Here is a 72,089-nt window from a genome sequence, read left to right as displayed (position 1 = left end):
CCAATTTGCAAAGCAAGCAGCAGTAAATCTAAGTTAACAGATAAAAATGCAAAATTACAACTAATATGAACCAACGTGCAGCAACAAGAAAAATAAATCAGTAGTAAAACTTGCTTAACAGAGTAATGTAAAGTGAAATTTAGTAGCACTACGCCTGGCAAACAGCAGCAGCAAATGCAATAACTTATATCTAAACATGACATAGCTCATGCAGAAAAAAATATTACACTAAAGACAACAATGCAGACTAGGGAAATGTATATTCACATCTTAATGTCTATGTAATTAAAGTGGTGCACCACAAGAAGTTATTCTACCAAACAAATTACCAAGTAGTTGAAAAGAAAATTCCGTATGCGATTCCTGTGAAGGGAAATGTCTTTTTGTGCTCCTTCGTTTTTTTTGAAGTACATCAAAATTATTATTTACTGGATCTGTAGGCATAAAATATTTATATTAGTACATCTATAAAATTTTATTTTAACCAATGCTGCAGTGCAGCTAGAAACTAGATATTAAACAAAATGAGCAATCTCTCAACTAGAAAGACAATAGATGTAAAATGTCTCTCATCATTTCATTAGGCATTTTAGTAAATATCATAAATTAAGAGCTCCACAGTGTAATCATATATTTTCAAGTTTGAGCGTGTCGTATTTGTGATGCTTTCTACAAAGAAATGTCAATAGTGAGGATAATGGCCTTTTTTCTCCACCTATGCCTCTGAAAGGCACACACTAATGGCTTTTTTCCAGGCGACTGTCGCGCAGCTGCCTAGTGTTACAAAAATAATGACATAAGTACATACATAAAGATCAGAATAACTTTTGAAACATCACCTTCACATATGAGCAACAAAACAGAAGGTGAAGGTCACTTAACTTCCTTACTGAAATATTTACAACACCAGTTTGCACTACAGTGGCAGTCTCATATACAAAATTTCACGGGTCGAGAATTTGCGTTGCAAATGTGTAGAAACAAAATCTTATGAATATAACAGTGTCCAAAAAATGTTCGCCGGCATTGTGATACATTCACGCATTTACACCCTTTTCATAACTCTTAAAGTACAATTCTTGGTTTCCAACATTCTTTTTTACAAGTCAGAGTCCCTAACCACTACTCATTATTCCTTACCTTATTACACATATGCATATTCGTCGACACTTCTTCAATATTTCATCAAAATAAATACGTAGCATAATTAAATTCCTCATTTATGGTAGCATCATCTTATTGATCATAAACATACCTCAACAGCATAAAACACATCGTTGTCGTAAAAATAACATCATAACACCTCAGTCAAATCTCAAAAACGTTGTAGCTTTCTGCAATAATGTCAAAACCTAAAAAAATTCTCTGCTCATTTCAATAGTGTCATCTACCTCAAACGTACTTTAAAATCATGCTCCCTTACCAAATACATCATTCAAAGCTCTCATAGCATCACAATGGTTCCAAAAAAAATATGAACAGTTTACAAAGTACAGACAAAATACAATTTCATAAGTGTGAAGTTACCCAACTGTGTAATTGCGTAAACATGTGTCACTGATGTAGTAAAAAAAATGTTTATCTCTCAGTTAAATGATCAGATAGCTGTGTAATTTGTGTGTTAGAGGAATATGGTACCGATGTGTAAAGTTGTATAAGCAAATACCATATTAGCTAGGGCTCTTTATGCTTGCCACACACATGGTGCACACAGTAAGTGTGTACCCCCCTGAGGATTAATGTAATTATACCCTCAGGTGTTACAGATTACAGCAATGGAATGAAATGTATCATGGAAAACTTTCTTTGTAATTCAAAAATCTTGAAAAATAAATGGCTTAAGTACAAAATTAATCTCTCAAATGCGTGTCCTGTAGCGCTAAATGTGCGTCTTGCTGTAAGATAATTCTGTGGAAGTGTCGTAGTTATCGTCCTCTGTAAGCAAAGTTCTGCTGAAGTCAATGTACTTACCTCATCATAAACAAAAGTGAAATGCTTTGCGTATAGATATCTTAGTTATTATGCTTATTGTTGTGATGAAGAAATTACTGTGCTGTAACGTATTGTTGTGCTACGGAAAAGGCTGTCTCATTGTAGCTATACCACAAAAGTTACTACTAAAACATGTATCACTTTCCAGAATAATACAGAAAAACTGTGCAGATATAAAACAGAAACACTGCAAAAGCAACATTGTATATTGTCACTCATTAGTAGCGTCGTGATAAAATCGTGTAGCTGTCACATAAACTAATCACTGTGTCATCTGGTATCTCACTGAAAGTACTTTGAATCCAGAATGTATTTTCAAGTAAACCAAAATGTTGCATTAAAATCTCATTAGCAGTGCCAGTATATGTTCTAAGTATGTAAGCCTGATAGTCGTTATGTAATCGTGCAACTAACAAGCAAGAATGTACCAATTTAATCACTCAAATACGTGTACTGTCGGTAAGGAATGCTAAAATTTTTCTCAAGGTTAGCGTCTATGTTATTTTTCTCTGAGCCAGCCGGCGCACGTGGCTGCCTGCGGTGCGGGTCATTGTCTACTATCTCTTTGTTGGCGTGCGTCGTTATTGGGATTAGGAGACCTAACTTCTACAAATTCACCTTGACGAGAAGGCCCTGCCCTGTTTGAAGCTCGCCAGTTCTGATGCAATTCAGGTCTGTCGTTACGATTATATCGTCTGTCGTCATGTCGGTAGATTCCATAGTTTCTTTCTTGCCGGGCACGTGGTGGGGAATTTCTTCCTGAATCGTAACTGCGCGCTGAACTGTTGCGTCTGAAGTTATTCTGTCTCCCTTGATAATCATTGTTTTTGTTCCCATATTATCTGTTTCTATGGTTGTCTCTGGCATATTCATTACTACGGAAATGCGATCTTTCTCTGTAACTATTATTACTCTGCCAGTGGTTGTCATATGGGTGGTGTCTGTTTTGGTCACGATTTGCGTTGTAAGAATAGACTTGTCGTGTCCAGTTATTGTTTCTGTCGTCACGGAATTGTGACCTGTAGTGATTGTTTTCCTGTTTTTGCATCCCGCGACTGTCTGTGTCAATTTATTATTCTTGTAAGAGTCCCTGAAAAGCTTCAATGTCGTCTTTGCAATGTCCTGCCAAAATAATATGTCACAAATTTTCAGGTAATTTGATTAAGCAAATGCGGATGAGTTCTGAGGGGTTGTATGGGTTTTACAGGTACTGATTCTTGTGCAACATGTCTTCAAAATATTTCATAAGACTGGAAAATTCAGACTGCTCGAAATGTTTCATCATTATGATGCTATGCTTTACTCGGTCTTGTGTAGCTTGAGACCAATATGCTGAGAGGAAGGCATGATAAAATTCTCCTTCACTGTGTCAATCGTGAATGACCGATCGCATTCTTACAGCTGGTTCATTCTCTAAGTAGCCACACATAAATTCTAATCTGTGCTCTAATGACCAGTTGGGAGGAAAACAATGAGAGAATTGATGAAGCCACATTTGTGGATGAATGTCGTTGCCGGAATTCTTAAGTGTTTTGAATTTACGTGTAGTGATGAACAGCTTATAGTCAAAATCATCATGTCGGCGAGTCGCATGTCGGTCATTGTTACGTCGTTTCGGCGGTTCCATTTCAAAATTCGGTGTACCTTGCCAATTTCTTTCATAATTTCCGAAGTGCCCTGTGTTATTATTTAGTGGATGTGCCGTATTTCTATGTCCCTCTTCCCATATTGGAGCGCGAGTGTCCTCTAAAATATGTAATTCTTGTATTACCTGTGTCAGCTGATCTTGTACTTCCCGGATTTCTCTTTGGTGTTGCGTATTAATTTGATTCTGATTTTGTTTGAATTTCCTAATTTGTTCGCACTCTTCTGTGTCATTAAAGACTACCGGTTTTGTGTCATTTAGATTATCATCTACCTTCGTAGATAAATTATTTAGCTGATCCGAAAGTTCAACTACTTTCTCTGATAATGAACTAATTTCCTCCTGAGTTTTTGCAAGTTGCGCAACCAAATCGGTAGATGCAACTGAGTCAATTTTAGCTTGCAAGGTCTCATGATTTTCATGAACAATAGTTTGCAGTTCTTTTATGGCTGCTTCGTGATTCTGTAATGCATTTTGATGCCGCGAAAAAATAGGTTGAAAATGCTCACAAATTTGTGTTTTTCGTCATTACAGACTTTTTGACATTTCGATTCGATGTTATGTAACTCAGTAGTTAAATCTTCACTTGTTTGTTCAAGCGTGGTGTCTAACTTCCGAAGATTTTGTTCCATTGTGTCTAACTTTTGAAGCTTTTGCTCTGTTTGTCTCTGATTTTGTTCCATTGTGTCTAACTTTTGAAGATTTTGTTCCATTGTGTCTAACTGTTGTGTGTTTGTCTCTGGTGTTGTTCCATTGCGTCTAACTTTTGAAGTTTTTTGTTCCATTGTGTCTAACTTTTGAAGCTTTTGTCCCATTTGTTGCATAAACTGTAATAACAATGCACTGGTTTCTGAAACATGATCCTCAGTGCTATTCGACATGCATTTGAACCGGAAATATTCGCATTTTGAAAAGCAAGAAATGTGTCTTGACTTATTCGAGAAAACGGCGAGGACGCAAAACCTGAATCTACAGTATTTGCAAGATTGTGTCCTAACATTTCGGATTCCTGAGGCAAGCTGTTGCCGACCGATCGATCGATAATGCTTCCCTGTTCACTAATTGTTTCACTGCCTACACCATTATTTGCAGCCCGCTCCATTTCCCTACGCACAATTACCAAATTACTAGTTTGAACATTAGTTAATTCATTACACGGTGGCGCTAACACACTGCTTTCGTCTTCACTGTCATTTCTCAGTTTACTTTGGAGCCTAGTATTACGTTTTTCACACGCCATTATTGTCACAATATTTCGCATGACAACACAGAGAAGCACAATTTGAAGAGCAAAAATAAGAAAACACATTAACATAGCACTGAAAATAATATCTAGTTAATCACAAGCGCAGCTGCGAAATACTTGGTGCAAATCTTCATGCATGCCACAACTGTTTTACTGTACAAGAATGAAAAACTACAACTACAAAGGAAATTCTCTCTACAATTACGCGCTAGCAATAAACGAAGGCTGCACTAATTGCACAAACTACAAGAAAAAATTCAGAAGATTCCAGTGAGGCATCCTAGACTAAGGGTCGACATATGAAACGTCCCCTTTGAACAATTATACATGACTGTGCTTAAACTGACACACAATATTTTTAGCGCAACGCAATCTGACTTTCAAAAATCCCTACAAAAGAATGGCCCTGACTAACATTAACCTATACGTTTCACAAATCGCTTACCTCACAAAAATCTTGGTTACTCGAACTACTGCAATACAACGAGCACCACTACTGCCAGCTAAATAAAGGATTCAAACTACGGAAGGCACTAACTACTGATAGGCATAGTTAGCAAATGAAAGATTTTTATAGAGAACAAACAATGTATTTACCTTAATAGTCATCAAAAGTCATAATATATATAGCAGTTCATGACATCCAGTCTTACAAATTTCAAAATTCCGCCATTTCTCTCCCCACATCCACCACTGCTGGCGGTTCACCTCCAACTTCGCGACGCTACGCGCTGTTAACATCCAGCTGCCCAACACTACAATGGCGAGTGTTACAACAATGCCACCCAGCCACAGGCTGCACACAGCACAGTCAGTGATTTTCATACAGAGCGCTAGAAAACCTAAACAGCCTACTTACAGAGTATTCCAAAGCTTTCTATCTATGTGTGTGTGTGTGTGTGTGTGTGTGTGTGTGTATGTGTGTGTGCATTCTTCTTGACGTATCAGCCATCTACGGACTATACTATTCCAACTGGGCTTCTCCTTTTCCTAGCGCCTAGATTTTAACTTCGCGTCGTCTATTTAACACAGTTGCTAATTGTCAACGGTGTCTGTTCCTTCAGACATGCTAGCATCCATAGTACCACATAGACACTAAAAATACAGACATTCCAAACTCGTATGTTTAACTTTGCACCCTTATTGCCTCTTGGCAGTTTTTAGTTTTGGATTTTCTTGGAAACATAGGCGCTCTTCAAGTCTGCTGCTTTTCGATGTATCCTCCTGTGTTATCCCATTTATTGCACGTCTTTTTCTATCTCACAAGGGGAGGCCGCCAATTGTGAAATTCAGATTCGATTCATACTGCGCATAATGAAAGCTCACGGCCAGAGGTGTAACGTGGCAAAGCACCAAGATGCACTTCTCAGACGTTGTCGAGAAAATCGACAGTTAAAAGAAAACGTTACGGTGAAATACTCTCTAGCATTAACAATTTTCTACAACGTCGTGACGCAGCGGTAAGCGCTCGGGTTCGTAATCCGAAGGTCGCCGGATCGAATCTCGCGCCATATATATATATATATATATATATATATATATATATATATATATATATATCCGGCAATCAGTTGCAACAATTATGCATATAATAAGTTGTTGAAAGTCGTTTGTCGTGGAAAAACTGGTGACTTCGAACATCGTTATGTTTTCCGCAAACAAAGTTGTATTTCACAAATGTTATTAATTGTCTTCACAATGTTAACCACGTATAGTTAACGGATGACGTAGAAGCGATATTCCGAAACGAATACGTATAGCGTAAGTGAAACGTTCGAATTAGAATAGAGACCCCACGAACACAAATTTGCTGTGGCAGGTATGAAATATAAAGTCCGTTACTCGTTCGTTACACTTGAAGGACAGATGTTGAATGAGCCGAAACGAGCCACCGCATAACAGCGTAGTTGCCTGCTAACTTCGAAAGAAGGTAGATGCGGTCCCTAGCGCAACTTAAAACATCGTCGAAAATCAGTGCGGACGGGAGAGCTTTGGTACACCCTGTTAAAAAAACGGCAAAATGGAGGCGGTACAATTGGAGAGCGATCCGCCTTCACCAACATGCATAAGCAATTCATTAATAATTTATATATATATATATATATATATATATATATATATATATATTTGAATTACAGAAAACTTATAATAAAAAAAGTTGCATGGTACGAGATTCGATCCGGCAACCTTCGGATTACGAACCCGAGCGCTTACCGCTGCGCCACGACGCTGTAGGAAATTATCAATCGTAGAGAGTATTTCACCGCAACGGTTTCTTTTAACTGTCGTTTTTCTCGACAACGGCTGAGAAGTGCATCTTGGTGCTTTGCCACATTACACCTCTGGCCATGAGCTTTTATTATGCGCAGTATGAATCGAATCTGAATTTCACAATTGGCGGCCTCCCCTTGTCAGTGAACTACGCCTACGTGATTTTGTTATTGAGAAAGAAGCATAGTGCTTAACCTTTTAGGCATCATATGAGAAATGACGCTTTTCAAGTATAGTACATTTCGCGGAAAGACAGCAAGGGGGAAAACGAGAGTAATTCGCGGTCATAAGGAAGTTAACCTACAGTCGTTATTCGCATTCTTTGTTCGCAAATGCAGTAAAAGAGAGGAGTTAAACAGTAATTCAGTCGAAGAAATCTCCACCACATACCGTACGGTGAATCGTGTAGGACAGATGTAGGTGCAGGTGTCATTAGAAACGTAGCACAAACTCAGATTGGCGTAGGGTTGGGAACGAAATTTGACAATGCCCATTCAAAGAAACCAGCTCAGCATTTCGGGAAATCACGTAAAACATATATATCGACTAATACAGATTCGAACCGCCTCCGTCTCAATGCAGTTCCTATGTCTTAGCGCTGCCTCACCTCCATCGGTGTTGAGTGCTATTGAAAAGGGATTTCAGAGTGTTTCCGTATTTCTGGATTTCCGGAAGGCTTTTGACACTGTACCATACAAGCGGCTTGTAGTGAAATTGCGTGCTTATGGAATATCGTCTCAGTTATGTGACTGGATTTGTAATTTCCTGTCAGAGAGGTCACAGTTCGTAGTAACTGACAGAAAGTCATCGAGTAAAGCAGAAGTGATTTCTTGCGTTCCCCAAGGTAGTGTTATAGACCCTTTGCTGTTCCTTAAGTATATAAACGATTTGGGCGACAATCTGAGCAGCCGTCTTAGGTTGTTTGCAGATGACGCTCTCGTTTATCGACTAACAAAGTCATCAGAAGTTCAAAACAAATTGTAAAAAGATTGAGAAAATACATCTGTATGATGCGAAAATTGGCAGTTAAACCTAAATATTATTAAAGGTTATCCACATGCGTGCTAAGAGGAAATCGTTAAACTTCGGTTACACGATAAATCAGTCAAATCTAGAGGCCGTAAATTCAACTAAATACCTGGTAATCACAATTAAAAACAACTTAAATTGGATGGAACACACAGAAAATGTTGTCGGGAAGGTTAACCAAGGACTGAGTTTTATTGGCAGGACACTTAGAAAATGAAACGGGTCTAATATGGAGACCGCCTACACTTCACTTGTCCGTCTTCTTTCAGAATACTGCTGCGCGGTGTGGGATCTTTACCAGATACTTCTGATGGAGTACAACGAAAAAATTCATAAAAGGGCAGCACGTTTTGTATTATCGCGAAATAGAGGAGAGAGTCTCACTGAAATGATACAGGATTTGGGCTGGACATCATTAAAACAAAGGCGTTTATCGTCGCAGCGGAATCTTCTCACGAAATTCCAAACACCAACTTTCTCCTCCGAATTCGAAAATATTTTGTTGACACCAACCTATATAGGGAGATACGATCACCATGATAAAAAAGGGAAATCAGAGCTCGTACGGAAATTCGTTCTTTTCGCGCTCTATGCGAGATTGGAATAATAGAGAACTGTGACAGTGTTTCGATGAACCCTCTGCCAGGTACTTAAATGTGATTTCCAGAGTATCCATGGAGATGTAATGTAGATGTAGATGAACGAATCCTTGTCGAAACGACCGACTGTTCTTTGGATCTGCTCTTTCTCCTCTATTAATAAAACTCTATATTCGAGATTGCCGACCAATACTCAAGAGGACATTCCATCTAGATTGCTTTAATTCTTCGTAATTACCGATTTCTGCTCTTCACAAACCATTGTCATGTCTAATTGTATCGGTCACAAGAGTAACTCGTCCAACGTATAAGCAAAATTTACATACTACGTCACAGCTTCCTGTGAAATGGCATGTAAATTTTGCTTATACGTTGGACAAGGTATTCTTGTAACCGATAAGGCTGTACCTGGAGATGGTTTATGAAGAGCCGAAGTCGGTCATTACTAAAAAATTAAGCAGTCTAGATGGACAACAATACCTGTTTGACAATAAGTGATTGCGGATTTTCTCCGAAGGCAGTATGTTCGTTTTTTCAGTACTCGAGAATCCCGTAAATGAGAGTTTTGCAATCTGTATCTACAGAGATACTGCGCATTTCCTTAGAATGTTTCCCCTGGGTCACATTATGGCACCTGATGTATCCAGAAGTAGTTTTGCGTTGTTATTCTATCTACTGTAGGGTGATCCGCGTGCCCATCATAGACAAATCATAGTTATGGTTGTGGTTGATCGAAAATCGTTTAATCGAACAATATTCGGTTCATTCGCCTACTTGTTTCCAATACCCAATATCATTTGGATATCTTGAGCGTCAAATACCGGTCCTTGCACCAAGTGTTTCTCCCCTGTAAGCCTAAGTGTGACTGAATTTTGTTATAATTTAACTGCAGTTCGATTTCAGAATACGTTACAGCGAAAAACCTATGGAAACTTTCAAGATATATTTTATAAATTGTATTAAATGTCCATAAGAAAGCAGTTTAATAGTAACAATACGCTAACGGTAACGCGTCCCTCGCATTAGAATATTAAATTCTGTTGTCCCTCTGTGCGACTCACAACCGTTGTGCTCCATATTGGGGCCCAACTGCAGTCTCTTCCGTTATTAATTCTTGTAATGATCCGTAACATCATGAAGACAATACTACACTACACTACGTAACCCTCGTCACCGTCACTCATACGATGAAGTTTGATATACACTCCTGGAAATTGAAATAAGAACACCGTGAATTCATTGTCCCAGGAAGGGGAAACTTTATTGACACATTCCTGGGGTCAGATACATCACATGATCACGCTGACAGAACCACAGGCACATAGACACAGGCAACAGAGTATGCACAATGTCGGCACTAGTACAGAGTATATCCACCTTTCGCAGCCATGCAGGCTGCTATTCTCCCATGGAGACGATCGTAGAGATGCTGGATGTAGTCCTGTGGAACGGCTTGCCATGCCATTTCCACCTGGCGCCTCAGTTGGACCAGCGTTCGTGCTGGACGTGCAGACCGCGTGAGACGACGCTTCATCCAGTCCCAAACATGCTCAATGAGGGACAGATCCGGAGATCTTGCTGGCCAGGGTAGTTGACTTACACCTTCTAGAGCACGTTGGGTGGCACGGGATACATGCGGACGTGCATTGTCCTGTTGGAACAGCAAGTTCCCTTGCCGGTCTACGAATGGTAGAACGATGGGTTCGATGACGGTTTGGATGTACCGTGCACTATTCAGTGTCCCCTCGACGATCACCAGTGGTGTACGGCCAGTGTAGGAGATCGCTCCCCACACCATGATGCCGGGTGTTGGCCCTGTGTGCCTCGGTCGTATGCAGTCCTGATTGTGGCGCTCACCTGCACGGCGCCAAACACGCATACGACCATCATTGGCACCAAGGCAGAAGCGACTCTCATCGCTGAAGACGACACGTCTCCATTCGTCCCTCCATTCACACCACTGGAGGCGGGCTGCACGATGTTGGGGCGTGAGCGGAAGACGGCCTAACGGTGTGCGGGACCGTAGCCCAGCTTCATGGAGACGGTTGCGAATGGTCCTCGCCGATACCCCAGGAGCAACAGTGTCCCTAATTTGCTGGGAAGAGGCGGTGCGGTCCCCTACGGCACTGCGTAGGATCCTACGGTCTTGGCGTGCATCCGTGCGTCGCTGCGGTCCGATCCCAGGCCGACGGGCACGTGCACCTTCCGCCGACCACTGGCGACAACATCGATGTACTGTGGAGACCTCACGCCCCACGTGTTGAGCAATTCGGCGGTACGTCCACCCGGCCTCCCGCATGCCCACTATATGCCCTCGCTCAAAGTCCGTCAACTGCACATACGGTTCACCTCCACGCTGTCGCGGCATGCTACCAGTGTTAAAGACTGCGATGGAGCTCCGTATGCCAGGGCAAACTGGCTGACACTGACGGCGGCGGTGCACAAATGCTGCGCAGCTAGCGCCATTCGACGGCCAACACCGCGGTTCCTGGTGTGTCCGCTGTGCCGTGCATGTGATCATTGCTTGTACAGCCCTCTCGCAGTGTCCGGAGCAAGTATGGTGGGTCTGACACACCGGTGTCAATGTGTTCTTTTTTCCATTTCCAGGAGTGTATAAAGCATCACCCAGAATGTGGTCGATGGTATGTTTGCCTGATACCAACCTTCTCAAACACTTTCGGAATGTCACCAACTGCCAGTTTAAAACTAGAGTACCAATTTAAAACGTACTGTCTCCACGTGAATCGGAAGGTCTCATTTGCTAGAGTGCATCAGGTGCCATGTGCGAGAAGCATCTGAGAAACTGGAAGTGTAGAACTGTTAAAAGCGAGCACATGCGCATGTGTGTGAGAGACATGCCTAGACGCATCAGTTATCTAAACTGCAGCAGATGCGTCAGTAGCGGCCAGTCTAACGTATTGAATGTATTATTTACACCGAAGTGGCAGAGAAACTGGTATAGGCATGCGTATTCAAATACAGAGATATGTATACAGGTAGAATAAGGCTCTGCGCTCGGCAACGCCACTACATATATGACAACAAGTGTCTGGCACAGTTGTTGGATCGGTTACTGGTGCTACAATAGCGTACCTTGAATATGAGGAATCCGGTAAAACATCAAACTTCCGACATCGATGCGGCTGGAAAAGATCCTGCAAGAAAGGGACCAACGAGAACTGAAGAGAGTCGTTCAGCATGACAATACAACCCTTCCGCAAATTGCTGCAGTTTTCAATTCTGGGTCATCACGAAGTGTCAGCGGGCGAACCATTCAACGAAACATCATCGCTAACAGGATTGCTCCAGATTGGCTCCAGGAACACTCTTCTGACTTTAAACAGTTTCGTTGCCCACCAAACTCCCCTGGCATGAACATTATTGAGCACGTCTAGGATGCCTCCAGCGCTCTGTTCAGAAGAGACCTCGTAACCCTAGTACTCTTACGATTTGTAGACAGCCCTGCAGGATTCACGGTGTCATTTCCCTCCAGCACTACTTCAGACATTAGCCGAGCCCATGCCATGTCGTGTTACGGCACTTCTGCGTGCTTGCGAGGGCCCTACACGATATGAAGCAGGTGTACTACGAGGGCAGTTCAATAAGTAATGCAACACATTTTTTTCTGGGCCAATTTTGATTGAAAAAACCGGAAATTTCTTGTGGAATATTTTCAAACATTCCCGCTTCGTCTCGTATAGTTTCATTGACTTCCAACAGGTGGCAGCGCTGTACGGAGCTGTTAAAATGGCGTCTTTAACGGATGTGCGTTGCAAACAATGGGCAGTGATCGAGTTTCTTTTGGCGGAAAACCAGGGCATCTCAGATATTCATAGGCGCTTGCAGAATGTCTACGGTGATCTGGCAGTGGAAAAAAGCACGGTGAGTCGTTGGGCAAAGCGTGTGTCATCATCGCCGCAAGGTCAAGCAAGACTGTCTGATCTCCCGCGTGCGGGCCGGCCGTGCACAGCTGTGACTCCTGCAATGGCGGAGCGTGCGAACACACTCCTTCGAGATGATCGACGGATCACCATCAAACAACTCAGTGCTCAACTTGACATCTCTGTTGGTAGTGCTGTCACAATTGTTCACCAGTTGGGATATTCAAAGGTTTGTTCCCGCTGGGTCCCTCGTTGTCTAACCGAACACCATAAAGAGCAAAGGAGAACCATCTGTGCGGAATTGCTTGCTCGTCATGTGGCTGAGGGTGACAATTTCTTGTCAAAGATTGTTACAGGCGATGAAACATGGGTTCATCACTTCGAACCTGAAACAAAACGGCAATCAATGGAGTGGCGCCACACCCACTCCCCTACCAAGAAAAAGTTTAAAGCCATACCCTCAGCCGGTAAAGTCATGGTTACAGTCTTCTGGGACGCTGAAGGGGTTATTCTGTTCGATGTCCTTCCCCATGGTCAAACGATCAACTCTGAAGTGTATTGTGCTACTCTTCAGAAATTGAAGAAACGACTTCAGCGTGTTCGTAGGCACAAAAATCTGAACGAACTTCTCCTTCTTCATGACAACGCAAGACCTCACACAAGTCTTCGCACCCGAGAGGAGCTCACAAAACTTCAGTGGACTGTTCTTCCTCATGCACCCTACAGCCCCGATCTCGCACCGTCGGATTTCCATATGTTTGGCCCATTGAAGGACGCAATCCGTGGGAGGCACTACGCGGATGATGAAGAAGTTATTGATGCAGTACGACGTTGGCTCCGACATCGACCAGTGGAATGGTACCGTGCAGGCATACAGGCCCTCATTTCAAGGTGGCGTAAGGCCGTAGCATTGAATGGAGATTACGTTGAAAAATAGTGTTGTGTAGCTAAAAGATTGGGGAATAACCTGGTGTATTTCAATGCTGAATGAAACAACGCCTGTTTCAGAAAAAAATGTGTTGCATTACTTATTGAACTGCCCTCGTAGTTCCTTTGGCTCTTGAGTGTATTATACTCATAATGCAATGATGCTCGCACGAACATCAAATTATGTTGAGAAATGCAAAAAATTAGGTTGATGATGCGATCTATGTTCGTACAAGGATATGGAACAAACATCATGAACAGGAACGTCTGGTCAAAACACGAAAAGTAATCAGCCGATGCTGCACAGAACAAGACCGACCGATCCCGTAACTAAATCAGCAAGTATATCTGACACTGATGTTGGAGCACTCTGCGATTATCAACGAAATGGTGATCTTAGAGTCACAAGACCGAGAAATACGGGAGATCTCATTGATTAGTGTGGCCTGAATGCGCATTTTCGACCCGTAATTTCCGCAAAATAAATGTCGCAAGGGAGTAAAACTGAGGTTGCTAATTTCATCCGAGTAGGATAGCCGGCCCGCAAGATCGCTTAGCTCACCCGTCTGCAGCACGGACATCCAAAGATGGGTGATAACAACTCTCCGTCGTAGCGTGGTACCGTGTGGCATCAGTAATTCGATCGGGGCAAAAAGTCATTAATTCTTACAAACTCTGTGTTCCGCTTCGGTGAACTGGGCAATGTATGTGACACCAGGTGGCGAACAACATGTCAGGTACACAGGCGTCTTAATAAAGGCGTAACTCGGTCGCTGTGCCTCGACGCTTTCTACATGTATCTCGCCGGGATGCAGAGCCAATAAAAAATAAAACCAGAAAACGCGAAGTGCTCCTTCGTTCGTTCAGGTCGTGTGCAGCGAACACCAGCTCACCTCGGCTAAATCACCTCCAAGGACTCCCGCGCTAAACTTATTTACGCCGTAAACGTCAGCAGTGCCGCAACAGCAATAAATGGCGCTTATTCGCAATAGCTCGAGTCGCCCAAGTGTCGGAATCTCATCCCAGCTATTGCTTTGCACCCACTGCCGCGTTTTATCGATAACTTGCACATACAGTTGGCTTGCACAGTCCTGATCTATCGTTCATCTGAAATGTACTGCGATGTTACGATTCTTTAAACTCCGAAGCCAACGACCTTGCTGCAGTGGTAACTACGGTTCCCGTTAGATCAGCGAAGTGCTGACGGGTTTGGCTAGCACTTCGATGGGTGACCGTCCGGGTCTGCCGAGCGCTGTTGGCAAGCAGGGTGGGGTGCATTCACCCCTTGTGACGCCAATTGAGGAGCTGCTTGACTGAGATGTAGGGGCAGCGGTCACGAAAACTGACAACGGCCGCAATAGCGGAGTGCTGACCACATGCCTCTCCATATCTACATCTAAATTTATATTCCCTGAGCCACCCAACGGTGTGTGGCGGAGGGCACTTTACGTGCCACTGTCATTACCTCCCTTTCCTGTTCCAGTCGCGTATGGTTCGCGGGAAGAACGACTGCCGGAAAGCCTCCGTGCGTGCTCGAATCTCTCTAATTTTACATTCGTGATCTCCTCGGGAGGTATAAGTAGGGGGAAGCAATATATTCGATACCTCATCCAGAAACGCACCCTCTCGAAACTTGGACAGCAAGCTACACTGCGATGCAGAGCGCCTCTCTTGCAGAGTCTGCCACTTGAGTTTGCTAAACATCTCCGTAACGCTATCACGCTTACCAAATAACCCTGTGACGAAACGCGCCGCTCTTCTTTGGATCTTCCCTATCTCCTCCGTCAACCCGACCTGTTACGGATCCCACACTGATGAGCAATACTCAAGTATAGGTCGAACGAGTGTCTTGTAAGCCACCTCCTTTGTTGATGGACTACATTTTCTAAGGACTCTTCCAATGAATCTCCACCTGGCACCCGCCTTACCAACAATTAATTTTATATGATCATTACACTTCAAATCGTTCCGTACGCATACTCCCAGATATTTTACAGAAGTAACCGCTACCAGTGTTTGTTCCGCTATCATATAATCATACAATAAAGGATCGTTCTTTCTATGTATTCGCAATACATCCAGTAATACCTATCGACTGAGGATGACACGTCTTTAAACCGGAACCGTTGGGCCATTCGAGGCCTGTTAGGGCGGAGTTTCAAACTACGAAACAATAAGTTCTCTTCAAATATTTCTGAGGCATTGGCAACTGAGATATACTTAGATAGTATAATGTAGCGACAGTGGTTGTTTCGTGCCGAATGATAACAAATTTTATAGAAATATCTGTTCTCTTCTTTGGCGACGCACGTAATTTCAGAATTTGGATTCAGCATGGATGAGTATCGAAAGTCTAGTATATCTGTGTGGGGCAGCTGCAATAAGCTAAAATACGTTGTTTGCACCCGGACGGCGTTGCTAAGACAATCCTGTGTTGTTGCGTTCGGCACTGAAGTAGCCGCTTCGATTCCTGGCGACGGAAGACACTTCCACCGCAAGCCGGCAAGGGGAAGAGAGATAGAGAAGTAAAGATCCTGATCGCCCACCTTTGAGCCAATCCTCCAAATTAAATTCCAAACCTCTCCGCAGTGTCTCATCGGATGAGGGGCTGTAATAGTGAACCGTGATCTGTCCGTCGGTTGAGGACATCGAGACACATGAGGGGATCCAAGGGGATAATGAGGGGATGGGGGAGGGGGGGACTATTGGCCCACGACAACCCTCCCAGAAGTAGAACCATTGTACGAACCACTGACGTAAACAAATTATTGTGATTATTGAATCGGTGCATAAGTTCGTGCCTTTTTACAATCCCATGACTTTCTTAGTATAAAATACTCTACATTATCTAACAGTACAGTACACAATAACTATAGTGATACACTACTCAGTGATGGAATCACCGCCTTTGTGAATGATCTCCTACTAGCTTTTGGGTAAGAGTTTTATGCCTATCCTCTAGAGCGATTATGGGCTCGAGTATATTAAAACATATTAAGCTAGGAGGAGGAAACTCGACATAATTCAGAGGACAAGATGTAGTCAAGAGATGAAATTCCACAACCACACGTATTATTAAAAATAGTGTTACTCGTGCTATATGCTCAAAAATAATAAAACAAAAACAATTGGGGAAATTTTTAATAAATAAAACTAGGGAATTTAATGAAAATAACTGCGGTACGAAGTGTTCGATGCATTTAGCATAGAACAGGGAATGAATGATCATAAGACCGTTACAGTTTCACTGTGTGTGTGTGTGTGTGTGTGTGTGTGTGTGTGCGTGTGTGCGTGTGTGTGTGAGAATACCGAAGGGACCAAACTGCTTAGGTTATCGGTCAGTAGACTTACACACTAGTTAAACTAACTTAAGCTATCCTATGCTAAGAACAACACACACACCCATGCCCGAGGGAGGACTCAAACCTCCGGCGGGAGGGGCCGAGTAGTCCGTGACATGGCGCCTGAAACCGCGCGGCCACTGTAACACCTACAACGCCTCTCGGTGTTAATAAACCAAAATAGCTCCCAAACTAGCTCCCATGCCCTCGAAATATAAATTCAGAAAATGTCCCAAGGCCCTCCACAAGTAGTAATTTACGAAATAGAAATAAGAGACAAATAGAGGGAAATCTATAGTAGAAAAATAGTAGAAAAAGAAAAGAATTTTAATCATAAATTTTGGAAGCATGGGAGGGGGAAGAAACGATAGAAATGGTTAAATTATTAGTTATTCTTATATATGAGAAAATCAATATTATACTCACAGAACGTAGGTCTTGAACACCAAAGATAACGTTTACTAAAGTATAAATACACATACAATGCAATTATGATACTCCAGTCTCTATCCTCTAGTCTGTTCGAAGTCAATTAGGACATACAGCTTTAGGAAGCAACAATAGGAGCTTTATTAAAGCAGGGCGCAAGAATAAATCGCGACGAGATTGTTTTTTGGGAAGCATCAATTTCAGATCAGAATTAGAACTTTTGTCATATTAGAGGAACGGGGAGGTGATCAATAATCTCTCTGACTTTAACGTCACTTCGTGTGAAGATTTAAATATTTTACAGAATTAACGACTTTTGGACAGAGTCGGACTTTGTATTGTGATAGTGGAAAAGCTTTACTTCACGCGACTAGTAATCATAGTTCGTGACAGTTTATGGATATTAAACGGGAACAATCTTTTTATTGAAAGTGACAGAACATTGTTTAGTATCTCTGATATTGACGGGATTCCAGATTAGACAGTTATTCAAAGAACCCCTTTGAATGCGATTGTGTGAATGAACTGATTTATTAATAATTATTGTTAAATAAAATAACGTGTTAATTTGAAACTGACTATTCGTCTTGAACTTTACTTCGATTTAGGTTCATAAATAATTAGGTTACGTGATTTTCACCAAGAATAAACTGCAGACTAGTAACTGAAACAAGTGAACGAGAATCTATTGAAAACACTAGTATTAATTTACTTACGGTTTTTTCCTTCAGAACTGGGAAGACAATAGGTGTAGTGACTCACTGGGGTTAATTTAAGAACTAGCCGGGATAAAACAAAACCCCTCAATACTAGTCAATGTATAGATAAATTAACATTCCTACTTTCATGCAAGATACGGAAGTCGGGATAGAAAAAAGGGTCGCTACACCACTCCGCGCAGCACAGCTCCACTGAATACGGAGAAAGGTAGGAAGATCTTTCTACTTAGCAAGAGCGGCAAAGTAACGTATTTCAGATTACCTGGGCGGTCAGTTTCATTTCGAGCACTAAGAACGTGGACGAAGTTCAAGACTACTGCACTCGTACAATGCGCTTTACACACGTATGTGCCAAGCAAAGTTTTTATGGATGGAAAAAACCCGCCGTGGTTCAACATCCATGTCAGAAAGCTGCTACGAAAGCAAAGAGAGCTTTACTGCAAATTTACGCGTAGCCAAAGCCTCACAGACAAACAAAAACCAAACGAAGCCAAAATCAGCGTAAGGAGGGCCATGCGTGACGCGTTCAGCGAGTTCGAAAGTAATATTCTGTCTAGTGTCTTGATATAAAACCTAAAAAAGTTTTTGTCTGATGTGAAATCAGTGAACGGATCGAAGCCACGTGTCCAGGCACTCTGTGACCACAATTGCACTGAAACGGAGGACGCAAGAGAAAGGTCGAAATACTAAACGTCTTTCCAAAACTGTCTCACAGAGGAAGATCACATAGTAACGCCTTTTTTAAATCCTCACGAATGACGCAATGGCTGATATCGAAGTAAATGACCATGGAATAGAAAAGAAACTGTAATCGCTCACTACAGTCTGGATCCGCGCTACCACTACGGTCGCAGGTTCGAATCCTGCCTCGGGCATGGACGTGTGTGATGTCCTTAGGTTAGTTAGGTTTAAGTAGTTCTAAGTTCTAGGGGACTGATGACCACAGCAGTTGAGTCCCATAGTGCTCAGAGCCATTTGAACCATTTTTGAAACGGAGGACGCAAGAGAAAGGTCGAAATACTAAACGTCTTTCCAAAACTGTCTCACAGAGGAAGATCACATAGTAACGCCTTTTTTAAATCCTCACGAATGACGCAATGGCTGATATCGAAGTAAATGACCATGGAATAGAAAAGAAACTGTAATCGCTCACTACAGTCTGGATCCGCGCTACCACTACGGTCGCAGGTTCGAATCCTGCCTCGGGCATGGACGTGTGTGATGTCCTTAGGTTAGTTAGGTTTAAGTAGTTCTAAGTTCTAGGGGACTGATGACCACAGCAGTTGAGTCCCATAGTGCTCAGAGCCATTTGAACCATTTTTGAAACGGAGGACGCAAGAGAAAGGTCGAAATACTAAACGTCTTTCCAAAACTGTCTCACAGAGGAAGATCACATAGTAACGCCTTTTTTAAATCCTCACGAATGACGCAATGGCTGATATCGAAGTAAATGACCATGGAATAGAAAAGAAACTGTAATCGCTCACTACAGTCTGGATCCGCGCTACCACTACGGTCGCAGGTTCGAATCCTGCCTCGGGCATGGACGTGTGTGATGTCCTTAGGTTAGTTAGGTTTAAGTAGTTCTAAGTTCTAGGGGACTGATGACCACAGCAGTTGAGTCCCATAGTGCTCAGAGCCATTTGAACCATTTTTGAAACGGAGGACGCAAGAGAAAGGTCGAAATACTAAACGTCTTTCCAAAACTGTCTCACAGAGGAAGATCACATAGTAACGCCTTTTTTAAATCCTCACGAATGACGCAATGGCTGATATCGAAGTAAATGACCATGGAATAGAAAAGAAACTGTAATCGCTCACTACAGTCTGGATCCGCGCTACCACTACGGTCGCAGGTTCGAATCCTGCCTCGGGCATGGACGTGTGTGATGTCCTTAGGTTAGTTAGGTTTAAGTAGTTCTAAGTTCTAGGGGACTGATGACCACAGCAGTTGAGTCCCATAGTGCTCAGAGCCATTTGAACCATTTTTGAAACGGAGGACGCAAGAGAAAGGTCGAAATACTAAACGTCTTTCCAAAACTGTCTCACAGAGGAAGATCACATAGTAACGCCTTTTTTAAATCCTCACGAATGACGCAATGGCTGATATCGAAGTAAATGACCATGGAATAGAAAAGAAACTGTAATCGCTCACTACAGTCTGGATCCGCGCTACCACTACGGTCGCAGGTTCGAATCCTGCCTCGGGCATGGACGTGTGTGATGTCCTTAGGTTAGTTATGTTTAAGTAGTTCTAAGTTCTAGGGGACTGATGACCACAGCAGTTGAGTCCCATAGTGCTCAGAGCCATTTGAACCATTTTTGAAACGGAGGACGCAAGAGAAAGGTCGAAATACTAAACGTCTTTCCAAAACTGTCTCACAGAGGAAGATCACATAGTAACGCCTTTTTTAAATCCTCACGAATGACGCAATGGCTGATATCGAAGTAAATGACCATGGAATAGAAAAGAAACTGTAATCGCTCACTACAGTCTGGATCCGCGCTACCACTACGGTCGCAGGTTCGAATCCTGCCTCGGGCATGGACGTATGTGATGTCCTTAGGTTAGTTAGGTTTAAGTAGTTCTAAGTTCTAGGGGACTGATGACCACAGCAGTTGAGTCCCATAGTGCTCAGAGCCATTTGAACCATTTTTGAAACGGAGGACGCAAGAGAAAGGTCGAAATACTAAACGTCTTTCCAAAACTGTCTCACAGAGGAAGATCACATAGTAACGCCTTTTTTAAATCCTCACGAATGACGCAATGGCTGATATCGAAGTAAATGACCATGGAATAGAAAAGAAACTGTAATCGCTCACTACAGTCTGGATCCGCGCTACCACTACGGTCGCAGGTTCGAATCCTGCCTCGGGCATGGACGTGTGTGATGTCCTTAGGTTAGTTAGGTTTAAGTAGTTCTAAGTTCTAGGGGACTGATGACCACAGCAGTTGAGTCCCATAGTGCTCAGAGCCATTTGAACCATTTTTGAAACGGAGGACGCAAGAGAAAGGTCGAAATACTAAACGTCTTTCCAAAACTGTCTCACAGAGGAAGATCACATAGTAACGCCTTTTTTAAATCCTCACGAATGACGCAATGGCTGATATCGAAGTAAATGACCATGGAATAGAAAAGAAACTGTAATCGCTCACTACAGTCTGGATCCGCGCTACCACTACGGTCGCAGGTTCGAATCCTGCCTCGGGCATGGACGTGTGTGATGTCCTTAGGTTAGTTATGTTTAAGTAGTTCTAAGTTCTAGGGGACTGATGACCACAGCAGTTGAGTCCCATAGTGCTCAGAGCCATTTGAACCATTTTTGAAACGGAGGACGCAAGAGAAAGGTCGAAATACTAAACGTCTTTCCAAAACTGTCTCACAGAGGAAGATCACATAGTAACGCCTTTTTTAAATCCTCACGAATGACGCAATGGCTGATATCGAAGTAAATGACCATGGAATAGAAAAGAAACTGTAATCGCTCACTACAGTCTGGATCCGCGCTACCACTACGGTCGCAGGTTCGAATCCTGCCTCGGGCATGGACGTGTGTGATGTCCTTAGGTTAGTTATGTTTAAGTAGTTCTAAGTTCTAGGGGACTGATGACCACAGCAGTTGAGTCCCATAGTGCTCAGAGCCATTTGAACCATTTTTGAAACGGAGGACGCAAGAGAAAGGTCGAAATACTAAACGTCTTTCCAAAACTGTCTCACAGAGGAAGATCACATAGTAACGCCTTTTTTAAATCCTCACGAATGACGCAATGGCTGATATCGAAGTAAATGACCATGGAATAGAAAAGAAACTGTAATCGCTCACTACAGTCTGGATCCGCGCTACCACTACGGTCGCAGGTTCGAATCCTGCCTCGGGCATGGACGTGTGTGATGTCCTTAGGTTAGTTAGGTTTAAGTAGTTCTAAGTTCTAGGGGACTGATGACCACAGCAGTTGAGTCCCATAGTGCTCAGAGCCATTTGAACCATTTTTGAAACGGAGGACGCAAGAGAAAGGTCGAAATACTAAACGTCTTTCCAAAACTGTCTCACAGAGGAAGATCACATAGTAACGCCTTTTTTAAATCCTCACGAATGACGCAATGGCTGATATCGAAGTAAATGACCATGGAATAGAAAAGAAACTGTAATCGCTCACTACAGTCTGGATCCGCGCTACCACTACGGTCGCAGGTTCGAATCCTGCCTCGGGCATGGACGTGTGTGATGTCCTTAGGTTAGTTAGGTTTAAGTAGTTCTAAGTTCTAGGGGACTGATGACCACAGCAGTTGAGTCCCATAGTGCTCAGAGCCATTTGAACCATTTTTGAAACGGAGGACGCAAGAGAAAGGTCGAAATACTAAACGTCTTTCCAAAACTGTCTCACAGAGGAAGATCACATAGTAACGCCTTTTTTAAATCCTCACGAATGACGCAATGGCTGATATCGAAGTAAATGACCATGGAATAGAAAAGAAACTGTAATCGCTCACTACAGTCTGGATCCGCGCTACCACTACGGTCGCAGGTTCGAATCCTGCCTCGGGCATGGACGTGTGTGATGTCCTTAGGTTAGTTATGTTTAAGTAGTTCTAAGTTCTAGGGGACTGATGACCACAGCAGTTGAGTCCCATAGTGCTCAGAGCCATTTGAACCATTTTTGAAACGGAGGACGCAAGAGAAAGGTCGAAATACTAAACGTCTTTCCAAAACTGTCTCACAGAGGAAGATCACATAGTAACGCCTTTTTTAAATCCTCACGAATGACGCAATGGCTGATATCGAAGTAAATGACCATGGAATAGAAAAGAAACTGTAATCGCTCACTACAGTCTGGATCCGCGCTACCACTACGGTCGCAGGTTCGAATCCTGCCTCAGGCATGGACGTGTGTGATGTCCTTAGGTTAGTTAGGTTTAAGTAGTTCTAAGTTCTAGGGGACTGATGACCACAGCAGTTGAGTCCCATAGTGCTCAGAGCCATTTGAACCATTTTTGAAACGGAGGACGCAAGAGAAAGGTCGAAATACTAAACGTCTTTCCAAAACTGTCTCACAGAGGAAGATCACATAGTAACGCCTTTTTTAAATCCTCACGAATGACGCAATGGCTGATATCGAAGTAAATGACCATGGAATAGAAAAGAAACTGTAATCGCTCACTACAGTCTGGATCCGCGCTACCACTACGGTCGCAGGTTCGAATCCTGCCTCGGGCATGGACGTGTGTGATGTCCTTAGGTTAGTTATGTTTAAGTAGTTCTAAGTTCTAGGGGACTGATGACCACAGCAGTTGAGTCCCATAGTGCTCAGAGCCATTTGAACCATTTTTGAAACGGAGGAGGCAAGAGAAAGGTCGAAATACTAAACGTCTTTCCAAAACTGTCTCACAGAGGAAGATCACATAGTAACGCCTTTTTTAAATCCTCACGAATGACGCAATGGCTGATATCGAAGTAAATGACCATGGAATAGAAAAGAAACTGTAATCGCTCACTACAGTCTGGATCCGCGCTACCACTACGGTCGCAGGTTCGAATCCTGCCTCGGGCATGGACGTGTGTGATGTCCTTAGGTTAGTTATGTTTAAGTAGTTCTAAGTTCTAGGGGACTGATGACCACAGCAGTTGAGTCCCATAGTGCTCAGAGCCATTTGAACCATTTTTGAAACGGAGGACGCAAGAGAAAGGTCGAAATACTAAACGTCTTTCCAAAACTGTCTCACAGAGGAAGATCACATAGTAACGCCTTTTTTAAATCCTCACGAATGACGCAATGGCTGATATCGAAGTAAATGACCATGGAATAGAAAAGAAACTGTAATCGCTCACTACAGTCTGGATCCGCGCTACCACTACGGTCGCAGGTTCGAATCCTGCCTCAGGCATGGACGTGTGTGATGTCCTTAGGTTAGTTAGGTTTAAGTAGTTCTAAGTTCTAGGGGACTGATGACCACAGCAGTTGAGTCCCATAGTGCTCAGAGCCATTTGAACCATTTTTGAAACGGAGGACGCAAGAGAAAGGTCGAAATACTAAACGTCTTTCCAAAACTGTCTCACAGAGGAAGATCACATAGTAACGCCTTTTTTAAATCCTCACGAATGACGCAATGGCTGATATCGAAGTAAATGACCATGGAATAGAAAAGAAACTGTAATCGCTCACTACAGTCTGGATCCGCGCTACCACTACGGTCGCAGGTTCGAATCCTGCCTCGGGCATGGACGTGTGTGATGTCCTTAGGTTAGTTATGTTTAAGTAGTTCTAAGTTCTAGGGGACTGATGACCACAGCAGTTGAGTCCCATAGTGCTCAGAGCCATTTGAACCATTTTTGAAACGGAGGACGCAAGAGAAAGGTCGAAATACTAAACGTCTTTCCAAAACTGTCTCACAGAGGAAGATCACATAGTAACGCCTTTTTTAAATCCTCACGAATGACGCAATGGCTGATATCGAAGTAAATGACCATGGAATAGAAAAGAAACTGTAATCGTTCACTACAGTCTGGATCCGCGCTACCACTACGGTCGCAGGTTCGAATCCTGCCTCAGGCATGGACGTGTGTGATGTCCTTAGGTTAGTTAGGTTTAAGTAGTTCTAAGTTCTAGGGGACTGATGACCACAGCAGTTGAGTCCCATAGTGCTCAGAGCCATTTGAACCATTTTTGAAACGGAGGACGCAAGAGAAAGGTCGAAATACTAAACGTCTTTCCAAAACTGTCTCACAGAGGAAGATCACATAGTAACGCCTTTTTTAAATCCTCACGAATGACGCAATGGCTGATATCGAAGTAAATGACCATGGAATAGAAAAGAAACTGTAATCGCTCACTACAGTCTGGATCCGCGCTACCACTACGGTCGCAGGTTCGAATCCTGCCTCGGGCATGGACGTGTGTGATGTCCTTAGGTTAGTTATGTTTAAGTAGTTCTAAGTTCTAGGGGACTGATGACCACAGCAGTTGAGTCCCATAGTGCTCAGAGCCATTTGAACCATTTTTGAAACGGAGGACGCAAGAGAAAGGTCGAAATACTAAACGTCTTTCCAAAACTGTCTCACAGAGGAAGATCACATAGTAACGCCTTTTTTAAATCCTCACGAATGACGCAATGGCTGATATCGAAGTAAATGACCATGGAATAGAAAAGAAACTGTAATCGCTCACTACAGTCTGGATCCGCGCTACCACTACGGTCGCAGGTTCGAATCCTGCCTCGGGCATGGACGTGTGTGATGTCCTTAGGTTAGTTATGTTTAAGTAGTTCTAAGTTCTAGGGGACTGATGACCACAGCAGTTGAGTCCCATAGTGCTCAGAGCCATTTGAACCATTTTTGAAACGGAGGACGCAAGAGAAAGGTCGAAATACTAAACGTCTTTCCAAAACTGTCTCACAGAGGAAGATCACATAGTAACGCCTTTTTTAAATCCTCACGAATGACGCAATGGCTGATATCGAAGTAAATGACCATGGAATAGAAAAGAAACTGTAATCGCTCACTACAGTCTGGATCCGCGCTACCACTACGGTCGCAGGTTCGAATCCTGCCTCGGGCATGGACGTGTGTGATGTCCTTAGGTTAGTTATGTTTAAGTAGTTCTAAGTTCTAGGGGACTGATGACCACAGCAGTTGAGTCCCATAGTGCTCAGAGCCATTTGAACCATTTTTGAAACGGAGGACGCAAGAGAAAGGTCGAAATACTAAACGTCTTTCCAAAACTGTCTCACAGAGGAAGATCACATAGTAACGCCTTTTTTAAATCCTCACGAATGACGCAATGGCTGATATCGAAGTAAATGACCATGGAATAGAAAAGAAACTGTAATCGCTCACTACAGTCTGGATCCGCGCTACCACTACGGTCGCAGGTTCGAATCCTGCCTCAGGCATGGACGTGTGTGATGTCCTTAGGTTAGTTAGGTTTAAGTAGTTCTAAGTTCTAGGGGACTGATGACCACAGCAGTTGAGTCCCATAGTGCTCAGAGCCATTTGAACCATTTTTGAAACGGAGGACGCAAGAGAAAGGTCGAAATACTAAACGTCTTTCCAAAACTGTCTCACAGAGGAAGATCACATAGTAACGCCTTTTTTAAATCCTCACGAATGACGCAATGGCTGATATCGAAGTAAATGACCATGGAATAGAAAAGAAACTGTAATCGCTCACTACAGTCTGGATCCGCGCTACCACTACGGTCGCAGGTTCGAATCCTGCCTCGGGCATGGACGTGTGTGATGTCCTTAGGTTAGTTATGTTTAAGTAGTTCTAAGTTCTAGGGGACTGATGACCACAGCAGTTGAGTCCCATAGTGCTCAGAGCCATTTGAACCATTTTTGAAACGGAGGACGCAAGAGAAAGGTCGAAATACTAAACGTCTTTCCAAAACTGTCTCACAGAGGAAGATCACATAGTAACGCCTTTTTTAAATCCTCACGAATGACGCAATGGCTGATATCGAAGTAAATGACCATGGAATAGAAAAGAAACTGTAATCGCTCACTACAGTCTGGATCCGCGCTACCACTACGGTCGCAGGTTCGAATCCTGCCTCGGGCATGGACGTGTGTGATGTCCTTAGGTTAGTTATGTTTAAGTAGTTCTAAGTTCTAGGGGACTGATGACCACAGCAGTTGAGTCCCATAGTGCTCAGAGCCATTTGAACCATTTTTGAAACGGAGGACGCAAGAGAAAGGTCGAAATACTAAACGTCTTTCCAAAACTGTCTCACAGAGGAAGATCACATAGTAACGCCTTTTTTAAATCCTCACGAATGACGCAATGGCTGATATCGAAGTAAATGACCATGGAATAGAAAAGAAACTGTAATCGCTCACTACAGTCTGGATCCGCGCTACCACTACGGTCGCAGGTTCGAATCCTGCCTCGGGCATGGACGTGTGTGATGTCCTTAGGTTAGTTAGGTTTAAGTAGTTCTAAGTTCTAGGGGACTGATGACCACAGCAGTTGAGTCCCATAGTGCTCAGAGCCATTTGAACCATTTTTGAAACGGAGGACGCAAGAGAAAGGTCGAAATACTAAACGTCTTTCCAAAACTGTCTCACAGAGGAAGATCACATAGTAACGCCTTTTTTAAATCCTCACGAATGACGCAATGGCTGATATCGAAGTAAATGACCATGGAATAGAAAAGAAACTGTAATCGCTCACTACAGTCTGGATCCGCGCTACCACTACGGTCGCAGGTTCGAATCCTGCCTCGGGCATGGACGTGTGTGATGTCCTTAGGTTAGTTAGGTTTAAGTAGTTCTAAGTTCTAGGGGACTGATGACCACAGCAGTTGAGTCCCATAGTGCTCAGAGCCATTTGAACCATTTTTGAAACGGAGGACGCAAGAGAAAGGTCGAAATACTAAACGTCTTTCCAAAACTGTCTCACAGAGGAAGATCACATAGTAACGCCTTTTTTAAATCCTCACGAATGACGCAATGGCTGATATCGAAGTAAATGACCATGGAATAGAAAAGAAACTGTAATCGCTCACTACAGTCTGGATCCGCGCTACCACTACGGTCGCAGGTTCGAATCCTGCCTCGGGCATGGACGTGTGTGATGTCCTTAGGTTAGTTAGGTTTAAGTAGTTCTAAGTTCTAGGGGACTGATGACCACAGCAGTTGAGTCCCATAGTGCTCAGAGCCATTTGAACCATTTTTGAAACGGAGGACGCAAGAGAAAGGTCGAAATACTAAACGTCTTTCCAAAACTGTCTCACAGAGGAAGATCACATAGTAACGCCTTTTTTAAATCCTCACGAATGACGCAATGGCTGATATCGAAGTAAATGACCATGGAATAGAAAAGAAACTGTAATCGCTCACTACAGTCTGGATCCGCGCTACCACTACGGTCGCAGGTTCGAATCCTGCCTCGGGCATGGACGTGTGTGATGTCCTTAGGTTAGTTAGGTTTAAGTAGTTCTAAGTTCTAGGGGACTGATGACCACAGCAGTTGAGTCCCATAGTGCTCAGAGCCATTTGAACCATTTTTGAAACGGAGGACGCAAGAGAAAGGTCGAAATACTAAACGTCTTTCCAAAACTGTCTCACAGAGGAAGATCACATAGTAACGCCTTTTTTAAATCCTCACGAATGACGCAATGGCTGATATCGAAGTAAATGACCATGGAATAGAAAAGAAACTGTAATCGCTCACTACAGTCTGGATCCGCGCTACCACTACGGTCGCAGGTTCGAATCCTGCCTCGGGCATGGACGTGTGTGATGTCCTTAGGTTAGTTAGGTTTAAGTAGTTCTAAGTTCTAGGGGACTGATGACCACAGCAGTTGAGTCCCATAGTGCTCAGAGCCATTTGAACCATTTTTGAAACGGAGGACGCAAGAGAAAGGTCGAAATACTAAACGTCTTTCCAAAACTGTCTCACAGAGGAAGATCACATAGTAACGCCTTTTTTAAATCCTCACGAATGACGCAATGGCTGATATCGAAGTAAATGACCATGGAATAGAAAAGAAACTGTAATCGCTCACTACAGTCTGGATCCGCGCTACCACTACGGTCGCAGGTTCGAATCCTGCCTCGGGCATGGACGTGTGTGATGTCCTTAGGTTAGTTAGGTTTAAGTAGTTCTAAGTTCTAGGGGACTGATGACCACAGCAGTTGAGTCCCATAGTGCTCAGAGCCATTTGAACCATTTTTGAAACGGAGGACGCAAGAGAAAGGTCGAAATACTAAACGTCTTTCCAAAACTGTCTCACAGAGGAAGATCACATAGTAACGCCTTTTTTAAATCCTCACGAATGACGCAATGGCTGATATCGAAGTAAATGACCATGGAATAGAAAAGAAACTGTAATCGCTCACTACAGTCTGGATCCGCGCTACCACTACGGTCGCAGGTTCGAATCCTGCCTCGGGCATGGACGTGTGTGATGTCCTTAGGTTAGTTAGGTTTAAGTAGTTCTAAGTTCTAGGGGACTGATGACCACAGCAGTTGAGTCCCATAGTGCTCAGAGCCATTTGAACCATTTTTGAAACGGAGGACGCAAGAGAAAGGTCGAAATACTAAACGTCTTTCCAAAACTGTCTCACAGAGGAAGATCACATAGTAACGCCTTTTTTAAATCCTCACGAATGACGCAATGGCTGATATCGAAGTAAATGACCATGGAATAGAAAAGAAACTGTAATCGCTCACTACAGTCTGGATCCGCGCTACCACTACGGTCGCAGGTTCGAATCCTGCCTCGGGCATGGACGTGTGTGATGTCCTTAGGTTAGTTAGGTTTAAGTAGTTCTAAGTTCTAGGGGACTGATGACCACAGCAGTTGAGTCCCATAGTGCTCAGAGCCATTTGAACCATTTTTGAAACGGAGGACGCAAGAGAAAGGTCGAAATACTAAACGTCTTTCCAAAACTGTCTCACAGAGGAAGATCACATAGTAACGCCTTTTTTAAATCCTCACGAATGACGCAATGGCTGATATCGAAGTAAATGACCATGGAATAGAAAAGAAACTGTAATCGCTCACTACAGTCTGGATCCGCGCTACCACTACGGTCGCAGGTTCGAATCCTGCCTCGGGCATGGACGTGTGTGATGTCCTTAGGTTAGTTATGTTTAAGTAGTTCTAAGTTCTAGGGGACTGATGACCACAGCAGTTGAGTCCCATAGTGCTCAGAGCCATTTGAACCATTTTTGAAACGGAGGACGCAAGAGAAAGGTCGAAATACTAAACGTCTTTCCAAAACTGTCTCACAGAGGAAGATCACATAGTAACGCCTTTTTTAAATCCTCACGAATGACGCAATGGCTGATATCGAAGTAAATGACCATGGAATAGAAAAGAAACTGTAATCGCTCACTACAGTCTGGATCCGCGCTACCACTACGGTCGCAGGTTCGAATCCTGCCTCGGGCATGGACGTGTGTGATGTCCTTAGGTTAGTTAGGTTTAAGTAGTTCTAAGTTCTAGGGGACTGATGACCACAGCAGTTGAGTCCCATAGTGCTCAGAGCCATTTGAACCATTTTTGAAACGGAGGACGCAAGAGGAAGGTCGAAATACTAAACGTCTTTCCAAAACTGTCTCACAGAGGAAGATCACATAGTAACGCCTTTTTTAAATCCTCACGAATGACGCAATGGCTGATATCGAAGTAAATGACCATGGAATAGAAAAGAAACTGTAATCGCTCACTACAGTCTGGATCCGCGCTACCACTACGGTCGCAGGTTCGAATCCTGCCTCGGGCATGGACGTGTGTGATGTCCTTAGGTTAGTTATGTTTAAGTAGTTCTAAGTTCTAGGGGACTGATGACCACAGCAGTTGAGTCCCATAGTGCTCAGAGCCATTTGAACCATTTTTGAAACGGAGGACGCAAGAGAAAGGTCGAAATACTAAACGTCTTTCCAAAACTGTCTCACAGAGGAAGATCACATAGTAACGCCTTTTTTAAATCCTCACGAATGACGCAATGGCTGATATCGAAGTAAATGACCATGGAATAGAAAAGAAACTGTAATCGCTCACTACAGTCTGGATCCGCGCTACCACTACGGTCGCAGGTTCGAATCCTGCCTCGGGCATGGACGTGTGTGATGTCCTTAGGTTAGTTAGGTTTAAGTAGTTCTAAGTTCTAGGGGACTGATGACCACAGCAGTTGAGTCCCATAGTGCTCAGAGCCATTTGAACCATTTTTGAAACGGAGGACGCAAGAGAAAGGTCGAAATACTAAACGTCTTTCCAAAACTGTCTCACAGAGGAAGATCACATAGTAACGCCTTTTTTAAATCCTCACGAATGACGCAATGGCTGATATCGAAGTAAATGACCATGGAATAGAAAAGAAACTGTAATCGCTCACTACAGTCTGGATCCGCGCTACCACTACGGTCGCAGGTTCGAATCCTGCCTCGGGCATGGACGTGTGTGATGTCCTTAGGTTAGTTATGTTTAAGTAGTTCTAAGTTCTAGGGGACTGATGACCACAGCAGTTGAGTCCCATAGTGCTCAGAGCCATTTGAACCATTTTTGAAACGGAGGACGCAAGAGAAAGGTCGAAATACTAAACGTCTTTCCAAAACTGTCTCACAGAGGAAGATCACATAGTAACGCCTTTTTTAAATCCTCACGAATGACGCAATGGCTGATATCGAAGTAAATGACCATGGAATAGAAAAGAAACTGTAATCGCTCACTACAGTCTGGATCCGCGCTACCACTACGGTCGCAGGTTCGAATCCTGCCTCGGGCATGGACGTGTGTGATGTCCTTAGGTTAGTTAGGTTTAAGTAGTTCTAAGTTCTAGGGGACTGATGACCACAGCAGTTGAGTCCCATAGTGCTCAGAGCCATTTGAACCATTTTTGAAACGGAGGACGCAAGAGAAAGGTCGAAATACTAAACGTCTTTCCAAAACTGTCTCACAGAGGAAGATCACATAGTAACGCCTTTTTTAAATCCTCACGAATGACGCAATGGCTGATATCGAAGTAAATGACCATGGAATAGAAAAGAAACTGTAATCGCTCACTACAGTCTGGATCCGCGCTACCACTACGGTCGCAGGTTCGAATCCTGCCTCGGGCATGGACGTGTGTGATGTCCTTAGGTTAGTTATGTTTAAGTAGTTCTAAGTTCTAGGGGACTGATGACCACAGCAGTTGAGTCCCATAGTGCTCAGAGCCATTTGAACCATTTTTGAAACGGAGGACGCAAGAGAAAGGTCGAAATACTAAACGTCTTTCCAAAACTGTCTCACAGAGGAAGATCACATAGTAACGCCTTTTTTAAATCCTCACGAATGACGCAATGGCTGATATCGAAGTAAATGACCATGGAATAGAAAAGAAACTGTAATCGCTCACTACAGTCTGGATCCGCGCTACCACTACGGTCGCAGGTTCGAATCCTGCCTCGGGCATGGACGTGTGTGATGTCCTTAGGTTAGTTATGTTTAAGTAGTTCTAAGTTCTAGGGGACTGATGACCACAGCAGTTGAGTCCCATAGTGCTCAGAGCCATTTGAACCATTTTTGAAACGGAGGACGCAAGAGAAAGGTCGAAATACTAAACGTCTTTCCAAAACTGTCTCACAGAGGAAGATCACATAGTAACGCCTTTTTTAAATCCTCACGAATGACGCAATGGCTGATATCGAAGTAAATGACCATGGAATAGAAAAGAAACTGTAATCGCTCACTACAGTCTGGATCCGCGCTACCACTACGGTCGCAGGTTCGAATCCTGCCTCGGGCATGGACGTGTGTGATGTCCTTAGGTTAGTTAGGTTTAAGTAGTTCTAAGTTCTAGGGGACTGATGACCACAGCAGTTGAGTCCCATAGTGCTCAGAGCCATTTGAACCATTTTTGAAACGGAGGACGCAAGAGAAAGGTCGAAATACTAAACGTCTTTCCAAAACTGTCTCACAGAGGAAGATCACATAGTAACGCCTTTTTTAAATCCTCACGAATGACGCAATGGCTGATATCGAAGTAAATGACCATGGAATAGAAAAGAAACTGTAATCGCTCACTACAGTCTGGATCCGCGCTACCACTACGGTCGCAGGTTCGAATCCTGCCTCGGGCATGGACGTGTGTGATGTCCTTAGGTTAGTTATGTTTAAGTAGTTCTAAGTTCTAGGGGACTGATGACCACAGCAGTTGAGTCCCATAGTGCTCAGAGCCATTTGAACCATTTTTGAAACGGAGGACGCAAGAGAAAGGTCGAAATACTAAACGTCTTTCCAAAACTGTCTCACAGAGGAAGATCACATAGTAACGCCTTTTTTAAATCCTCACGAATGACGCAATGGCTGATATCGAAGTAAATGACCATGGAATAGAAAAGAAACTGTAATCGCTCACTACAGTCTGGATCCGCGCTACCACTACGGTCGCAGGTTCGAATCCTGCCTCGGGCATGGACGTGTGTGATGTCCTTAGGTTAGTTAGGTTTAAGTAGTTCTAAGTTCTAGGGGACTGATGACCACAGCAGTTGAGTCCCATAGTGCTCAGAGCCATTTGAACCATTTTTGAAACGGAGGACGCAAGAGAAAGGTCGAAATACTAAACGTCTTTCCAAAACTGTCTCACAGAGGAAGATCACATAGTAACGCCTTTTTTAAATCCTCACGAATGACGCAATGGCTGATATCGAAGTAAATGACCATGGAATAGAAAAGAAACTGTAATCGCTCACTACAGTCTGGATCCGCGCTACCACTACGGTCGCAGGTTCGAATCCTGCCTCGGGCATGGACGTGTGTGATGTCCTTAGGTTAGTTATGTTTAAGTAGTTCTAAGTTCTAGGGGACTGATGACCACAGCAGTTGAGTCCCATAGTGCTCAGAGCCATTTGAACCATTTTTGAAACGGAGGACGCAAGAGAAAGGTCGAAATACTAAACGTCTTTCCAAAACTGTCTCACAGAGGAAGATCACATAGTAACGCCTTTTTTAAATCCTCACGAATGACGCAATGGCTGATATCGAAGTAAATGACCATGGAATAGAAAAGAAACTGTAATCGCTCACTACAGTCTGGATCCGCGCTACCACTACGGTCGCAGGTTCGAATCCTGCCTCGGGCATGGACGTGTGTGATGTCCTTAGGTTAGTTAGGTTTAAGTAGTTCTAAGTTCTAGGGGACTGATGACCACAGCAGTTGAGTCCCATAGTGCTCAGAGCCATTTGAACCATTTTTGAAACGGAGGACGCAAGAGAAAGGTCGAAATACTAAACGTCTTTCCAAAACTGTCTCACAGAGGAAGATCACATAGTAACGCCTTTTTTAAATCCTCACGAATGACGCAATGGCTGATATCGAAGTAAATGACCATGGAATAGAAAAGAAACTGTAATCGCTCACTACAGTCTGGATCCGCGCTACCACTACGGTCGCAGGTTCGAATCCTGCCTCGGGCATGGACGTGTGTGATGTCCTTAGGTTAGTTAGGTTTAAGTATTTCTAAGTTCTAGGGGACTGATGACCACAGCAGTTGAGTCCCATAGTGCTCAGAGCCATTTGAACCATTTTTGAAACGGAGGACGCAAGAGAAAGGTCGAAATACTAAACGTCTTTCCAAAACTGTCTCACAGAGGAAGATCACATAGTAACGCCTTTTTTAAATCCTCACGAATGACGCAATGGCTGATATCGAAGTAAATGACCATGGAATAGAAAAGAAACTGTAATCGCTCACTACAGTCTGGATCCGCGCTACCACTACGGTCGCAGGTTCGAATCCTGCCTCAGGCATGGACGTGTGTGATGTCCTTAGGTTAGTTATGTTTAAGTAGTTCTAAGTTCTAGGGGACTGATGACCACAGCAGTTGAGTCCCATAGTGCTCAGAGCCATTTGAACCATTTTTGAAACGGAGGACGCAAGAGAAAGGTCGAAATACTAAACGTCTTTCCAAAACTGTCTCACAGAGGAAGATCACATAGTAACGCCTTTTTTAAATCCTCACGAATGACGCAATGGCTGATATCGAAGTAAATGACCATGGAATAGAAAAGAAACTGTAATCGCTCACTACAGTCTGGATCCGCGCTACCACTACGGTCGCAGGTTCGAATCCTGCCTCGGGCATGGACGTGTGTGATGTCCTTAGGTTAGTTATGTTTAAGTAGTTCTAAGTTCTAGGGGACTGATGACCACAGCAGTTGAGTCCCATAGTGCTCAGAGCCATTTGAACCATTTTTGAAACGGAGGACGCAAGAGAAAGGTCGAAATACTAAACGTCTTTCCAAAACTGTCTCACAGAGGAAGATCACATAGTAACGCCTTTTTTAAATCCTCACGAATGACGCAATGGCTGATATCGAAGTAAATGACCATGGAATAGAAAAGAAACTGTAATCGCTCACTACAGTCTGGATCCGCGCTACCACTACGGTCGCAGGTTCGAATCCTGCCTTGGGCATGGACGTGTGTGATGTCCTTAGGTTAGTTAGGTTTAAGTAGTTCTAAGTTCTAGGGGACTGATGACCACAGCAGTTGAGTCCCATAGTGCTCAGAGCCATTTGAACCATTTTTGAAACGGAGGACGCAAGAGAAAGGTCGAAATACTAAACGTCTTTCCAAAACTGTCTCACAGAGGAAGATCACATAGTAACGCCTTTTTTAAATCCTCACGAATGACGCAATGGCTGATATCGAAGTAAATGACCATGGAATAGAAAAGAAACTGTAATCGCTCACTACAGTCTGGATCCGCGCTACCACTACGGTCGCAGGTTCGAATCCTGCCTCGGGCATGGACGTGTGTGATGTCCTTAGGTTAGTTAGGTTTAAGTAGTTCTAAGTTCTAGGGGACTGATGACCACAGCAGTTGAGTCCCATAGTGCTCAGAGCCATTTTTGAAACGGAGGACGCAAGAGAAAGGTCGAAATACTAAACGTCTTTCCAAAACTGTCTCACAGAGGAAGATCACATAGTAACGCCTTTTTTAAATCCTCACGAATGACGCAATGGCTGATATCGAAGTAAATGACCATGGAATAGAAAAGAAACTGTAATCGCTCACTACAGTCTGGAACCGCGCTACCACTACGGTCGCAGGTTCGAATCCTGCCTCGGGCATGGACGTGTGTGATGTCCTTAGGTTAGTTAGGTTTAAGTAGTTCTAAGTTCTAGGGGACTGATGACCACAGCAGTTGAGTCCCATAGTGCTCAGAGCCATTTGAACCATTTTTGAAACGGAGGACGCAAGAGAAAGGTCGAAATACTAAACGTCTTTCCAAAACTGTCTCACAGAGGAAGATCACATAGTAACGCCTTTTTTAAATCCTCACGAATGACGCAATGGCTGATATCGAAGTAAATGACCATGGAATAGAAAAGAAACTGTAATCGCTCACTACAGTCTGGATCCGCGCTACCACTACGGTCGCAGGTTCGAATCCTGCCTCGGGCATGGACGTGTGTGATGTCCTTAGGTTAGTTAGGTTTAAGTAGTTCTAAGTTCTAGGGGACTGATGACCACAGCAGTTGAGTCCCATAGTGCTCAGAGCCATTTGAACCATTTTTGAAACGGAGGACGCAAGAGAAAGGTCGAAATACTAAACGTCTTTCCAAAACTGTCTCACAGAGGAAGATCACATAGTAACGCCTTTTTTAAATCCTCACGAATGACGCAATGGCTGATATCGAAGTAAATGACCATGGAATAGAAAAGAAACTGTAATCGCTCACTACAGTCTGGAACCGCGCTACCACTACGGTCGCAGGTTCGAATCCTGCCTCGGGCATGGACGTGTGTGATGTCCTTAGGTTAGTTATGTTTAAGTAGTTCTAAGTTCTAGGGGACTGATGACCACAGCAGTTGAGTCCCATAGTGCTCAGAGCCATTTGAACCATTTTTGAAACGGAGGACGCAAGAGAAAGGTCGAAATACTAAACGTCTTTCCAAAACTGTCTCACAGAGGAAGATCACATAGTAACGCCTTTTTTAAATCCTCACGAATGACGCAATGGCTGATATCGAAGTAAATGACCATGGAATAGAAAAGAAACTGTAATCGCTCACTACAGTCTGGAACCGCGCTACCACTACGGTCGCAGGTTCGAATCCTGCCTCGGGCATGGACGTGTGTGATGTCCTTAGGTTAGTTAGGTTTAAGTAGTTCTAAGTTCTAGGGGACTGATGACCACAGCAGTTGAGTCCCATAGTGCTCAGAGCCATTTGAACCATTTTTGAAACGGAGGACGCAAGAGAAAGGTCGAAATACTAAACGTCTTTCCAAAACTGTCTCACAGAGGAAGATCACATAGTAACGCCTTTTTCAAATCCTCACGAATGACGCAATGGCTGATATCGAAGTAAATGACCATGGAATAGAAAAGAAACTGTAATCGCTCACTACAGTCTGGATCCGCGCTACCACTACGGTCGCAGGTTCGAATCCTGCCTCGGGCATGGACGTGTGTGATGTCCTTAGGTTAGTTAGGTTTAAGTAGTTCTAAGTTCTAGGGGACTGATGACCACAGCAGTTGAGTCCCATAGTGCTCAGAGCCATTTGAACCATTTTTGAAACGGAGGACGCAAGAGAAAGGTCGAAATACTAAACGTCTTTCCAAAACTGTCTCACAGAGGAAGATCACATAGTAACGCCTTTTTTAAATCCTCACGAATGACGCAATGGCTGATATCGAAGTAAATGACCATGGAATAGAAAAGAAACTGTAATCGCTCACTACAGTCTGGATCCGCGCTACCACTACGGTCGCAGGTTCGAATCCTGCCTCGGGCATGGACGTGTGTGATGTCCTTAGGTTAGTTATGTTTAAGTAGTTCTAAGTTCTAGGGGACTGATGACCACAGCAGTTGAGTCCCATAGTGCTCAGAGCCATTTGAACCATTTTTGAAACGGAGGACGCAAGAGAAAGGTCGAAATACTAAACGTCTTTCCAAAACTGTCTCACAGAGGAAGATCACATAGTAACGCCTTTTTTAAATCCTCACGAATGACGCAATGGCTGATATCGAAGTAAATGACCATGGAATAGAAAAGAAACTGTAATCGCTCACTACAGTCTGGATCCGCGCTACCACTACGGTCGCAGGTTCGAATCCTGCCTCGGGCATGGACGTGTGTGATGGCCTTAGGTTAGTTATGTTTAAGTAGTTCTAAGTTCTAGGGGACTGATGACCACAGCAGTTGAGTCCCATAGTGCTCAGAGCCATTTGAACCATTTTTGAAACGGAGGACGCAAGAGAAAGGTCGAAATACTAAACGTCTTTCCAAAACTGTCTCACAGAGGAAGATCACATAGTAACGCCTTTTTTAAATCCTCACGAATGACGCAATGGCTGATATCGAAGTAAATGACCATGGAATAGAAAAGAAACTGTAATCGCTCACTACAGTCTGGATCCGCGCTACCACTACGGTCGCAGGTTCGAATCCTGCCTCGGGCATGGACGTGTGTGATGGCCTTAGGTTAGTTATGTTTAAGTAGTTCTAAGTTCTAGGGGACTGATGACCACAGCAGTTGAGTCCCATAGTGCTCAGAGCCATTTGAACCATTTTTGAAACGGAGGACGCAAGAGAAAGGTCGAAATACTAAACGTCTTTCCAAAACTGTCTCACAGAGGAAGATCACATAGTAACGCCTTTTTTAAATCCTCACGAATGACGCAATGGCTGATATCGAAGTAAATGACCATGGAATAGAAAAGAAACTGTAATCGCTCACTACAGTCTGGAACCGCGCTACCACTACGGTCGCAGGTTCGAATCCTGCCTCGGGCATGGACGTGTATGATGTCCTTAGGTTAGTTATGTTTAAGTAGTTCTAAGTTCTAGGGGACTGATGACCACAGCAGTTGAGTCCCATAGTGCTCAGAGCCATTTGAACCATTTTTGAAACGGAGGACGCAAGAGAAAGGTCGAAATACTAAACGTCTTTCCAAAACTGTCTCACAGAGGAAGATCACATAGTAACGCCTTTTTTAAATCCTCACGAATGACGCAATGGCTGATATCGAAGTAAATGACCATGGAATAGAAAAGAAACTGTAATCGCTCACTACAGTCTGGATCCGCGCTACCACTACGGTCGCAGGTTCGAATCCTGCCTCGGGCATGGACGTGTGTGATGTCCTTAGGTTAGTTATGTTTAAGTAGTTCTAAGTTCTAGGGGACTGATGACCACAGCAGTTGAGTCCCATAGTGCTCAGAGCCATTTGAACCATTTTTGAAACGGAGGACGCAAGAGAAAGGTCGAAATACTAAACGTCTTTCCAAAACTGTCTCACAGAGGAAGATCACATAGTAACGCCTTTTTTAAATCCTCACGAATGACGCAATGGCTGATATCGAAGTAAATGACCATGGAATAGAAAAGAAACTGTAATCGCTCACTACAGTCTGGATCCGCGCTACCACTACGGTCGCAGGTTCGAATCCTGCCTCGGGCATGGACGTGTGTGATGTCCTTAGGTTAGTTATGTTTAAGTAGTTCTAAGTTCTAGGGGACTGATGACCACAGCAGTTGAGTCCCATAGTGCTCAGAGCCATTTGAACCATTTTTGAAACGGAGGACGCAAGAGAAAGGTCGAAATACTAAACGTCTTTCCAAAACTGTCTCACAGAGGAAGATCACATAGTAACGCCTTTTTTAAATCCTCACGAATGACGCAATGGCTGATATCGAAGTAAATGACCATGGAATAGAAAAGAAACTGTAATCGCTCACTACAGTCTGGATCCGCGCTACCACTACGGTCGCAGGTTCGAATCCTGCCTCGGGCATGGACGTGTGTGATGTCCTTAGGTTAGTTATGTTTAAGTAGTTCTAAGTTCTAGGGGACTGATGACCACAGCAGTTGAGTCCCATAGTGCTCAGAGCCATTTGAACCATTTTTGAAACGGAGGACGCAAGAGAAAGGTCGAAATACTAAACGTCTTTCCAAAACTGTCTCACAGAGGAAGATCACATAGTAACGCCTTTTTTAAATCCTCACGAATGACGCAATGGCTGATATCGAAGTAAATGACCATGGAATAGAAAAGAAACTGTAATCGCTCACTACAGTCTGGATCCGCGCTACCACTACGGTCGCAGGTTCGAATCCTGCCTCGGGCATGGACGTGTGTGATGTCCTTAGGTTAGTTATGTTTAAGTAGTTCTAAGTTCTAGGGGACTGATGACCACAGCAGTTGAGTCCCATAGTGCTCAGAGCCATTTGAACCATTTTTGAAACGGAGGACGCAAGAGAAAGGTCGAAATACTAAACGTCTTTCCAAAACTGTCTCACAGAGGAAGATCACATAGTAACGCCTTTTTTAAATCCTCACGAATGACGCAATGGCTGATATCGAAGTAAATGACCATGGAATAGAAAAGAAACTGTAATCGCTCACTACAGTCTGGATCCGCGCTACCACTACGGTCGCAGGTTCGAATCCTGCCTCGGGCATGGACGTGTGTGATGGCCTTAGGTTAGTTATGTTTAAGTAGTTCTAAGTTCTAGGGGACTGATGACCACAGCAGTTGAGTCCCATAGTGCTCAGAGCCATTTGAACCATTTTTGAAACGGAGGACGCAAGAGAAAGGTCGAAATACTAAACGTCTTTCCAAAACTGTCTCACAGAGGAAGATCACATAGTAACGCCTTTTTTAAATCCTCACGAATGACGCAATGGCTGATATCGAAGTAAATGACCATGGAATAGAAAAGAAACTGTAATCGCTCACTACAGTCTGGATCCGCGCTACCACTACGGTCGCAGGTTCGAATCCTGCCTCGGGCATGGACGTGTGTGATGTCCTTAGGTTAGTTATGTTTAAGTAGTTCTAAGTTCTAGGGGACTGATGACCACAGCAGTTGAGTCCCATAGTGCTCAGAGCCATTTGAACCATTTTTGAAACGGAGGACGCAAGAGAAAGGTCGAAATACTAAACGTCTTTCCAAAACTGTCTCACAGAGGAAGATCACATAGTAACGCCTTTTTTAAATCCTCACGAATGACGCAATGGCTGATATCGAAGTAAATGACCATGGAATAGAAAAGAAACTGTAATCGCTCACTACAGTCTGGATCCGCGCTACCACTACGGTCGCAGGTTCGAATCCTGCCTCGGGCATGGACGTGTGTGATGGCCTTAGGTTAGTTATGTTTAAGTAGTTCTAAGTTCTAGGGGACTGATGACCACAGCAGTTGAGTCCCATAGTGCTCAGAGCCATTTGAACCATTTTTGAAACGGAGGACGCAAGAGAAAGGTCGAAATACTAAACGTCTTTCCAAAACTGTCTCACAGAGGAAGATCACATAGTAACGCCTTTTTTAAATCCTCACGAATGACGCAATGGCTGATATCGAAGTAAATGACCATGGAATAGAAAAGAAACTGTAATCGCTCACTACAGTCTGGATCCGCGCTACCACTACGGTCGCAGGTTCGAATCCTGCCTCGGGCATGGACGTGTGTGATGTCCTTAGGTTAGTTATGTTTAAGTAGTTCTAAGTTCTAGGGGACTGATGACCACAGCAGTTGAGTCCCATAGTGCTCAGAGCCATTTGAACCATTTTTGAAACGGAGGACGCAAGAGAAAGGTCGAAATACTAAACGTGTTTCCAAAACTGTCTCACAGAGGAAGATCACATAGTAACGCCTTTTTTAAATCCTCACGAATGACGCAATGGCTGATATCGAAGTAAATGACCATGGAATAGAAAAGAAACTGTAATCGCTCACTACAGTCTGGATCCGCGCTACCACTACGGTCGCAGGTTCGAATCCTGCCTCGGGCATGGACGTGTGTGATGTCCTTAGGTTAGTTATGTTTAAGTAGTTCTAAGTTCTAGGGGACTGATGACCACAGCAGTTGAGTCCCATAGTGCTCAGAGCCATTTGAACCATTTTTGAAACGGAGGACGCAAGAGAAAGGTCGAAATACTAAACGTCTTTCCAAAACTGTCTCACAGAGGAAGATCACATAGTAACGCCTTTTTTAAATCCTCACGAATGACGCAATGGCTGATATCGAAGTAAATGACCATGGAATAGAAAAGAAACTGTAATCGCTCACTACAGTCTGGAACCGCGCTACCACTACGGTCGCAGGTTCGAATCCTGCCTCAGGCATGGACGTGTGTGATGTCCTTAGGTTAGTTAGGTTTAAGTAGTTCTAAGTTCTAGGGGACTGATGACCACAGCAGTTGAGTCCCATAGTGCTCAGAGCCATTTGAACCATTTTTGAAACGGAGGACGCAAGAGAAAGGTCGAAATACTAAACGTCTTTCCAAAACTGTCTCACAGAGGAAGATCACATAGTAACGCCTTTTTTAAATCCTCACGAATGACGCAATGGCTGATATCGAAGTAAATGACCATGGAATAGAAAAGAAACTGTAATCGCTCACTACAGTCTGGATCCGCGCTACCACTACGGTCGCAGGTTCGAATCCTGCCTCGGGCATGGACGTGTGTGATGTCCTTAGGTTAGTTATGTTTAAGTAGTTCTAAGTTCTAGGGGACTGATGACCACAGCAGTTGAGTCCCATAGTGCTCAGAGCCATTTGAACCATTTTTGAAACGGAGGACGCAAGAGAAAGGTCGAAATACTAAACGTCTTTCCAAAACTGTCTCACAGAGGAAGATCACATAGTAACGCCTTTTTTAAATCCTCACGAATGACGCAATGGCTGATATCGAAGTAAATGACCATGGAATAGAAAAGAAACTGTAATCGCTCACTACAGTCTGGAACCGCGCTACCACTACGGTCGCAGGTTCGAATCCTGCCTCGGGCATGGACGTGTGTGATGTCCTTAGGTTAGTTATGTTTAAGTAGTTCTAAGTTCTAGGGGACTGATGACCACAGCAGTTGAGTCCCATAGTGCTCAGAGCCATTTGAACCATTTTTGAAACGGAGGACGCAAGAGAAAGGTCGAAATACTAAACGTCTTTCCAAAACTGTCTCACAGAGGAAGATCACATAGTAACGCCTTTTTTAAATCCTCACGAATGACGCAATGGCTGATATCGAAGTAAATGACCATGGAATAGAAAAGAAACTGTAATCGCTCACTACAGTCTGGATCCGCGCTACCACTACGGTCGCAGGTTCGAATCCTGCCTCGGGCATGGACGTGTGTGATGTCCTTAGGTTAGTTATGTTTAAGTAGTTCTAAGTTCTAGGGGACTGATGACCACAGCAGTTGAGTCCCATAGTGCTCAGAGCCATTTGAACCATTTTTGAAACGGAGGACGCAAGAGAAAGGTCGAAATACTAAACGTGTTTCCAAAACTGTCTCACAGAGGAAGATCACATAGTAACGCCTTTTTTAAATCCTCACGAATGACGCAATGGCTGATATCGAAGTAAATGACCATGGAATAGAAAAGAAACTGTAATCGCTCACTACAGTCTGGATCCGCGCTACCACTACGGTCGCAGGTTCGAATCCTGCCTCGGGCATGGACGTGTGTGATGTCCTTAGGTTAGTTATGTTTAAGTAGTTCTAAGTTCTAGGGGACTGATGACCACAGCAGTTGAGTCCCATAGTGCTCAGAGCCATTTGAACCATTTTTGAAACGGAGGACGCAAGAGAAAGGTCGAAATACTAAACGTCTTTCCAAAACTGTCTCACAGAGGAAGATCACATAGTAACGCCTTTTTTAAATCCTCACGAATGACGCAATGGCTGATATCGAAGTAAATGACCATGGAATAGAAAAGAAACTGTAATCGCTCACTACAGTCTGGAACCGCGCTACCACTACGGTCGCAGGTTCGAATCCTGCCTCAGGCATGGACGTGTGTGATGTCCTTAGGTTAGTTAGGTTTAAGTAGTTCTAAGTTCTAGGGGACTGATGACCACAGCAGTTGAGTCCCATAGTGCTCAGAGCCATTTGAACCATTTTTGAAACGGAGGACGCAAGAGAAAGGTCGAAATACTAAACGTCTTTCCAAAACTGTCTCACAGAGGAAGATCACATAGTAACGCCTTTTTTAAATCCTCACGAATGACGCAATGGCTGATATCGAAGTAAATGACCATGGAATAGAAAAGAAACTGTAATCGCTCACTACAGTCTGGATCCGCGCTACCACTACGGTCGCAGGTTCGAATCCTGCCTCGGGCATGGACGTGTGTGATGTCCTTAGGTTAGTTAGGTTTAAGTAGTTCTAAGTTCTAGGGGACTGATGACCACAGCAGTTGAGTCCCATAGTGCTCAGAGCCATTTGAACCATTTTTGAAACGGAGGACGCAAGAGAAAGGTCGAAATACTAAACGTCTTTCCAAAACTGTCTCACAGAGGAAGATCACATAGTAACGCCTTTTTTAAATCCTCACGAATGACGCAATGGCTGATATCGAAGTAAATGACCATGGAATAGAAAAGAAACTGTAATCGCTCACTACAGTCTGGATCCGCGCTACCACTACGGTCGCAGGTTCGAATCCTGCCTCGGGCATGGACGTGTGTGATGTCCTTAGGTTACTTAGGTTTAAGTAGTTCTAAGTTCTAGGGGACTGATGACCACAGCAGTTGAGTCCCATAGTGCTCAGAGCCATTTGAACCATTTTTGAAACGGAGGACGCAAGAGAAAGGTCGAAATACTAAACGTCTTTCCAAAACTGTCTCACAGAGGAAGATCACATAGTAACGCCTTTTTTAAATCCTCACGAATGACGCAATGGCTGATATCGAGGTAAATGACCATGGAATAGAAAAGAAACTGTAATCGCTCACTACAGTCTGGATCCGCGCTACCACTACGGTCGCAGGTTCGAATCCTGCCTCGGGCATGGACGTGTGTGATGTCCTTAGGTTAGTTAGGTTTAAGTAGTTCTAAGTTCTAGGGGACTGATGACCACAGCAGTTGAGTCCCATAGTGCTCAGAGCCATTTGAACCATTTTTGAAACGGAGGACGCAAGAGAAAGGTCGAAATACTAAACGTCTTTCCAAAACTGTCTCACAGAGGAAGATCACATAGTAACGCCTTTTTTAAATCCTCACGAATGACGCAATGGCTGATATCGAAGTAAATGACCATGGAATAGAAAAGAAACTGTAATCGCTCACTACAGTCTGGATCCGCGCTACCACTACGGTCGCAGGTTCGAATCCTGCCTCGGGCATGGACGTGTGTGATGTCCTTAGGTTAGTTATGTTTAAGTAGTTCTAAGTTCTAGGGGACTGATGACCACAGCAGTTGAGTCCCATAGTGCTCAGAGCCATTTGAACCATTTTTGAAACGGAGGACGCAAGAGAAAGGTCGAAATACTAAACGTCTTTCCAAAACTGTCTCACAGAGGAAGATCACATAGTAACGCCTTTTTTAAATCCTCACGAATGACGCAATGGCTGATATCGAAGTAAATGACCATGGAATAGAAAAGAAACTGTAATCGCTCACTACAGTCTGGATCCGCGCTACCACTACGGTCGCAGGTTCGAATCCTGCCTCGGGCATGGACGTGTGTGATGTCCTTAGGTTAGTTATGTTTAAGTAGTTCTACGTTCTAGGGGACTGATGACCACAGCAGTTGAGTCCCATAGTGCTCAGAGCCATTTGAACCATTTTTGAAACGGAGGACGCAAGAGAAAGGTCGAAATACTAAACGTCTTTCCAAAACTGTCTCACAGAGGAAGATCACATAGTAACGCCTTTTTTAAATCCTCACGAATGACGCAATGGCTGATATCGAAGTAAATGACCATGGAATAGAAAAGAAACTGTAATCGCTCACTACAGTCTGGATCCGCGCTACCACTACGGTCGCAGGTTCGAATCCTGCCTCGGGCATGGACGTGTGTGATGTCCTTAGGTTAGTTATGTTTAAGTAGTTCTAAGTTCTAGGGGACTGATGACCACAGCAGTTGAGTCCCATAGTGCTCAGAGCCATTTGAACCATTTTTGAAACGGAGGACGCAAGAGAAAGGTCGAAATACTAAACGTCTTTCCAAAACTGTCTCACAGAGGAAGATCACATAGTAACGCCTTTTTTAAATCCTCACGAATGACGCAATGGCTGATATCGAAGTAAATGACCATGGAATAGAAAAGAAACTGTAATCGCTCACTACAGTCTGGATCCGCGCTACCACTACGGTCGCAGGTTCGAATCCTGCCTCGGGCATGGACGTGTGTGATGTCCTTAGGTTAGTTATGTTTAAGTAGTTCTACGTTCTAGGGGACTGATGACCACAGCAGTTGAGTCCCATAGTGCTCAGAGCCATTTGAACCATTTTTGAAACGGAGGACGCAAGAGAAAGGTCGAAATACTAAACGTCTTTCCAAAACTGTCTCACAGAGGAAGATCACATAGTAACGCCTTTTTTAAATCCTCACGAATGACGCAATGGCTGATATCGAAGTAAATGACCATGGAATAGAAAAGAAACTGTAATCGCTCACTACAGTCTGGATCCGCGCTACCACTACGGTCGCAGGTTCGAATCCTGCCTCGGGCATGGACGTGTGTGATGTCCTTAGGTTAGTTATGTTTAAGTAGTTCTAAGTTCTAGGGGACTGATGACCACAGCAGTTGAGTCCCATAGTGCTCAGAGCCATTTGAACCATTTTTGAAACGGAGGACGCAAGAGAAAGGTCGAAATACTAAACGTCTTTCCAAAACTGTCTCACAGAGGAAGATCACATAGTAACGCCTTTTTTAAATCCTCACGAATGACGCAATGGCTGATATCGAAGTAAATGACCATGGAATAGAAAAGAAACTGTAATCGCTCACTACAGTCTGGATCCGCGCTACCACTACGGTCGCAGGTTCGAATCCTGCCTCGGGCATGGACGTGTGTGATGTCCTTAGGTTAGTTATGTTTAAGTAGTTCTACGTTCTAGGGGACTGATGACCACAGCAGTTGAGTCCCATAGTGCTCAGAGCCATTTGAACCATTTTTGAAACGGAGGACGCAAGAGAAAGGTCGAAATACTAAACGTCTTTCCAAAACTGTCTCACAGAGGAAGATCACATAGTAACGCCTTTTTTAAATCCTCACGAATGACGCAATGGCTGATATCGAAGTAAATGACCATGGAATAGAAAAGAAACTGTAATCGCTCACTACAGTCTGGATCCGCGCTACCACTACGGTCGCAGGTTCGAATCCTGCCTCAGGCATGGACGTGTGTGATGTCCTTAGGTTAGTTAGGTTTAAGTAGTTCTAAGTTCTAGGGGACTGATGACCACAGCAGTTGAGTCCCATAGTGCTCAGAGCCATTTGAACCATTTTTGAAACGGAGGACGCAAGAGAAAGGTCGAAATACTAAACGTCTTTCCAAAACTGTCTCACAGAGGAAGATCACATAGTAACGCCTTTTTTAAATCCTCACGAATGACGCAATGGCTGATATCGAAGTAAATGACCATGGAATAGAAAAGAAACTGTAATCGCTCACTACAGTCTGGATCCGCGCTACCACTACGGTCGCAGGTTCGAATCCTGCCTCGGGCATGGACGTGTGTGATGTCCTTAGGTTAGTTATGTTTAAGTAGTTCTAAGTTCTAGGGGACTGATGACCACAGCAGTTGAGTCCCATAGTGCTCAGAGCCATTTGAACCATTTTTGAAACGGAGGACGCAAGAGAAAGGTCGAAATACTAAACGTCTTTCCAAAACTGTCTCACAGAGGAAGATCACATAGTAACGCCTTTTTTAAATCCTCACGAATGACGCAATGGCTGATATCGAAGTAAATGACCATGGAATAGAAAAGAAACTGTAATCGCTCACTACAGTCTGGATCCGCGCTACCACTACGGTCGCAGGTTCGAATCCTGCCTCGGGCATGGACGTGTGTGATGTCCTTAGGTTAGTTATGTTTAAGTAGTTCTAAGTTCTAGGGGACTGATGACCACAGCAGTTGAGTCCCATAGTGCTCAGAGCCATTTGAACCATTTTTGAAACGGAGGACGCAAGAGAAAGGTCGAAATACTAAACGTCTTTCCAAAACTGTCTCACAGAGGAAGATCACATAGTAACGCCTTTTTTAAATCCTCACGAATGACGCAATGGCTGATATCGAAGTAAATGACCATGGAATAGAAAAGAAACTGTAATCGCTCACTACAGTCTGGATCCGCGCTACCACTACGGTCGCAGGTTCGAATCCTGCCTCGGGCATGGACGTGTGTGATGTCCTTAGGTTAGTTATGTTTAAGTAGTTCTAAGTTCTAGGGGACTGATGACCACAGCAGTTGAGTCCCATAGTGCTCAGAGCCATTTGAACCATTTTTGAAACGGAGGACGCAAGAGAAAGGTCGAAATACTAAACGTCTTTCCAAAACTGTCTCACAGAGGAAGATCACATAGTAACGCCTTTTTTAAATCCTCACGAATGACGCAATGGCTGATATCGAAGTAAATGACCATGGAATAGAAAAGAAACTGTAATCGCTCACTACAGTCTGGATCCGCGCTACCACTACGGTCGCAGGTTCGAATCCTGCCTCGGGCATGGACGTGTGTGATGTCCTTAGGTTAGTTATGTTTAAGTAGTTCTAAGTTCTAGGGGACTGATGACCACAGCAGTTGAGTCCCATAGTGCTCAGAGCCATTTGAACCATTTTTGAAACGGAGGACGCAAGAGAAAGGTCGAAATACTAAACGTCTTTCCAAAACTGTCTCACAGAGGAAGATCACATAGTAACGCCTTTTTTAAATCCTCACGAATGACGCAATGGCTGATATCGAAGTAAATGACCATGGAATAGAAAAGAAACTGTAATCGCTCACTACAGTCTGGATCCGCGCTACCACTACGGTCGCAGGTTCGAATCCTGCCTCGGGCATGGACGTGTGTGATGTCCTTAGGTTAGTTATGTTTAAGTAGTTCTAAGTTCTAGGGGACTGATGACCACAGCAGTTGAGTCCCATAGTGCTCAGAGCCATTTGAACCATTTTTGAAACGGAGGACGCAAGAGAAAGGTCGAAATACTAAACGTCTTTCCAAAACTGTCTCACAGAGGAAGATCACATAGTAACGCCTTTTTTAAATCCTCACGAATGACGCAATGGCTGATATCGAAGTAAATGACCATGGAATAGAAAAGAAACTGTAATCGCTCACTACAGTCTGGATCCGCGCTACCACTACGGTCGCAGGTTCGAATCCTGCCTCGGGCATGGACGTGTGTGATGTCCTTAGGTTAGTTATGTTTAAGTAGTTCTAAGTTCTAGGGGACTGATGACCACAGCAGTTGAGTCCCATAGTGCTCAGAGCCATTTGAACCATTTTTGAAACGGAGGACGCAAGAGAAAGGTCGAAATACTAAACGTCTTTCCAAAACTGTCTCACAGAGGAAGATCACATAGTAACGCCTTTTTTAAATCCTCACGAATGACGCAATGGCTGATATCGAAGTAAATGACCATGGAATAGAAAAGAAACTGTAATCGCTCACTACAGTCTGGATCCGCGCTACCACTACGGTCGCAGGTTCGAATCCTGCCTCGGGCATGGACGTGTGTGATGTCCTTAGGTTAGTTATGTTTAAGTAGTTCTAAGTTCTAGGGGACTGATGACCACAGCAGTTGAGTCCCATAGTGCTCAGAGCCATTTGAACCATTTTTGAAACGGAGGACGCAAGAGAAAGGTCGAAATACTAAACGTCTTTCCAAAACTGTCTCACAGAGGAAGATCACATAGTAACGCCTTTTTTAAATCCTCACGAATGACGCAATGGCTGATATCGAAGTAAATGACCATGGAATAGAAAAGAAACTGTAATCGCTCACTACAGTCTGGATCCGCGCTACCACTACGGTCGCAGGTTCGAATCCTGCCTCGGGCATGGACGTGTGTGATGTCCTTAGGTTAGTTAGGTTTAAGTAGTTCTAAGTTCTAGGGGACTGATGACCACAGCAGTTGAGTCCCATAGTGCTCAGAGCCATTTGAACCATTTTTGAAACGGAGGACGCAAGAGAAAGGTCGAAATACTAAACGTCTTTCCAAAACTGTCTCACAGAGGAAGATCACATAGTAACGCCTTTTTTAAATCCTCACGAATGACGCAATGGCTGATATCGAAGTAAATGACCATGGAATAGAAAAGAAACTGTAATCGCTCACTACAGTCTGGATCCGCGCTACCACTACGGTCGCAGGTTCGAATCCTGCCTCGGGCATGGACGTGTGTGATGTCCTTAGGTTAGTTATGTTTAAGTAGTTCTAAGTTCTAGGGGACTGATGACCACAGCAGTTGAGTCCCATAGTGCTCAGAGCCATTTGAACCATTTTTGAAACGGAGGACGCAAGAGAAAGGTCGAAATACTAAACGTCTTTCCAAAACTGTCTCACAGAGGAAGATCACATAGTAACGCCTTTTTTAAATCCTCACGAATGACGCAATGGCTGATATCGAAGTAAATGACCATGGAATAGAAAAGAAACTGTAATCGCTCACTACAGTCTGGATCCGCGCTACCACTACGGTCGCAGGTTCGAATCCTGCCTCGGGCATGGATGTGTGTGATGTCCTTAGGTTAGTTATGTTTAAGTAGTTCTAAGTTCTAGGGGACTGATGACCACAGCAGTTGAGTCCCATAGTGCTCAGAGCCATTTGAACCATTTTTGAAACGGAGGACGCAAGAGAAAGGTCGAAATACTAAACGTCTTTCCAAAACTGTCTCACAGAGGAAGATCACATAGTAACGCCTTTTTTAAATCCTCACGAATGACGCAATGGCTGATATCGAAGTAAATGACCATGGAATAGAAAAGAAACTGTAATCGCTCACTACAGTCTGGATCCGCGCTACCACTACGGTCGCAGGTTCGAATCCTGCCTCGGGCATGGACGTGTGTGATGTCCTTAGGTTAGTTAGGTTTAAGTAGTTCTAAGTTCTAGGGGACTGATGACCACAGCAGTTGAGTCCCATAGTGCTCAGAGCCATTTGAACCATTTTTGAAACGGAGGACGCAAGAGAAAGGTCGAAATACTAAACGTCTTTCCAAAACTGTCTCACAGAGGAAGATCACATAGTAACGCCTTTTTTAAATCCTCACGAATGACGCAATGGCTGATATCGAAGTAAATGACCATGGAATAGAAAAGAAACTGTAATCGCTCACTACAGTCTGGATCCGCGCTACCACTACGGTCGCAGGTTCGAATCCTGCCTCGGGCATGGATGTGTGTGATGTCCTTAGGTTAGTTAGGTTTAAGTAGTTCTAAGTTCTAGGGCACTGATGACCTCAGAAGTCCCATAGTGCTCAGAGCCATTTTTTTGTAATCGCTCAATAGAGAGAAAGCCGCTGGATATGAGGGGATACCAATGCAGTTCTACATAGGATATATTAAAGTACTGGCCTCTCTTTTAGCAGTAGTGTACCGTAGGTCTTTGGAGGAGCGAAGTGGTCCAGATCAATAGAAAGAAGCACAGGTCATTCCCGTTTTCAAGATGGGTCGCCAATTAGACGCACAAAACTATAGGCCTATATCTCTGACGTCGGTCAATTGTAGAATTTTGGAACATGTTTTATGCTCGAGTATTATGACATTTCTGGAGACAGAAAATCTCTGTAGGTATCAACATGGGTCCCGAAAACAGTCGTGTGGAACTCAACTCTCTCTGCTCGTCCATGAGACCCCGAAGGCGACGATACCGGCGTCCAGGTAGATGCCGTGGTCCACAACTTCCGTAAGGCATTCGATATAGTTCCGTTACGCCTCCTAGTGGACAAAATGCGAGCCTACGGCATATCACACCAACTGTGTGATTAGACTGATGAATTTCTAACAGACAAAACACACTCAATGAAAAGAAGTCTTCAGACGTTAAAGCGACTTCGCGCCTACTCCAGGGGAGTGTTACAAGTTCATTAATTTTCGTAAGAGGGGCGCTTTTCATCAAGGTGTGGTTTACTGTTAAAGTTGGGAGATCATAAGTTCGTAGAAAAGTCAACAGATATATTATTTCCTCTTACGTATACCTAGCGAACAAACGATGAACATAAAATGAGAATGATGTAGGTGTAAGAATGGCGAGACACTGAAATCATTACGCAGCAAAATCAATCATTACTTTTTCACAGAAGGTGTAAACTTATACTTGCTAATAATCAACCAAATATAGATGCATTTGATTTACCTTGTGGGACACTGCATGTATCGTCAACGGACATTAGGAGAAAAGCAAACCACCTGTATTTACAAACCAACTTCCTTTCTTCCAGTATTTCCAGGTTTTAAGACAGTGACTCTGATAGAACACTGACTTTTTTCTCGTTAACTGACTCTCAGTTTTGCTTGATAGACTTTACAAATGAAGTCGACTCGTAGCTAAAAAAGAATAATTTTCGTGTCGGTACAGACTGATATCTCGCCAGTGCCTTGATTATGGGGTACAAAATTCTATGTGAAAAACAAAAGTTTTATAGCGTTAATGACGTCCACCCTGCGTTGATAGAGTCTTACCTTCATAACGTGGAGGAGGTGTCATATTGACCGCCTACAGGTTCTCGCGAGGAACTCAACAAAATATTACAAGATCACTGTTGGCGAAAGCAGTATGGATTTCTACAGAATAAATTTTCAGGTTCTTAACTGTCCATAACACGCGACCACTGAACGTATCCCATAATTCTGCGCCGAACTGACGTCAGTGCTGCAGGCCTACAATTTTTTAAAAACGAGAATTTCTGATTCGTTCAACAGCGAAAATCCTACTAGCAAATAAAACATGAAGTGTTCGGAAATCCCCTGGAGGATTTGTGGGACACTGTAAATGTTTTTTGACATTCGTTTGTGAAATACATCGTAAGGGCTCGATTGAGCTGATAATGAGCGAATGATGTGGACCACTCATAGCTTGTAATTACCCAGAATGGTCTTTCTACACGTCTGGACGTTCTTTATCCCATGACAATATCCTTGTCTACAGCCAAGAGCTTGCATGACACACAAGCTGATTTTATGGTTATTACAGTTAATTGCGTGTTTTCTCCAGACATAAACGGAAATAAAATAGGAGAGGATTTCAGAAAAAAAACACGTTTTCATTAGCATTAAAAGTCAACTCGCATAATCTGTGGTATGATCACAAGTGCGCAATCGATGTTTTTTAGCCGTGTTAAATTGGAATCAACCTTGAAAATCTGTTCGTCATACGAAAGGATAAACATTTATAAATTCAACGTGAAAGAAATATGTAATAGGTGCGTCATCACCAGGGTAAAGAATGCTGTAAGCAGATTATAATACACGACACAGAACTTGTATCTACTACCATCGTAGCGACTAGTTTTCGGTGCAGGTGATCTGGGAACCCGTAAAGAGCAGAGACGTTTAGCAAAGCCGGAAAGCCTAGGCTCATAATTCCGAATGCTGCTATCTCACTGCCGCGTGAAAGTCGAAAATAAAAAGAGAAAAATACTTTACGGGGATGTTTTTCGGATGTTGTTGGATGAACAGAGTGAACACACGGCAGATACAGTATTTTCTTTTAGTTTCTGAAACCCCGTAATTGCCTAGTATTCGAAGAGCCATAAAAGCGTCAGCAAATAAAGAAGCAGCACCGCAGAGTTATAATACATGTTCATTTGCTAAGGAAGTGCTCAGCTGAATATATTCCTTGTAACGTCTCTACGTAACTGTTTGGACGTTACTGTAGAGAGGTTTTCGTGAAACAAGCAACAACAGATGCGGCATGGCGCTGATCTTACATCTTTCAGGATTAATAAGAGGGCGTACACGTGTGCAATTGTAGCACTTTCAGCATCTGAACACTGCACAAAGACTAGGCTCAAAATATCTGGTGAAGAAAGTGCACTGCAGCTCCGAAATTGGCTTGAAGTACGTACCTCGTACACTGAGGTGAAAAACTCATGGGATAGTGATACGCACATATACAGATGACGGTAGTGTGGCATACCGAAGGTGTAAAAGTACAGTACCTGCTGGAACTGTCATTTGTACTCATGTGATACATGTGAAGATGTTTCCGACGTGATTATGGTCTGGTGACGGGCATTAACAGACTTTGAAAGCGGAATGTTAGTTGGAGCTAGAAGCTTGGACATTCCATTTCGGGCCGGCCGAAGTGGCCGTGCGGTTAAAGGCGCTGCAGTCTGGAACCGCAAGTCCGCTACGGTCGCAGGTTCGAATCCTGCCTCGGGCTTGGATGTTTGTGATGTCCTTAGGTTAGTTAGGTTTAACTAGTTCTAAGTTCTAGGGGACTAATGACCTCAGCAGTTGAGTCCCATAGTGCTCAGAGCCATTTGAACCATTCCATTTCGGAAATCGCTAGCGAATACAGCATTCCGAGACCCACAGTGTCACGAGTGAGCCGAGAATACCAAATTTCAGGCATTACCTCTCACCACGTGAATCACTTATATCGATTAGGAGTAGGTTTATTTTAAGTGACTGTGTATCTGCAATTTTTGAAGTGTGCATTCCGTGTTGTTTCGACTTCTTGATGTATGGCAAGTAAATTAGAGTTTGTAATCTAAATATGAATAAAGCAAAAGATTATGTTGAAATTTTAAATTATTATAATATGAATATGTTTATGAAAGAGGTATGAAACTTCCTGGTAGAGCACTTGCCCGCGAAAGGCAAAGGTCCCGAGTTCGAGTCTCGGTCGGGCACACAGTTTTAATCTGCCAGGAAGTTTCATATCAGCGCACACTCCGCTGCAGAGTGAAAATCTCATTCTGGAAACATCCCCCAGGCTGTGGCTAAGCCATGTCTCCGCTATATCCTTTCTTTCAGGAGTGCTAGTTGTGCGAGGTTCGCAGGAGAGCTTCGGTAAAGTTTGGAAGGTAGGAGACGAGATACTGGCAGAAGTAAAGCTGTGAGTACCGGCCGTGAGTCGTGCTTCGGTAGCTCAGTTGGTAGAGCACTTGCCCGCGAAAGGCAAAGGTCCCGAGTTCGAGTCTCGGTCGGGCACACAGTTTTAATCTGCCAGGAAGTTTCATATCAGCGCACACTCCGCTGCAGAGTGAAAATCTCATTCTGGATGAAAGAGGTATGTTTGTTAAAAGCTGGTTCGTGCTTATGGCGCTTGTATTTGTAACATGTAAACGCTGTGGGGAAGTCCCTCCGCGACGAAAGTGGTATGGCGCGATGTAAAAGGTGGGCTTGGCGGTCGAACTGAGCGGCTCCTTTGTGTGAACGGCACGCAGTGTGTGGCTAGCCTTAACACGGTACACTTCGAAGGTGCTGAGAGACGCATTTGGAAGCTGCATTAGAATGGATTTGCCTCGGATGTGCATCTGGCTATTATTTGGTACTCACGGAATTATGGAGTGGCTCTAATACGTTGAAAATTCGACGCCAAGAAGAGATTTTATAGAGCATTCCCACATCAAGAGCCGTGAGTACAATTAGCCGCCATTTCGCCTGCCACTAATCTTCGCCACTGCTCCACAGACTTCATACATTCAGTTACGTAATGTATATTGGAATGGGCCAGTTAATTTGTGTGTTGTTTCAGTAATGATCACACAAAACGTCAATTCGTGTGCGAAACGGTAGCTTCAATCCTGATCACCTAAATGCTACTAAAACCGAGTGTCCTAATTGAAATGAACAATTCTGCATGCATGTGTTTAAAAGTGATTATTTCTCTAAAGTAAAAGGAGTAGCAAAAGTTAAAGTAAGAGTAAAATTTGGATGTTTTGTTTATGAACTACTCCAAGTGAAATTGTTAAGATAGGAATTTCAAGTACAAAAATTCAAAGATCTTTTCGCTGGATATACGAAGTTATACTCTCCCAACTTAAACAGTAAACCACACCGTGATGAAAAGTAAAAACGTTAACTATTTAAAAGCTAAAACCATAAGAGTGAAGTTGGATAGGCTTTTGCTAAAGTATCCTTAGTTTATTATAAAACATAGTTTTGGAGGATTACAGTGCAAGATTGTATATATGTTATTACCGAGAACACCTGCTTCACAGGTGATTAAAGCACAAGTAGATACAAATCTTTAATGAACCGATTTGCGGCAGTATTATTAGAAGTGAAGTTATGCACATTTTCAGAGATAGTGTAATTTTGGTACCCATCATGAATGGTTCATTTTGTAGCTAATTAAGCCCAGTGTTGCATTTTATTACCTTGCAAAGTAATTTAAGTGAATGATTAGCTTTTAGAGATAGTTTTTACTTATGCAATGATGAAAGAATCTTGGCTAGTGAAACTCTATCAGTTCATGTATCTCCATCACATTGTCCTCCTACTAAAACAAAAAAAAGAGCTCTTACTGTTAGTAAGGAAAACTTCTACAAGCAGAGGAGCTTAAACAGTGTATTTAAGACATTATTCATCTTTATTTGTGTTATTCATGTCAGTGAAGACAGAAGCGCCTCATGTCCAAAATCAGTTCTGCACTTCGTGCAGTGATGTTTCAGTATTTTGATTAAGTAATGCTAATGATTGTGACCGTCATTAGTATGAGCTCGGTACAATTTTGTTCCCCCATATTTACTGGTGTGTGTGTTATTGGTAACTGCTGCTACACACAGTACAGAGTGCACTGTCAGTTTGTATCCTGTTTGCTACTCAAAGGGAAATCTCAACAAAAGTAACTTCAATAATTTATATCCATTTTCCTCAGATGTATATTTCCAAATTAATGTAGCTAATTAGGCTGACACGACCGTTCATTTTTTTTATTCTCTTATAATTTTACCAATTCTGTTAACTCCCAAGGTTAAGGCCCGTATGGTTTTACTGTCAGCTTCACAAAATTCGAAAGTGTAGTCCGATACCCTTTTCCATTAGACACACGCACGGTCCAACTTTGAAATCTTCCCAGAAGGTAACATCAGCGTGTTTCACGGCACATTAGTGTTATGCACGGAGAACGGAGTGGCCGATGGCCTTCACTTGAGCTAGCACACTGGACTCGCATTCGGGAGGACGACGGTTCAATCCCGCGTCCGGCCAACCTGATTTAGGTTTTCCGTGATTTCCCTAAATCGCTCCAGGCAAATACCGGGATGGTTCCTTTGAAAGGGCACGGCCGGCTTCCTTCCCTATCCTTCCATAATCCGATGAGACTGATGACCTCGCTGTCTGGTCTCCTTTCCGAAACAACCCAACAATCCCAACCCTAAATCACTTACGGCAAATGTTGGGATGGTTCCTTCACTTGACGACCGAGAGCAGCGGCACTGGCGTAGAGTTCCTGTGCTAACAGACAAGCAACATTGAGTGAAATAACAGCAGAAATCAATGTGGGAGATATCACGAACGTATCCATTAGGGCAGTGCGGCGAAATTTGGTGTTAGTGGGCCATGGCCGCAGGCGAACGACGCGAGTGCATGACATCGCCTTCACCGCCTCTACTGGGCTCGTGACAATATGGACTAGATCCTAGACGACCTGAAAACAGTGGCCTGTTAAGGTTGGTAAGAGCTGATGGCAGGGCTCGAGTGCGGCGCCGACACAAGTTGGCAACAATGCACTGTGCAAGCTGGTGGTGGTGTAAGTAGGCTGTTTAGGTTTTTATGTTGGTAACGCCACGTGGCGCTCTGTATGAAAATCACTGGCTGTGCTGTGTGCAGTCTGTGGCTGGTTTGCATTGTTGTTGGCTATTGTAGTGTTGGGCAGTTGGATGTTAACAGCGCTTAGCGTTGCGCAGTTGTAGAGATGGGTCGAACTCGTTCATTCCCGTGAAGTACTTCATTCATTTCACTCTTTGCCGTGAAGCGTTCAAATGAAGTAGTTCATTCATGAAGTACGGAAGCCTGGCGAAGTTGTCCAGTTCGCCGCTCAGCCGCGGCTACGCTCACTTCGCCTCGCTCGTACAATAAAGCTTCGTAATACTTCATAATTTTATCAACAGATGGCCGAACTATGAAGTAGCGTCCACGCAACGTTTTGCGTCTTACAGCGTCTGAGTTAACTTAAATACAGCATGGTCGAAGAGGACAAAGGAAAGATAAATAGAGAAGCCTGTCACATATAAAGAAGGTATTACGTTTAACCTTGCTCGACATTTTCTCATGAAGCGCCAAAAAGAGTGTTCATCTGCCAAGTGAAATCTTATTTGTTGTATTTATGGACTGAAAACTAGGGCTACTAACGAAATTCAGTCCAATTTTATGTTCCTTTTAAAATTTAATCCAAAATAGAATGAGTATGTTTACCACTGTCACAAAGTCTATATACCTACGTTAAGTAATTATTCAGAAGTTTTCCTGTAGATTTTATTTTTGTTGAGAATAATAACCCTCTAAATTCAGAACGTAAACTGTCACCTGTAGTCATTGGTACGATTTCAGGTAAAATCCCTCTTTATTTTATTCGGAGAGCAATTTTTGTGTCTGTTCACGCTTATACAATGGCTAGCAACTCGCGATCGCGTAGAAGTAGTGAAATTTGGGGTTTCTTCGCTGATTTAGGTGATGGGAAAGCAAAGTGCAACTGTTGTTGTCAGTGTATTTCACCGCGCGATTCGTCGACAGGCAGTAGAGGGAGGACTGAAGTGAAGGGAGAATGAGTGACGTAGCGCCAATATAGTCGGAGAGGGAGAGGGGAAGAGAGTGAGTGAACGAACTAGAAAAAAAGTGTGGAGTGTGCTATCTGTGGAGAGTTTGAAGTACTAGTTCATTGAAATTGAGTGATTAGTTCACACTTCACTGGAGTGAAGCGTTCATTTGAACGACTCATTCACGAGCTCCCCATCACTACGCAGTTGGAGGTGAGCTGCCAGCAGTGGTGGATGTGGGGAGTAATATATATATATATATATATATATATATATATATATATATATATATATATATATATATATGTTCATGACATCCAGTCTTACAAATTTACTGTCTCTGTCCAGATCATCCGCCCTCAAAACTCCGCCATCTTACGCTACGTCACTCATAGTGTTCAAAAGTCATTATATATATATATATATATAAAATGACTTTTGAACACTATTGAGGTAAATACATTGATTGTTCTCCATCAAAATCTTTCATTTGCTAACTATGCCTATCAGTAGTTAGTGCCTTCAGTAGTTTGAATCTTTAATTTAGCTGGCAGTATTGGCGCTCGCTGTATTGCAGTAGCTCGAGTAACGAAGATTTTTGTGAGGTAAGAATTCATGAAACGTATAGGCTATTGTTAGTCAGAGCCATTCTTTTTTAGGGTTTACTGAAAGTCAGATTGCGTTGCGCTAAAAGTATTGTGCGTCACTTTAGTGAATGTCTGAGCACGTTCAGTTTTGCTGAGCTGTTTGAAAATCAAATAACGTAAGATGTTTATCAGCACAGAATTAATTAATTTTTCAAAGGGGACGTTTCAGTGGTTCCATAATTATATGGGCAGCGTTTACATAGAAGCGACCGAGTCTTTTGGTGCAACTGTACCAATCATTGACTGAAAATATTTGTGCTCGGCTACTTGGAAACCAACTGCAGCAATTCATTGACTCCATGTGGACAGACAATTTCAAGGATGACAATGCACCACGTCACCAGGCCACAGATGTTCGCGATTGCTTTAGAGACCATTCTGGACAATTCAGGTAAATGGTTTGGGCACCCAGATCGGCTGATATTAATCCTATCGACCATTTATGGAACATAACCGAGAGGTCAGTTTGCGCACACAATATCCTGCACCGCCAACAGTTTCTTAATTATGGAAAGCTATAGAGGCAGCATGGGTCACTTTTCCTACCAGGGACTTCCAACGACTTGTTGAGTCCATGCCACGTCGAGATACTGCTCTACGTCGTTCAGAAAGAGGTCTGACTCGATATTAGGAGGTAGGTATCCCGTGACTTCTGTCACATCAAATGGTTCAAATGGGTCTGAGCACTATGAGACTCAACATCTGAGGTCATCAGTCCCCTAGAACGTATAACTACTTAAACCTAACTAACCTATGGACATCACACACATCCATGCCCGAGGCACGATTCGAACCTGCGACCGTAGCGGCTGCGCGGTTCCAGACTGAAGCCCCTAGAACCGCTCGGCCACTGCGGCCGGCCTTGTCACATCAGTTTATTTTCGTGCAGCATTACTGTTTGTGACATTTTCACTCGTCGCCGCTGATTCCGCTTAATGTCCCGGTGCAGTTTACATACACACAACGTTTCCCCCGGCGATAACTATACAGACTGTTAGAGGTATGTTGTTGTTGTTGCGGTCTTCAGTCCAGAGACTGGTTTGATGCAGCTCTCCATGCTACTCTATCCTGTGCAAGCTTCTTCATCTCCCAGTTCCAACTGCAACCTGCACCCTTCTGAATCTGCTTGGTGTACTCATCTCTTGGTCTCCCTCTACGTTTTTACCCTCCACGCTGCCCTCTCAGCCACGCTAGGAAATGCTCGGGAGCCGTGCTCACGGCCACAAGTAAGTGAGGCCCAAGCGGCGAGAAGCCACTGGCATGGAGCACTCTTCCAGCAACTTAGGAAGCGCTCTTAACAAATAAGAAAAATAAGCGTCTGACTGGCTTATAATACAAGCAAAATTATGGTCCAATCACGGTTGTACTTATTCAGCGTTTCCGGTAAGTTAATACTCCCTACGAAATAAGCTTTGCTAACACAGCACTCCAGTAAGTGAACTATAATTTTTTCCAGGAAGGAATATAATAAAGAGCCCGCTAGGTCTTAGAATTAGCTGAAGCTGAGAACACGCTTAAAAGAGCTGGATAACAGTATACCAGAGAGCTCACCAGCTTCTAAAAAATCGTGAAAACAAATATTTAACATAGAACAGCTGCTTCCCTTGCATAGATTGCACGTAGGCCCGCGATGTAGCTATGTGTGACAACTAGGTACAATGCATAATCATAACAACATTCAACATGGCAATTTTTTTTTTTAGAGAGAACTCTGGATAGTAAATTAAGACAAGTTACTTCAAAATCACACAGAGCAGCCAGGGCTGCGCGGGGTAGCCGTGCGGTCTGGGGCGTCTTGTCACGGTTCGCACGGCTCCCGCTGTCGTAGGTTCGAGTGTGTGTGTGTGTGTGTGTGTGTGTGTGTATTTGTGTTGTCCTAAGTGTAAATTAGTTTAAGTTACGCCGGCCGGTGTGTACGAGCGGTTCTAGGCGCTTCAGTCCGGAACCGCACGACCGCTACGGTCGCAGGTTCGAATTCTGCCTCGGGCATGGATGTATGTGCTGTCCTTAGGTTAGTTAGGTTTAAATAGTTCTAAGTTCTATGGGACTGATGACCTCAGATGTTAAGTCCCATAGTGCTCAGAGCCATTTGAACCATTTTGCTAGTTTAACAAGGGGATGCCGCCAATTGTGAAATTCAGATTCGATTCATACTGCGCATAATAAAAGCTCATGGCCAGAGGTGTAATGTGGCAAAGCACCAAGATGCACTTCTCAGCCGTTGTCGAGAAAATCGACAGTTAAAAGAAACCGTTGCGGTGAAATACTCTCTACGATTAATAATTTTCTACAGCGTCGTGGCGCAGCGGTAAGCGCTCGGGTTCGTAATCCGAAGGTCGCCGCATCGATTCTCGCGCCATGCAACCTTTTTTTTAGTATTTGTTTTTTTGTAATTCAAATGTGTACACACACACACACACACACACACACACATATATATATATATATATATATATATATATATATATTTCCCGGCAATCAGTTGCAACAATTATGCATATAATAAGTTGTTGAAAGTCGTTTGTCGTCGAAAAACTGGCGACTTCGAACATCATTATGTTTTCCACCACCAAAGTTGTATTTCACAAATGTTATTAATTGTGTTCATAATGTTAACCACGTATAGTTAACGGAAGACGTAGACACGATATTCCGAAACGAATACGTATAGCGTAAGTCAAACGTTCGAATAAGAATAGAAACCCCACGAACACAAATTTGCTGTGGCAGGTATGAAATATAAACTCCGTTACTCGCTCGTTACACTTGAAGGACAGATGTTGAATGGGCCGAAACGAGCCGCCGCATAGCAGCGTAATTGCCTGCTAATTTTGAAAGAAGGTAGATGCGGTCCCTAGCGCAACTTACAACATCGTTGAAAATCAGTGCGGACGTGAGAGCTTTGGTACACCCTGTTAAACAAACGGAAAAATGGAGGCAGTACAATTGGAGAGCGATCCGCCTTCACCAACATGCATAAGCAATTCATTAATAGTACATATATATATATATATATATATATATATATATATATATATATATATATATATACACTCCTGGAAATGGAAAAAAGAACACATTGACACCGGTGTGTCAGACCCACCATACTTGCTCCTGACACTGCGAGAGGGCTGTACAAGCAATGATCACACGCACGGCACAGCGGACACACCAGGAACCGCGGTGTTGGCCGTCGAATGGCGCTAGCTGCGCAGCATTTGTGCACCGCCGCCGTCAGTGTCAGCCAGTTTGCCGTGGCATACGGAGCTCCATCGCAGTCTTTAACACTGGTAGCATGCCGCGACAGCGTGGACGTGAACCGTATGTGCAGTTGACGGACTTTGAGCGAGGGCGTATAGTGGGCATGCGGGAGGCCGGGTGGACGTACCGCCGAATTGCTCAACACGTGGGGCGTGAGGTCTCCACAGTACATCGATGTTGTCGCCAGTGGTCGGCGGAAGGTGCACATGCCCGTCGAGCTGGGACCGGACCGCAGCGATGCACGGATGCACGCCAAGACCGTAGGATCCTACGCAGTGCCGTAGGGGACCGCACCGCCACTTCCCAGCAAATTAGGGACACTGTTGCTCCTGGGGTATCAGCGAGGACCATTCGCAACCGTCTCCATGAAGCTGGGCTACGGTCCCGCACACCGTTAGGCCGTCTTCCGCTCACGCCCCAACATCGTGCAGCCCGCCTCCAGTGGTGTCGCGACAGGCGTGAATGGAGGGACGAATGGAGATATGTCGTCTTCAGCGATGAGAGTCGCTTCTGCCTTGGTGCCAATGATGGTCGTATGCGTGTTTGGCGCCGTGCAGGTCAGCGCCACAATCAGGACTGCATACGACCGAGGCATACAGGGCCAACACCCGGCATCATGGTGTGGGGAGCGATCTCCTACACTGGCCGTACACCACTGGTGATCGTCGAGGGGACACTGAATAGTGCACGGTACATCCAAACCGTCATCGAACCCATCGTTCTACCATTCCTAGACCGGCAAGGGAACTTGCTGTTCCAACAGGACAATGCACGTCCGCATGTATCCCGTGCCACCCAACGTGCTCTAGAAGGTGTAAGTCAACTACCCTGGCCAGCAAGATCTCCGGATCTGTCCCCCATTGAGCATGTTTGGGACTGGATGAAGCGTCGTCTCACGCGGTCTGCACGTCCAGCACGAACGCTGGTCCAACTGAGGCGCCAGGTGGAAATGGCATGGCAAGCCGTTCCACAGGACTACATCCAGCATCTCTACGATCGTCTCCATGGGAGAATAGCAGCCTGCATTGCTGCGAAAGGTGGATATACACTGTACTAGTGCCGACATTGTGCATGCTCTGTTGCCTGTGTCTATGTGCCTGTGGTTCTGTCAGTGTGAACATGTGATGTATCTGACCCCAGGAATGTGTCAATAAAGTTTCCCCTTCCTGGGACAATGAATTCACGGTGTTCTTATTTCAATTTCCAGGAGTGTATATTGACACATTCCTGGGGTCAGATACATCACATGATCACACTGACAGAACCACAGGCACATGGACACAGACAACAGAGCATGCACAATGTCGGCACTAGTACAGTGTATATCCACCTTTCGCAGCAATGCAGGCTGCTATTCTCCCATGGAGACGATCGTAGAGATGCTGGATGTAGTCCTGTGGAACGGCTTGCCATGCCATTTCCACCTGCCGCCTCAGTTGGACCAGCGTTCGTGCTGGACGTGCAGACCGCGTGAGACGACGCTTCATCCAGTCCCAAACATGCTCAGTGGGGGACAGATCCGGAGATCTTGCTGGCCAGGGTAGTTGACTTACACCTTCTAGAGCACGTTGGATGGCACGGGATACATGCGGACGTGCATTGTCCTGTTGGAACAGCAAGCTCCCTTGCCGGTCTAGGAATGGTAGAACGATGGGTTCGATGACGGTTTGGATGTACTGTGCACTATTCAGTGTCCCCTCGACGATCACCAGTGGTGTACGGCCAGTGTAGGAGATGGCTCCCCACACCATGATGCCGGGTGTTGGCCCTGTGTGCCTCGGTCGTATGCAGTCCTGATTGTGGCGCTCATCTGCACGGCGCCAAACACGCATACGACCATCATTGGCACCAAGGCAGAAGCGACTCTCATCGCTGAAGAGGACACGTCTCCATTCGTCCCTCCATTCACGCCTGTCGCGACACCACTGGAGGCGGGCTGCACGATGTTGGGGCGTGAGCGGAAGACGGCCTAACGGTGTGCGGGACCGTAGGCCAGCTTCATGGAGACGGTTGCGAATGGTCCTCGCCGATACCCCAGGAGCAACAGTGTCCCTAATTTGCTGGGAAGTGGCGGTGCGGTCCCCTACGGCACTGCGTAGGATCCTACGGTCTTGGCGTGCATCCGTGCGTCGCTGCGGTCCGGTCGCAGGTCGACGGGCACGTGCACCTTCCGCCGACCACTGGCGACAACATCGATGTACTGTGTAGACCTCACGCCCCACGTATTGAGCAATTCGGCGGTACGTCCACCCGGCCTCCCGCATGCCCACTATACGCCCTCGCTCAAAGTCCGTCAACTGCACATACGGTTCACGTCCACGCTGTCGCGGCATGCTACCAGTGTTAAAGACTGCGATGGAGCTCCGTATGCCACGGCAAACTGGCTGACACTGACGGCGGCGGTGCACAAATGCTGCGCAGCTAGCGCCATTCGACGGCCAACACCGCGGTTCCTGGTGTGTCCGCTGTGCTGTGCGTGTGATCATTGCTTGTACAGCCCTCTCGCAGTGTCCGGAGCAAGTATGGTGGGTCTGACACACCGGTGTCAATGTGTTCTTTTTCCATTTCCAGGAGTGTATATATATACACATATATATACACACACACACACACACACACACACACACACACACATATATATATATATATATATATATATATATATATTATATATATATGAATTACAAAAAGCTAATAATAAAAAAATGTTGCATGGCGCGAGATTCGATACGGCGACCTTCGCATTACGAACCCGAGCGCTTACCGCTGCGCCACGACGCTGTAGAAAATTATTAATCGTAGAGAGTATTTGACCGCAACGGTTTCTTTTAACTGTCGATTTTCTCGACAACGGCTGAGAAGTGCATCTTGGTGCTTTGCCACACTACACCTCTGGCCATGAGCTTTCATTATGCGCAGTATGTATCGAATCTGAATTTCACAATTGGCGGCCTCCCCTTGTAAGTTACATTAAATAGTGGGTAAGCCTATGGACCGAAGACCTCCGCAGTTAAGTCCCATAGTCCTTGAGAGAGAGAGAGAGAGAGAGCAGACAGGGCAATACACTAGTCCTAGAATCGCTGAGGCAAGTAACAAGGCGTGCATGACAACTCAATGAAAAGAAACATGAACATCTGTTCAGACAGCTTGTGGAGCGGGAAATTGGTGCACAGAGCTGAAAAACTGGTTGCGTACAACATAAGCGAACCAGACCTTTTCCTTCGGCCCAGTCCTGGCGAAGAAGATTGAACGACAACCCGAAAAAGATGTCGTGCCGATCGCCACAGCGTGTGAGTAGCTCCAAGCGCTGCTGCTGCAGACTGACTCCAGACCGCGCAAGAACGTCCGTCAACTGCCTGCGCCGCCCTCTTCGCAGGTCTCTCCCTCTGTCTCTAGCCCTTCCGTTACGACAGTCTGTGCTCCGCTGCAGTGGCGCCACTGACGCTGCTCGTCGGTGCAGCGAGCCACGAACTTTGCACATAGCACGTCAGTTCGCTGATGTGCAGGTTACCTTGTTTGTTACATAACAATATATTTGGAGATTTTACAAGTATTAGAAGTAGACATGCAATTTAGGATCATGCGAAAGATTCTTGATAATGCAATTCAGTGTGATAAATTTTAAAACAAGGGTCAACACACAAACCCACATTAAGGTTCTTACACTCATACTCAGATTCCCGTCTTCTGTTTGCACTGCAAACAACGCACTTTCTATTTCGGTTTCTTCCTACCGATTTGTAAACCGAAGGAAAATGTGTTTCTGCTAATCTCAGTGGATGATTATTGCCTGTCGGATGTTGACGTTTTATACTTCGATGACACTTTCCCACTATTTCCCTAATTAACTGCAGTTGAAATTTTGGCATTGATACCGGTTCTTTCCTTTTGTGTTTATAAAGGCAATATGCATTCCACTCACAAATGTTCAACAAGTGAAAGAAATAATTGCGATACTATTTCAAACATTTGCGTCTTAATTCCACAGTGCTTATAACCATGTCAGCTTTATCAACTGCACCCATTAAGTTATTGTAATGCAATACGCATACCGGATTTCGGCTAACTGTTTTCCCATTGTTGTGTACATAGTTCCGCGTAGTCAGCGCGTACACAACTTTCCCACTAGAGCGCGCCCCGCTAAGCACAACAGCGCAGGCGCAGCGCTCGTCCATCTCCGCAGTACGAGATGGCGCTGTCTTAGAGACGGACCAAATTCTGCTCCTGCCAATCCGCGTATTAACATGTAACGCAGCCAGTGAGATTGCTGCTAACGTAGAACCTTTTCTCCTCGCGGATCACACTCGCGCAGTGATACCTGAACGCGCGAGGTATTATAACGAGTGTACAGACCTCCGATTAGTCAGTCTGCATTAGCCTGCATTAGTCTATAGTCAAGTTCCAGTCAGCGCCTAATAAGATTATCATATTCCTGTACACAGCTATGAAGAGAAATGTATAGACACTTTGTCAAGTACCAGAGATATCAGAGATATGTGAGAATAAGATTAACGTACCAAGACCAAAGGAACTTCAGATTGTCAATTGTAAGTAGCATCCAGAATCAAGTTACGTAAGGTTTATGATTGTTATTATTTTAATAAATGTGTGTGAAAATTAATCAAGTTCTGTTTAAAGTTGGTCACCGTCAATCTGCTACTCTGAGCGTGCAAGTGGAATTTCTATGTACGGCTCGTCCCGGCAGAGGTTCGAATCCTCCCTTGGGCATGGGTGTGTGTGTTTGTTCTTAGGATAATTTAGGTTAAGTAGTGTGTAAGCTTAGGGACTGATGACCTTAGCAGTTAAGTCCCATAAGATTTCACACACATTTGAACATTTTTTTTATTAATTTCTATCGTCTGACCTAACGGCAGAAGATAAACACGCCACGATAAGACCACGAGACATATTGCTGACACTCGCCTACTTCGTTAGAGCGACAAATCAAATAATCTGATGGTGTGTGTACCGAAGGTCTTACAGTACGCACACCACACCCATCGTGCTTGATTATTGTATAAAAATCATCCGAGTTCATGGTAGAAAGCATCCATCCACTTTATGAGTATTAAGTTTTTGCATGGTAGAGAGGTTGCCTGTCCTCTTTTTCATAGTTCATCAATTTTAGGCATTCCTTTCCTTCTCTTTCTTACGGTACAGCACACATTTCTGCAATTCTTGTGTAGCATTCTAAACAAAGCTGGACTGGAATACCAATTATCTACCTAAACGGTATGGCCCTTTCCTAAACAGGGCTTCAGAAGTGCTTCAACTGTTGCTACCGACTTTCCAATATCCCTATTTTTGGTATCCACGAGGGTAAATGATCCGGCATAAACAATGAAATCTTATAAAATCCTGTCTCACAGTCACATAGTACAAAAGATTTTATTTTTGACGGGATGTATTGTTTGAGACAGCCGCCAAGTAAACTTTCGCCTATGCACAGCTTTTGGAATTGTTAAAATGACTGACTAATTTTTTTTCGTAATAAATCAGTGACGTTCCCTTTATTGTACAAACCATCACTGCCAGAACCGACATCATGGCCGAAATGTAGCATTCGTAATAATTTGAAATAGCGGTCTCTATCCATTACTTCTCCAAAAATATCGCTGCGCTGAAGTTTTACTCCAATACTCTACTAAAGATAATTTATTGTTGCGCGTCGTTAAAAATGACACGGCAAAAAAACAGTATAGTTCGGCTACTCCAGCACCTTCTGAATTGTTTACGCTACTATTATCTTTCCGAGACCAATAGTGATTTGTTTCATTTGCAATTAACTCCACGAGATCTTCAGAAACGAAAAGCTGAAAGTAATCTAATTATTTTTGCTTTAATCAAATGGTTCAAATGGCTCTGAGCACTATAGGACTTGACTGCTGAGGTCATCAGTCCCCTAGAACTTAGAACTACTTAAACCTAACTAACCTAAGGGCATCACACACATCCATGCGCGAGGCGGGATTCGAACCTGCGACCGTAGCGGTCTCGCGGTTTCTTTAATCCCTGAACTTTCTGACGCAAACTTGTGTATTTTAGGCACAAATATTTGTGACGTTCACATTTCAGGGTGACTGTTAATGGGTTCAATATTCTCCGCTTCTGATTCTGCAGTACTATATACAGCTTTTATTTTCTTAGTTTTTGTAGGTGATGTAACAATATATTGATTTTCATTATCTGAATCATTTTCTGAATCAGTGAGTCCGTTAGTGAATAGAACTCCTCGGAAGCATTCTGAAAGGGAAGTAAAATATTTTGGAAAACAAACTGGCTACAAACAATTTTTAAATGAATGTTACGAATGTTGAAAAAATTAATAACTGATTTCCAGTGTCATGTAATGCTTGAGGAAAGATTTAAGCTGACGTCGTCTATACACGTTGCTCGTACACACACACACACACACACACACACACACACACACACACACACACCATCGCGTGGATGCCAACAAACTGCGGCGATCGTAAACAGGGGTCAGCACGTGGATGTCGGCTAAATGCGGTACTCGTTCATACAGAGCATCGCGTGGACGCCCGCAAACTGCGGCGCTCGTACACAAAGGTCAGCGTGTGGATGCTGCCTAAATACGGCGCTCGTAATGAAAGGGCTAGACGTGACTCTAGCGGCCGCTTTTGAACACTAGGCGAGGTAGCGATAACCGGACAATAGAGTAATCCACGCCCCATGTGACGCGCCAGCTAAAAGATATCAACAGTGAAGTGAGCCACCACGGCGCACTGACCAACAAAAGGGCGTAAATTGCCGCGCTCATGGAGCGTAACGGTATCCTTATCCCACTACTGAGCGAAACTAAGCTCAAACCATGCAACCAACTGCCGGCCGAAGTGGCCGTGCGGTTAAAGGCGCTGCAGTCTGGGACCGCAAGACCGCTACGGTCGCAGGTTCGCATCCTGCCTCGGGCATGGATGTTTGTGATGTCCTTAGGTTAGTTAGGTTTAACTAGTTCTAAGTTCTAGGGGACTAATGACCTCAGCAGTTGAGTCCCATAGTGCTCAGAGCCATTTGAACCATGCAACCAACTAAACTTCACCGGCTGCTGCGTCTATCGTACCGACCGACCGGATGGCTCTGGTCACAGTGGAACAACCAACATCATATACAAAGACATAGAACACACTGTAAGTAGGCTGTTTAGATTTTTATATTGGTAACGCCACGTAGCGCTCTGTATGAAAATCACTGGCTGTGCTGTGTGCAGTCTGTGGCTGGGTTGGCATTGTTGTAATATTCGCTATTGTAGTGTTGGGCAGTTGGCTGTTAACAGCGCGTAGCGTTGCGCAGTTGGAGGTGAGCCGCCAGCAGTGGTGGACGTGGGGAGAGAGATGGCGGAGTTTTGAGAGCGGATGATCTGGACGTGTGTCCATCAGAGAGAGTAAATTTGTAATACTGGATATCATGAACATATATATAATGACTTTTGAACATTATTAAGGTAAATACATTGTTTGTTCTCTATCAAAATCTTTCATTTGCTAAGTATGCCTATCAGTAGTTCGTGCCTTCAGTAGTTAGAATATTTTATTTGGCTGGCAGTATTGGCGCTCGCTGTTTTGCAGTAGTTCGAGTAACGTAGATTTTTGTGAGGTAAGTGATTCATGAAAGCTATAGGTTATTGTTAGTCAGGGCCAATCTTTTGTAGGGATATTGAAAGTCAGATTGCGTTGCGCTAAAAATATTGTGTGTCAGTTTAAGGACAGTCATTTATAATTTTTCTAAGGGGACGTTTCAACACAAATATCGTGCTCCCTGAACTTGGAAAACTAGAGGCAACCGCCGTCAGGGTAATGTTTTCAACGGAGCCTACGCTACACTGGTATCAGTATACAACAGCCCTAAAAACATCAAAACACGCGACATCAGCACAATACTCAACATACCACCACGCGTAATCGCTGCTGGAGATCTTAACGCAAAACACCCTGACTGGGACGTATACGAAACTCCAACGGCAAAAAACTATACGAACACGCACTAGGACGAAACTACATCGCACTAGCGCCGACCGAACCGACGCACATTCCCTACCATAGGGGACACAGGCCAGACGTGTTAGACATGGCCCTCATCAAGGGCGTAACAACGACACTCAGCGTTGCCGTTGAAAACGATCTGCCCTCAAATCACCAACCCGTTATACTGTACATTGAAGAAACACTGCAGCACATGGAACAACGCAGGATGTTAGACTACAGCCGCGCGAATTGGACGCTGTTCAAGGAAACGCTTGACAGTCGCATCCCACCCACCAACGCGATTAACGAGACAGCTCAAATTGATGAGGCAGTTGAAACCGTCACCAGCGCCGTCCAAGACGCAATAGCCGACACCATACCGATCCGCACACCACAACAACACAGTGCTGCCCTGCCCCAGGAGCTCCTGGGCCTAATCTCAATGAGGAACCGCCTCAGGAGACATTGGCAGCGAACCAGGCGCCAGCACTTCAAACAGCACATGAACAGGCTCCAGGGAATAATCCGGGACAAAATACAAACATTTAAAACACAACAGTGGGACCAGAAACTCGAAGGGCTGGACACCACGCGACCTGGCTTGTGGCAGATGGCCCGACAATTCACCAGGTAGAAACTACACACCAACGCTACAAGGGCTCGACGGACCAGCATATTCTGCGGAAGAAAAAGCCAAACTGATGTCCCTCACACTCGCAGCGTCACTCACACTGAACCTGGATCCCTCAGACCCAGCGTGCACACTTGCGACTGACCAGGGAGTCACACGCATGCTGGCCCAACCAGCGCGCAACATCATCCGACAAGCTAGTACAGCTGAAGTTAAATGGGCCGTCATGCATACCACCGCTAGGAAGGCCCCAGGCCACGATGGCATTCAAAACCGTGTCCTCCAGTTCACGGACAAAGCAGTAGACTACCTAACACACATCACGAATGCCACACTTAAACACCAACACTTCCCCGCCTTTTGGAAGACGGCCAAGGTCCTGATGTTCAGGAAGCCGGGGAGAGACCACTCCCTCCCACAAAATTACCGACCCATCAGTCTGCTAAGCGCGCTCAGTAAGAGCGTTGAGAAGGTGATACTAAAACGACTCACCAGGCTCTATATCACAAACGACACTCTGAGACCGGAGCAATTCGGTTTCAGGAATCACCACTCAACAACACAACAACTCCTCCGCGTCGTTGAATACATAACACACGGATACAACACAAACAAAGCAACCGGGGCGGTGTTCCTGGACATCGAGAAGACTTTCGATCGTCTATGGCACAACGGCCTTATACGCAACTTAGCGACGCAGGGTTCCCCGACGGGCTCATGCGTCTCATACACTCATATCTCACGGAGTTTCAACACCTACGTGCAGGGCAAACAATCGACACGACATGGTATCCAGGCAGGAGTACCCCAAGGAAGCATCCTAGGGCCCTTAGTGTTTAACCTCTACATTAACGACCTCCCAGTTACACACAATACGACGGTGGCAATCTGCGCGGATGACACCGCCATCCTTGCGCAAGATTGGAAGCCGTCTAATATTAACTCACGGCTACAGACTGCACTCAGAGCGGCAGAGCCTTGGCTGGTGAAATGGCGTGTTAGAGTAAACGTCGACAAGTGCGAAGCCGTTCTGTTCACTAGAAGACCGAAACTACTGCGCAAACATCAGCACTGCAACCCAATAACACTACATGCACGCCCAATACGTTTCCACGAGAAGGTCAAATACCTCGGTGTCTGGCTGGACAGGAAACTACTCTGGGGGGACCACCTTCAACACGTGACCAACAAAGCAAACGCGAAGCTCAAGCAACTCTACCCTATGCTTAGCCGGCCGGAGTGGCCGTGCGGTTCTAGGCGCTACAGTCTGGAACCGAGCGACCGCAACAGTCGCAGGTTCGAATCCTGCCTCAGGCATGGATGTGTGTGATGTCCTTGGGTTAGTTAGGTTTAATTAGCTCTGAGTTCTAGGCGACTGATGACCTCAGAAGTTAAGTCGCATAGTGCTCAGAGCCATTTTTGAACCGTATGCTGAACAGGCGTAGCACACTGAATAGGAGGGTGTCTAGGTCCATGTACATGACACTTATTCGACCCCTGATGACGTACACAGCCCCTGTCTGGGGATACGCTGCTCCCACACGCCTGCGCCGTCTACAGCTCATACAGAACAAA

The sequence above is a fragment of the Schistocerca serialis genome, chromosome 8, assembly GCF_023864345.2.
Source record: "Schistocerca serialis cubense isolate TAMUIC-IGC-003099 chromosome 8, iqSchSeri2.2, whole genome shotgun sequence".
NCBI classification, from domain to species: domain Eukaryota; kingdom Metazoa; phylum Arthropoda; class Insecta; order Orthoptera; family Acrididae; genus Schistocerca; species Schistocerca serialis.
The sequence above is the reverse complement of the archived record's forward strand: the minus strand, read 5'-3'. Positions refer to the sequence as shown.